Source organism: Bidens hawaiensis, unplaced genomic scaffold (genome assembly GCF_021521415.1).
Source record: "Bidens hawaiensis isolate Kalapana, Puna unplaced genomic scaffold, B.hawaiensis_p1.1 tig00020513_1, whole genome shotgun sequence".
Taxonomy (NCBI): domain Eukaryota; kingdom Viridiplantae; phylum Streptophyta; class Magnoliopsida; order Asterales; family Asteraceae; genus Bidens; species Bidens hawaiensis.
In genome coordinates this window covers 151,320-223,408 of record NW_027493132.1, presented here as the reverse complement: position 1 = coordinate 223,408, position 72,089 = coordinate 151,320, and the positions used below count along the sequence as shown (strand labels likewise).

Below are 72,089 nucleotides of genomic sequence, written 5' to 3'. Positions count from 1 at the left end.
GATTGCTTGATTTATAAATGGAGGCTTCTCATGCATTTGACCCGAATTCGCGGGTATGAGTCTTACCAAACCTGGATAGTCTTTAAATGGGTTATAACATCTCATGTATTTGTAAAACTATTTCATAAACAAACAATAATTTTCACGGGTTATGGGTCTCACCAAACCCGGATAACCTTAAACGGGTTATAACATCTCATTTATTTGTGAAATAACCCCTTAATTATCAAAGAATAATTTTCACGGGTTATGTGTCTTACTAAACTCTAATAGCCCTCAAATGGGTTATACGATCTCATTTATTGATAAGCACTTTCATTATCAAACCATAATTTAATTTATCTGCTTTACATGTTCTTCGTTGCTGGTCTATCATCTCCATCGTCAGTTAACTTCCAATACTACCCACCATCGTCAACTACGTCAACGCCTCTTTTTTCATTAGACAAATATTTGAATTCATGTTTGTACATTTAAAAAAATCAACATGCTCGTGTTCGTTTATGTTTGTTCGTAAGAATCTAAAAAACCTAAACATCTAAACTGATAAAACCCAGACGTTAAAAATATATAATAACAAACTAATATATATGTATTAAATTAAAAAAAACTACGTTAACAAATAAAATAATCATTATAAATAGTAAAACAATTAAAACAAAACTTTAAATAAACTCCCGTAACACGGGAAGATCAAACTAGTAATTTTATATTACCTTACATTAACCATTATGAATGTATTCAACTAGGTACACCAATAAATAATTAACATAAGTAATTTCACTTAACAAAAACCAAAAGACAAAACGAATAAAGTAGGTTTAGGTTCAATTATAATACGCATCATACAAGTTGACTAGAGAGTAGCTAGTATTTTATACCTAGCTACTATAGTTTATGATATAACAAATAATATCACCTATTCGGCTATTCACCTATCGATAAAAATAGATCAATTTCACTGTATATAAACCTATGTAAACCACAAGTTCAACAATTGCAAGTTGTTACTTGACTAGCGATATAGACAGGATAAGGTTAGCTTGACTCGTTTCAAACTCTATATGCAAGACTTGTACTCAACTTTTGAGTAAAATTTTTAGTTCGGTTCAAAATTTTATTATTTATTAATTGGTTGGTTATTTAATTTATACACATATATAATTATTTTAACCAAAATGCCATATATTTAGTTAAAATACAATTATTAACATAAATCTTGTGTATTTTGTATGTATATTATTAGAGGGGTCACCTAGACACGTGAGCTAAGGCGAATTTGGACCATGATCCATCCAGACTCGTTTTTTAAATAAATTTAACTTTAGGCTCAAACTCGGACTTGTTCTTATTTAAACTCGACTTGAGTCGATAATTTACCAACCAATATGTAGTAGCTAACAACCTCTTGTCTCATTTATGAATTATGACAATGGAAACATACAAAGTAAAATAAATCAAACTAGTCATATAATTATATATTTTTGGTGGAAACTTGTCGTGGCCACGGTGTCTTAATCATATTTTATGTACATAAAGGCAGAGTTTTCATGTTACATCTATAATTATGTCATTGGGAAATTTTTTTAGCTTAATGACATATTGCGTGTATTGTTTGATTAACTAATCTATCTATAATATATATAAACGAAAACATAAAATCCCTATGTTTCGCGATGTGGTCGCTCCCCCCTTTTTTGGAGTCACCAGATTTGCTTGATTTTTAAATAGAGGTTTCTCATGCATTTGACCCGAATTCATGGATGAGTCTTACCAAACCTAGATATTCCTTAAACGGGTTATAACATCTCATTAAATAAAAAATTATTCTCACCAAATTATTGATGTAAAAATCATATAAAATATGATATACTAAAAATTAATATCTTATTTATTATATATATATATAATTTAATTTTAAAAACCAGTTTTATAGTAAAAAAACTAAACGGGCATTGGGTCTTATCAAACCATAAGAATATTATTAACTTTCATAAATATTATTTATAATTAAAAAAAACAATTTTAGAGTAAAAAAATAAACGAGTCTTGGGTCTCATCAAAACCATATAGCTTTTAAACTGAATTATAACATCTCATTTATTTGTGAAATAATTTATTATCAAACCATAAGTATATTATTAACTTTCATACAATAAAAAAATATAAATTCAAAATTTGGATGAAAGTTAATAATATTGACGTTGCAGGTTCAAAGTATATTGACGTTGCAGGTTTGTTAATTTTAAAGTCACATGTAATTGCAAATTAAAGCAAATAAAGGAAAATCATAGTCGAAAAATTTGGATTTGTATGGTAAACTACAAATTGTTTTTTAAACTGGGATTCGAGCAACAGTGCATAACTTTTTATATAAGACTGGTTTCAAATTTGGATTTAAAATCTTCTCATATGCGTTTGAACTCGGAAAAATATGTATTTTTTTAATTTTCTCCAAACGTTTTTGTATAAATATTGCAAACATAGAGAATACCTATTATATATATGTTGGTGTTTAAAATTAAATTATTGAAGTTGAATATTATAATTATAATCTATATGTATACCGATTTACTATATGAAGTATATGTCATTTATTTATACGATTTTTGTGTGTAGTATAAAGGCTTTTAGCAATAGGAAAATCAATATTTAGTTTTCAATATATTCTTTTATAATTCAGACAAAAATGTTTCAGGAGATATATTAAAAAAAAATAGTTAATCCGGTTAAAAGTCATATACCATGCTTCCAACAAATCCGAAATCTTTGCTTTTTTTTGCTATAAGTTTTTAATATATATATATCGATTAATTAAATATTCCACAACTCCCATTATATTTATTGATAGCAGGTCAAAATTTAAACACTACTTATCCAATATTTTCAACTATTATAAATAAGAATCATTACATTCACTTTATGCAACTTTAAATCTTCTATTATTCTGCTAACTCAGTATAATCATTTTTATTTGAACATGGTTTTAAAATTAGTATGTCTTTGTTATTTTCCATTAATATGAAATGAAAAAAATCAGTTTGTTATATTTTAATTCCCGGTTTTATATGTTGCTTGATTATACAATTGTTAATTGTAAAATATAAAATCAAGTAAAAATTTCATTCACAGAATATTAATGACACCATATTTATCATGATCAATCAATCTCAAATTATAAAAATTATAAGGATGACTATATCATCAAATTTTAGGTAATCTGGTTTTTTCGGATAATCATGTTTTTGGGATAAACATGAACACATGATCTCAAATGACATTATATATATAAATTGATTAAAGGATATGATATTTGATGTGTATGAATATTTTTTTATTAGTTTCATGGATATATTATCATTTATCTAGGGTCTTATTTACTTGAAAAATCTTATTTATCACACGGACAATTATACGTGGTTATATCAAGAGTTATAAGCATATCTATATGTTACAAGCAGACATGGACTAAAGATTTTTTTTGTAATAAACAATGTATACCAACCAATACAATCACAAATGTAGTGTACAAGGACTGTTTTGCTTATTTATAGTATATTTGTGTAGTCTTAGTTATGTAATTTCTGTAATTTTAATGCAATTGTATAAAATATATGATCATTTTGTTAACTATATTTTACTTAATGGTTAAAGTACAAACATTTTCATCAATTACACGTGTAACACACGGACCTCAAACTAGTTAACTAATATATAAATACAATAAACGGTGTCAGCAACCAAGTAGCCGCTTATAGTAATCCTATATTAAATGTGTTTTCTACGACATGATACCTAATTAGTACAAGTTGGCTTACTTGTTCCATTATTTAATGAATTACATACTACGCAACTAATAATAAACTAATAATATTTAATATATAAATTATTATGATTGTTTTAGGCTTAACTAAGATACTGTATTAATATATAGTTTAAAACATTATAAGTTTTTAGCGAATCTTTTATTTAGAACTATTTTTCTAATTAAATAGCAACATATCACAATCCACCCATCTTTATACCATTGTTTAAAGGGTAAACAAGTTGAGTTGTTCATAAAATACTCGAGATCGACTAGCTACAAACTTGAATTGAGTTGAGCTTAAACGAGCTAAAATCTGACTTGAGCTTCTTTTGGAGCTCTTTTAGTAAACAAGAGACTCGAGCTTCACATATCAAACTTTAATAGAGTCACGAGCCTAATCAAGTCTATTACTTTTAAATATTGATTTAAATAAAAATTAATATTATATAAATATATATAAAATTAGATATTAAATAGATAGTCAACGGGCCAAGTCGAAAAAGACATTGAGCTTGTAAAGTACACACAAGTCAAACTAAAGATTTAAAATTAGAGCTATAGATAAGTCAAGCTCAAGTTCTCGTAAGTAAACGAGATTGATCTTCTTACCGCAACTCTGTTGCATCACTATGCATGTGAACATCACTATGCATGTGAAGTTGTGAACATGACATTGAAACCTCTAATAAGACTTACTAGAGTGTTGATCGATACCATCATCCATCAAAGGAAAATGCAAGATGACATGACAAGGATAGCCAAAACGTTTATCCCGATCAAGATCAAAATTTATAAGAAGGAATATATGATGAATTGAGATGGACGATAACGTCATCCCCTCAAAGAACCGACCAAAATCATAAATGGTGACGAGTTATAAGCAGGTTATCGATAAAATCTACTATTATAATAAACAAAAATCATTGTTGTGCCACATGGCACCTAATTGTTTCATTTTATTGCCAAGTGGCATTATTATTGTTCAACTTTGAAAGCAATAACTATCTAATTAAAACAATTAATACATATTATAAACATTCCATATTAATAATTTATCTATAATTTTATAGTTGTAAATAAAGTAAAAAAAATAGAAATAAAAGAACACATGCATGTAGAACTTGTGAAACTCATTTTAGTGTGTGTAAATTTGTGTTGCATGTAGAACTTTGGACGATTCAGAAAGAGCCACGATTAATCTTTACTCATTATTCTGAGCAATACGAAAATTGTTCATCTCATTTGATTATATTTTACTATTAATTCTATATAATAAACTTTTTTTATATGTATTGATAACTTTTGCTAAAGTAACATAATTCAGCACTCAAGGAGAATAATGGATTGATGATGGTGCATATACCAATACTTTTTCTTTATGATCTAATAATTATGTGCATTTTTTTTGTTACGTGTTAACTGATAGTGAAATTTATTATGCTTATTCATTGTCAAAAACTTGTAGCGACTAGAGTTTCAGGTCAAGCTGATATTGAAAATGAGTTGTTTTAATCCCTAAAATAAAGTGGTGTCATGGTGACATTGTGTGTGACATTCGTCAATTTCGAGTCTCGTTTGTATTCGTTTATCATGTAAACCGACCCATTTTGTAAACCAAAGCTTATGATATAATAAAAATGACGGATTTTATGTTACATTATTGTTTTACACTTGTTGATCTTGAAAACATTCTTTTTGGTCCTTAAAACTCCTTAAAATGACTTAAACCAAACATTGGGGACTATTATTGCCATTTACCAAAAACTTGTTTGACCATTTCAACCATCACATGCATCTTTACCCTATTTGTATGAACCATACTCTTACCATTATAAAAGCAAGGCTCCATACACCATTTTGGTTGTTCATCTTCTCCAAAATCTCTCTCAAATCCAAGTATTCATCTTCAACATTTTGTTATTTTGATTTCTTAAGGTCAACTAACTATAGTCTTTCATTTTAACTTGTTCATCTAATATTACTAACACTTGAATATGGTGGTACAACATATATATAATACACACCCCTTATTTCCTTTATTTGTTACTTCACCGACTTCAGTTGGTTAAGTTTCGAATGTCATAAGGCAAGGCTTCATGGAAGACTTCATGTTCTTGATATATATATACACACACATAACTTATTATACATATCACTTATGACTAACTTCTAACCCTTTTAGTTTGTTCATCTTATTTACAAGTTCCATGGTGTGGGTTTGTATAAGACCAACCTCGGTTTAACCGAAACTAGTCCAAACCGGAAACCGAACTTTTGTTTACTAGTTTTGTTAAAATAGTTGTTTAAACATGTTTATTGCTATATTTGAGTTTCAAAAATAATTTTTACAAGTTCTTTGATATTAAGCATATGGAATCCATCTATGAACTCGTTGGGAGATGGAAACCGAACTAAACCGAAACTTTTGCTTAAAAGACTTGTAGTTAACTTTTTAGTTGTAAAATTTAAGTTTTCTTCATTTATAAACCAATATACAAGTTCTATGATATTTGGGCATGTAGAAACCATCTATGAACTATTTGTGAGATGGAGACCGAATCAAACCGAACTATACCGACTTTTACTCGCTTAAGACACACAAGTGTGTTTTTAGCTATCAAGACTTGTATATTTCTTTAAAAATAGTTTACAAACTGATTTTAATTATTTTCTTAAGTACCTGGAATTGTTGGATCCAACTTGATCTCATCACATAGTTTGGACCGACAAAATCAAACACTCGCTTAACGTGCGTTGTTAGTTCTAAACAATAGATCTACATACTTGGTTAAGTGTTAGTATATTTTAATGAGTTATCTCATAACAATTAATATGTTGGAAAGTTGACTTTGGGTTTGACCATTTGTCAAGACCCGAATCGACAACCCGAACACTCGTTAAAAACTCGTTTTAGTATATTTGTCCCAAAGGAACTTGCATTTTAGCATTTTTCCCACCTTATTACTTAACATTGGTTAAGTAAATATTAATTTTAGATACTTTAACCCGGTTTCGAGCAAACTTACATTTTTAAATGATTGTTATTATAAATTCTTAAATAGTTACATTTTAAACATTGAACTTTAATTGTTTACTTTTTGCAACAATTATTTTATTTAAAGATCTTCAAGACAACCATTCTAAATCCAAGATTTTATTGTCATTTAGGCCTTGCTCATTAAACTTCATCCATCCGGTTATTCATCTTTTACCGATTAAGTTTTATACTTGAACGTGAGTAACTTCATACTCCGTTTTCTATCTTTTGTTTTGGGGTGACATTTCATACTTATTCAAATCAAATGCTTTATACTTGGGTCTTAAACCACAAACGTTGTTGTATACTTTACTTGAATAATTGCTCGATTTGGTGTTCTATGCTTATATGCCTATGTGTTTATCGCTTTCGGTTGGTGGAATCTATAAATCCTAGACTACTTGGCATCCCCTTGTAGCAAGGTGTCGTTAACGTAATGTAATTAACGATATTCTATTAAATCCTAGACTACTTGGCAATCCCTTGTAGCTAGGTGGCGCTAACGTAATTCTATTAGCGATTGTCAATTTATCCAAGTTTATAGCTATTATTTATGGTTTTGTATACTAGTTTTGTGGCTTTTCATACTATATATCTATTGTTCAAACTTATGAATTGCTCACCAACCTTTGTGTTAACAACTTTATTTTATGAAATATTACAGGTTTGCATCTAGGTTGATTATGGAGTTCGGTGAAGAAAATGACACAAATACCGTTAGGATATTAGCAAAAATGAACAATATTTGATTTGCTATATTTTGCTATATTTTGTTGTATTTGACTTATGAATATTTGGTTATGTGACATTTTCGATGTTGTGAAATGAAATGAGTTTGTTAAATATTGTCGCTTTAAATAGTATCATGCGCTTATGGGCAATCGTTACACCTCGGCATGTTCTGCCGCCTTTGGTCGGGGTGTGACATTGTGTCACAAACTTGTATGCACAACACCCATTTTTTTAAACCTTACCAGTTAAGGCTATAAAGTATACTTAATTATTATAAATGATAGGAAAATGGTTGTAATTATAGGTGTTGCAAATCGATTTTATACATAATCGTTGTAAGGAGTAAGATCATGAGTAGGGTGTTCGAAATACTAATATGTTTCTTTTAAGTTGGTTGTTTATCATTATGATTTGTTTGTGTTTTATCTTATATACAAGAATCTCAAAATTGTTTGATATATAGGAGGAATGGTGGTTGGTTTTCAGTGAGATACTTATTTGATGTGAATAAAATAATTACAACAATTTTATACTCTACTAATGGGTCACAACAAGTTTCACTTGAAACATGCTCACTTTTAGTACGACTTGGATCATTTCGGGCAAGTTCAACTTGTATAAGTAAATGGGTTAAATTTTCTACTTGTGTTCTCTTATAGCTGGAAAAACGAACTGGTCGTGTCAGTCGACGCAACGCATAAGAACCGGTTGGTAGGTACAAGTTAGGGTCAAAACTGGTTATTTTCAGAAAAATATTACTTTTGGTTTCGAAAATGTATTCTTTACACTTTTTTTTACATTTACACACTAATATAAAACTCGCTATAATTGTTGGTTTCTTGTATCCTTTTGAAGTTGTGTAAAATGTGTCAAGATCATCTAAAATTAAAAGTTTAATAAGATGACATATTTGAAACCAAAAAAAAATTGTGATAAAATTGTCTATAACTTTAATGGTATTACCATTTCTTTGTCGATAGTACAAATTATGTAGTTGTTCTTGTTTCTAATTTTATAATCTAAGACATGAATTAGAAAAAAAGACATGAAGTAAGCCACACAAGTTTTTTTTGTTACTTATGGATGGTTAATACTTTAATATTATTAAACTCTCAATTTGAATTCTTTGGTAATTTTTTTACCGATAGAAACTCTTTCAACTGTTAGTTCTGTAGCAAAACATGTTGAAACTAACATAACAATATACTTAGAAATAGTTTGTTAACATTTTTCAGCTCTTATAACTTTTCAAGAGTTTTAATGTGTTTTTTATATATGATGATTTCAACTTAAAGAACCATAATTATAAAATAAGATAATTAATGAGATTTAATTTTTTAAACACGTATGTTATACGGGTTTAATAACCTAGTATTTAATAGGTTAGTATGACTGAAAAGTAGATAAGAACATTATGCCATCCAAATAACCCACATGCAAATTAGATTATTGGTTCACTATTAACTACTCTCTTTCTCACCCACTATATTTCTAAGTCATTATTTATAAGTCACATAACTACTACTCTCTTTCTCACCCACTATATTGTTAAGTCATTATTTATAAGTGTTTTATGTAGTACTATTTGGTCTCTCACATCCAAATAAAGTTGTTGATTAAACCAATAGTTTTGTCTACATTTGCGGAGTTTTGAAAAGTTACCTAAATAAAAATACTAAACACAATACTTTCAAATGAAGTGGCTCTATTCTTTTTCTATCATTTTTATAATTAAGTTACTATTGTTGTTTTCCAATTGTAGTCTTGGTCACGACTCCTATTTAATTTGAACCATCCACCTCACAAACGCCAAAATCTACAATACTCCAACATCACGCACACTTTCCCTTTGATGATAAGGACCACCAACACATGATTGTCAAATGTCAACAATACATCTTCACCCCCACCTACTCCGAAACTGCCCATCCGGTTATATATCGAAACCATACAAAAATGTTCCCCTTCATATATCACCGACAAGTATTGGGTGCAATGGTGGCACATGAGAGAACTACATAGTTAAACGTGCTCGGGTGATAGCAATTTATACATCTTCACCCCACCTACTCCGACACTGCCCATCCGGTTATACAACGAAACCATAAAAAATGTTCCCTTCAAATATCACCGAAAAGGTTTGGGCGCAATGATTGTGCATGAGAGAACTACATAGTTAAACGTGCTCGGATGAGAATAATTTATAACTAGTGATCGATTTCCTATCAAGTTTCCACTCGACTAACTAAAAAACGAATTCTTTGTGAGCAAATCAACCAATATTGATTTGTGGTACATAAACACTTATACATAATGACTTAGAAATATAGCGGGTGCATGTGGGTGATTCACTGATTTGGATGGCATAATGTCCTTTTCTACTTTACAGTCATACTAACTTATTAAATATGTTATTATAGATGACCCACTTATACTAAACACAACATTAATAACTTTAATTATAAAAACGTTAGAAAAAGAATAAAGACACTTCATTTGAAAGTATTGTGTTTAGTAATCTGTTTATGTCACTTGTCAAAACTCCGCAAATGTCGACAAAGACTATTGGTTCATTGGATGCTTTAATTAACAACAAAAACTCTATGTGACAAATTATATAGGAGTTATTTTGACATCTAGTAATCATCAAATTCAATTCAACCATTAAGATATTTTTAATACAAAACGTGTGATTTTCAAACTATAAAAGAATCAAATATAATTTTCTACACATTCTTTCAATTGGAATGATTGATTAAATAAAGTACGGTACAATTGTTGTTTAATGGGTGTTTTTTTAAAAGAAATAATTGATTAAATACAGTATTTTATGGGTGTTTTAAAAATAATCGAAAACGTTGACATTCAAAGCAAGCATGTTAGTTGGTTTAAGATTCAAATGGTTTGTTAGTTTAAAGGATTAATCCGGTTAGGAACTTAGTGTTGGATTTTATGGACGTTTCGGGTCAAGTCAACGCGACCGACCCGAACGTGACCCGGACTGAGTTACACCGGGGGTGACGAGATAAAGGCCTATTTAAAGGTTAATTAGGCCCGATACAATTGATAAGGTGGACAGGATATTGGACTAGGCTTTGTTTGTTAATTTGGGCTTAAGCCCATATTGGTTTATCTAGATTAAACTCTAATACTAACACTATATATAAACAATAAGATGTTATTATTTGAGGTTAACCTTAACAACACAAACCCTAGCTGTCTACTCCTACTCCGGCGCCGATTTCCGGCTAAACCCGGTTTTCCGGCGAGCCTATTCCGGCCGCCGTACACCTATATCAAGCACCACCGATCATTATTCCACCAACACAAGCACCACCGCAACTCCTTGAGCTCCGGTACTGTTGAATAAACCCTGGTTCGTTTTTCCGGCGACCTGCTCCGGCGAAATTTGGTTTTCCGGCGAGCTCCTTTTTGCTGAACTGAAGCTGCCGCTGCTTGTCGTTGCTATTTGAAGCTGTTCTTTGCTGTCCAACATCGTTTTCCGCAACCACAGCCCGTCGGAATCCGCCATTGCCGCCGCCTGCCGCCGCCACTGCCGGATTCTCCCTTGGTGTTTGATTGTGTCAAGTCTAGCATCTCTTGTTAACCCCTTGGTGTCTTCCCGGTTCTTGTAACCGAGGTATATCGACAAACCCCAATGGTTGACTATTATATGCTTTATCGTACTCGTATTCTAGTTGTAATCGGATCCAGACTTTTGGGTTTTCGGTTTATGTTCGGGTTAAACTTTATATTGTTCCGCTGCGTTTTTATAGATCGTTTAGTTTTATATATTAATGATGATTAATATTTATCGAAACGACATTAATAACTAAAACGGGTTTGAAAAGTTTTATCTGTTTTCGTTCCGAACCACCGTTGAAACCCAACAGTGGTATCAGAGCCGCGGTTACAACGTACGAGTCGATACCGGTTCGTTTAAAACCGGATCTACATCTTAAACTTTAAATCGTTTAAAGTTTATAGATCTAGTTTTATTTTCGGGTAATTTTGAGTTGGTCAAAGTTTTGTTTATTTTATTTGACCAAGTCAAAACGACCCGAAATTCGTTTATTGTGAATATGTAAATCCGGCCCCGACCTATGTGATTGTTTGGTTGTATTTGGTATTTGAGCTTGTTTTGGCCATATGGTTGGTTCAAAAGTTGTAAAAAGGTTATTATTTAATTTTCGGTTTTCTTTTGGCCATAAAGATGGTTCAAATTTGTAACAGGACATATTATGTTAGTTTATAAATTTGTAATTAAGAAGACGCGAAGATAACCGAGAACGAGCTCGAGGACCTTTTTGGAGTTAGTGGGAGTTCGGACAAGACGACAGGATGCACGGTCAAGTCCATCCTTGTGGTTGTTTGTTTTGTGACCCCTTGACCCGATCGGTCTCCCTAATTGGCTCTAGCGAGACCGATCAACTTTTGGCCATAAAGGATTTACATATTTTTTTGTTATTTGCTATTTATGGTTACTTGGATTGATTATAATAGGATTATAATATCACCGACCTAATACCAAATAAATTGGAAAATAAACATTGTATTAACCGATTTTGTTTTGCAAATTTAAAGCGTTTTGATTTCCAAAACTGATAACTTAATAGATTTCTATTAACTTAAAATTGGTTAGTCGTATCGCTACAAACTTAGTTTTTAATAGGTTATTTAAAACTAAGTGTCATGAGAGATGAAAGGGTTCATCTGTTTGTCGCGGTAATAAATACAGTAAAATTTGACTTTTTACTCTATTTGGTAATTTTAAAATTAATCCCAATTTAAAACCAATAGTTTATGCCAATCCTACTACAAGTCACACTTGAGGCATACTGCGAAAATTCGAGTGTTTGGAGCTACAGCACCGCACTTGTTTTCTAGCCTATCCCATCAAGGTGAAAGCGTTTCGTTGACACATCCGGCGCTTTCACAAGTCACGGTACTAGGACAACTATTACTTTACTCTCCTGTTACGTGCTAAAGCTATCTGGAGACTTAAAGTGGGCAAAGATGAGGCTAAACGTATCTATACAGACAATCGTTGTCTTTATAGGCCTCATAACCGAGAGTTGTGCTCTATTCACAATTGACAATCGTTGTCGGTCTGCCTAACCACTTATTAATGTTGTGTGCTACAGCTGCCTTTAATAACTGGAAGCCAGATTCTCATACTCCTAATTAATTAATGTTATTGGGTCATTAATAATAGGACTACAACGTCGAAAATACTAATTAAATTTACTTTTGCTTAATTAATCAGATGTCGTCAAACGAAATTTCACCCTACGCCCTTAATACTATCCTTGAGAAGGATAAACTGAACGATACCAACTTCATCGAATGGCACCGCAACTTAAGACTTGTTCTAACCATGGCAAAGCGCATGTATGTTCTCGATGGACCTGTTCCAAACGAGCCTGAAAACAACACAGTCGCTGCACGAAAGGTTCTTGACAAGCATAAGGATGACTCGGCTGAGGTCTCCTGTATTATGCTAGCCACCATGACTTCTGAGCTTGCTAAAGGCTTGGAAGACTTTGGTGCCTATGAGATGCTTGAGCAACTCAAAGGCATGTTCCAGAAACAAGCCCGTCAAGAACGTTTCGACACCATGAAACAACTCATCAGTTGCAAGATGGCAGAGGGGTCTCCCGTCAGTGCTCATGTTCTTAAGATGAAGGGGCACATCGATCAGCTCAAGAAACTTGATTATCCCATGCCCGATGAGATGGCATCGGATTTCATCCTCAACTCTCTCCCCAACTCCTACGACCAGTTCGTGATGAATTTCAATATGAATGGTTGGGTGAAGACAGTGCCGGAGCTTCATAACATGCTCAAGACGGCTGAGATGAACATTCCTTCTAGGACCAATCAAGTTCTGATGATTCGATCTGCTAGTGTCAAGAAGCCAAAACCAAAGAATCGGGGTTTTAAGGGAAAAGGCAAGAAGAAAGTTACTGTTGCTGCCCATGTTGCCACCAACACTAACAAGGTGGTTGCAAAGAAAAAGCCGCCGCCCTTTGAGGAGCGCAAGTGCTTCAAATGCAACCAAATGGGGCACCGGATGAGAAACTGCCCCGAGCACCTTGCTGAGATCAGAAAGAAGAGCGCAAATGGTGAAGGCTCTTCTGGAGGTATTTCCATATACGTTATTGAACTTTTCACTGTCTCTAGCAACACATGGGTATTTGATACCGGATGTGGTTACCACATCGTTAATGTCTTGCAGGAGCCTGAGAAGTGGAGGAAACTGAATAAAGGCAGCATGGAACTCATCGTTGGAGATGGGAAGAGAGTACCAGTTCTGGCAACTGGAGTTTTTCACTTTACTTGTCCATCTGGTCTAGTTTTTCCTTTAAATAATTGTTTGTTTGCTCCTGGTTTGACCAGAAACATCATTTCAGTTTCGTTGTTATTTGAACAAGGATTTAAGTATGTTCTTAATGGCATGGCTATTTCTGCTTACTTAAATGATATCTTTTATTTTGAGGCTAAACCTCGAAATGGTATTTATGAGATTGATGTTCAACCTGACAATAACGTATATCATCTTTCAAAACGTATCAAGACTAGCGTCAATGATACTTTTCTATGGCATTGCCGACTTGGCCACATAAGCAAGACAAGAGTTAAAAGACTCCAATCCGAAGGTATTCTTGAATACACAGGACCTGACTCTTTTAACAATTGTGAGTCTTGCTTAGCTGGCAAACTCGCCAAAGACTCATTCACTAATAAAAGTGAACGAGCAAGTGATCTATTAGGACTCATACATACTGATGTATGTGGACCTTATAGAACCATGACTAAAAACCATGAAAGATACTTCGTTTCTTTTATCGACGATTATAGTCGATACGCATATGTGTATCTTATGAAACACAAGCACGAAACTTTTGAAAAGTTCAAAGAGTTTCAAAGCGAAGTGGAAAACCAACTTGACAAAACCATTAAGATACTTCGATCAGATCGAGGTGGAGAGTATCTCAGCACAGAGTTCATCACTCATCTAAAAGAGCATGGAATTGTTTCACAGCTCACTCCACCTGGCACACCCCAACTTAATGGCATGAGCGAGAGGAGAAATCGAACTTTGCTAAACATGGTTCGATCGATGATGTGTAGAACCAACTTGCCCCGGATCGAAATGATCTCGCCGGAAGGGGTAGTAATGTGGACTATCTTGTCGTGACATATAATCTCTGCTCGGTTCTCGGATAACCAGTCCATTCCGACAACGACATCGAAACTACTAAGCGTAAAAGGAATAAGGTCGATATTAAAAACATGACCTGACAGTTTTAACTTACATCCCGCAAGTACATGAGTCGTTATTATAGTCTTACCGTCAGCTAATTCAACAGGAAACTTAGCATCTAACGGGGTTGGAGTTAGGTCTAAGAGTTGACTAAAGACTTTCGACACAAAACTCCTATACCGCTCCAGTGTCAAACAATACAGAAGCAAAACAATCGTTCACAGGGAACTTACCAGTCACCACGTACGGATCATTGCGGGCTTGACCCGACCCAATAACGAAAGCTCTTCCTTTACCATTGTTTCCACCACCACTGCCACTTCTATTACCTCCATTGTTGTCGTTCTGTTTCAGCTTGGGGCAATCTTTCCTGAAATGACCCTCCTGACCACATTCGAAACATCCCTTAGTCGTCATAGGTGGTTTAGGAGCACCCTTTGCCGCAAGGTCTCCTCTACATTCCTTTGCCTGGTGACCCATCTTTCCGCATCTCAGACACTTGACACGGTCACACGGGCCAGCATGATGATAGTTGCACCTGTTGCACTTCGGATATTTCCCAGCATATCCGCTCGAACCCTGCCCGCCACTATTGCTATTGTTGTTGTGACCCTGATTGTTGAAGCTCCGGGTGAATTCGGGCTTGCGGTAGTGTTGTTGCTGTGGGGGGTTCGAGGATGAGGATCTGGTATTGTCAAACTTTCTCTTTCCGCTGCTCGGGTTGTTGTTGCTGTTGTCAGTGTTCGGGTTGTCACGGGCCTTAGTGGTTGAACCCCTAGGTGGTAACGCACCTTGGGTCACTGCTTGATCCGTTAGTTTGTGAGCTAACCGGATCGCTTGTTGAATCGTGGCTGGTCTGGAAGCCGTCACCATGCCCTAAATTTGCGGTGCTAACCCATCAATATACATTTCAATCCTCTTACTCTGCGGGTCTACCATCCGTGGATACATCACGGCTAACTCGTGAGAGCGGGTAGTGTAGGCTTCGATTTCTGAACCCACCATCTTCAATGACCAAAACTCGGATTCCAACTTTGCAATCTCCTCTCTCGGACAGTACTCTTCTCGCATCATGTTTTTGAACTCCTCCCAGTTCATAGCGTTAGCCAGTTCCAAACCAAGAATCTGTACGTTTGAATTCCACCAAGTGAGGGCAGAATCTTCAAGTGTTCCAGCAGCAAATTTGACCCTACTGGCAGAGGGACAATTACACATCTCAAATGCCGATTCGGCCTTTTCGGCCCAACGCATGAAGCCTATAGCTCCCTCAGTGCCCTTAAACGTACTGGGCTTGCAGTCAAGGTAGTTCTTGAAGGTACACGTTCCAATTGGACCTCCAGCTTGGTTCTGTACATGTGCGGCTAGAGCGGCCGCCGCGTGGTCACTCAGCAGAGTTTGGAGTTCTGCTGCAGTCAAGTTGATGTTACCACGTCCGTGTCCAGCGTTTCTTCCAGCCATTTCCTAGAATCACAGCATAAAATGTTAGACATGAATTTTTCTTTCATATGCAACACGCCATACATGTAATAAAAAGATAGGCAGGAAAGAAATAAGAAACAAACATCACATCACAACCATATATTAATCCAAATAAAAATTCATGATTAAAACCATTGTATTCGTTACAAAGTATTTCAAATCAATCCTTAAAATTATAGAAAATAATAGTTTGGAAGGAGACAACCCCTCCATCTAGGTGTTATCATCCTTAGATGTCAGCGTCTGAGGACACCTCTGAGTGTGCCTCCTCCTCAGCCGGTTCTTCCTCCGGTTCTTCTTCAGGTTCCTCCTCGGGTTCCTCTTCGGGATCTTCTTCGAGTTCCTCTTCAGGCTCTGCCTCAGGTTCTGCCTCAGGTTCGGCTGCGTTCTGAGCAATTTGCATTTGTAAGACATCGCAACGCTCTAAAGCTATCTCGGTTCGAGTCCTTGCTACTTGAAGTTGCTCTTGCAAGTCTATCATCTCGGCTTGCATCTTTCTCATAATTTTCATCTGTTGATCACTAGCCTCTTGCATTTCCTTCATGGCCGCTGTCATGCGGGCAATTTTCTCCTTAGTCTCGGTTCCATCCTTAAACAGTCCGGATACGTTCGCTCTCGTATAGCGCATGTAACCAACATCACGCTCCAAACAAGAAACAACAGCTGCGAGCACACGCTCTACAGGTTCGGTTATAGGTGGTAAGGTGTTGGGGTAAGCAGGATGGTTCGGGTGAGGTAGCGGGGGAACTTGTTCACGATAGACCATACGCATGATCATATTAGGGTACCAATCCCAGCTAACTTCGTTTTCGTACATTCCTCCGGATAAGCGATACCTCTTCGGTGCAGGAGCTTCGAGTTCCGGGACTACACGGGGTGGCGATGCGGTAGGTAGCTGCGGCTCCTTCCCATGAGCATGAGTCATCTGATCGGATGATGATGATGGTGGCGTCGACATCCCTACAGGTAAGCCGTGTATGCGCGCGTATGAGTGAAAGAGGTAAAGAGATAAGATAACAAAGACTACACAAACTTATGCAGTGCGTATCATTATAACTAATGGGTCGTCGCGGTTATAGTCTAGTATGCATGCAATTTCTAGTTCGCTATAACCAATGGCTCTGATACCAATCTGTCACACCCTCAAAATCCACTAACGGAGTTTTACCGTCAAAGGGTGTGAACTAACAGGATCGGAATCATTAGTTATAATCAAACCATAAAAACGTTTAAATGAAAGTAAGTACGGAAGCGTAAAAACCAAAAGACAAAAGTTGCGTCACGCAGGACGACTTAGAACCCAAGTAATAATAGTTAAAAACATGTTTGCATATCAGAATGTTCAAAAACCATGCATGATCCTATACCGCGCGCCCGCCTCGGCTACCTGAGAATAACATACTAAAAGTGTCAACACGGGGTTGGTGAGTTCACAAGTTTATATAAAATAAAGCGTTTAGCGTTTGCATTCAGCGTTTTGCGTTTTAGCGTTTTGCGTTTCAGCGTTTTGCGTTACCAGATAGTGTTATGTCAATTATATATCTATAGGTAGCTAGCCTATAAAACAAGTATTACTAAGTGTTCGACACCGAAGCTGACTGTTTATCATTTGCCTTGCCACCAGGTCTATCCCGACCATGGTATGTGTTTAGCTAAAATTACACCCACTCGACCTCCAGTCGAGTTTAGCGTTGGGTGGGGTTTGTCAAACCCAGTAGTACTACTCAACAATGACTCGCTATTATCCAATATTAAACGGTTCGATGTGAATGAAGGACTTTAGTTATTGCGTTTGCCACTTAGTCTTTACAAGTGATATATAATCTATATTAACAAAATCTTAAATGCGTTTTCGGAGTATGTTATCTCCCCCAAGTGAAAAGTGTTTAAAACAGTTTAAAGGGGTAAGTGAAACTCACTGTTGGCGAATAATTCCCAAATTAAATCACCAAAGGATGCGCGTCACAGAAAAACTCTCTCTAGCGTTCTAAAACACAAAGAGATTTTTCTAAGTGTCGGAACTATTATCGAGTCTCTAGACTCGGCACATAATACCTATGCACACAATATGTTTCGTGTTTCGTTTGTGAATCGTGTGTGACTTTAACAAGTACATTTGTGATACATTACATGTGTGAGCAATTATTTACATGTCATGTATTAATAATGTACATCACTAGCAATTACTCACCGTAAGGGCAATTTGGTCACACATAACAATTAACTAGCAATTATTCCCCGCAAGGGCAATTTGGTCAAAACACGACAACTATTTAGCAAGTATTCTCCGCATGGGCAATTTGGTCAAAACATAACAATTAACTAGCAATTATCATGTTTCATGCATTTTCACAAAATTCAGCAGCTAGTTTCACCGAGACAGAAATTCTACTTGAAAGATTGTACTATTCCACTGATCATAGCATCTCAATTAATTTACCAAAAATCATCACAAAAGCATGCATGTGTTAGGTTTCCAGAACATATTTTATTTTATTTTTATTCCACATAGATTTCTCATAATGATCAAAACATTACAGCAAGCTCATAACAGTCAAATTCATGCGCAACAGAATTTTATTTGAAATTCCCGTTAAATGAAAAATCCAAAAAATGCAAGACCAATTGGGTTTGGTTCTTAACTCAACAAGTTAACTTCCAGAAGTGGAAACAACCCATTTGGCCTTGTAGTTCATGAGATATAATACTTACAAAACAACCTAACAGCAGGTCTAACAACTCAGCTTTGCACAACGATTTTGTAAAATCATAAAGGTTAACTTTTGCACATCCAAAAATTGAAAATTTATATTCTTTAGAAGCTAGACTCAACCTAGTTTACTGTAGTATCAATAATCTCAACCAATTTTCACATTTACACCCCGATACAGTCAATTGAACATCAACAACAAAATCTGTCCAGAAACTGTTTGCAACAAAACTCAACATATTAACCATCTATAGACCACAATTCATTCATATAACATTCTAGACCCCATAACCACTATCCATGCATATCAATTACACCATTCATACATGGTTAGGGTTTTATTTGATCTCAAAATCAAAGACACAACAATTAACATGTAACAATATCAATTCTAGTCATCAAATCATCATCAATACATCATCAAATCAAAATAAAACCTATGAACACATATACATATGAAAAATCGGACCTAGGGTTTATAATTAACCCATTCAAAATCAAGATTAAGCATAGAGGATGCATATGATAGATGTTTATACCTTCCTAGCACCTTAATCTCCAATAAACTTGAACGATTCTTGTATGTATGTGTGTGTGTGATTGACGGCAGCCAAGAACAAGGGAGAAGGGAGCTGGCCGATCGGTTTTGAGAGAGAAAGAGAGGCTAGGGTTTTAGCTTAATATTATTTAATAACAATCATGTTACATCTAGGTCCCTCCACTTTCAAATGTTACTTTTCTAGCTTAATTAACTAGTTCTAGCACATTTAGTTAACGTTTATAACAATGTTATCACATAACACATAAGTCTAACACATAATTATCACATAATTATTGTTTTGGCGTTTTTCGTTTATTCACCAATCGTTTGCGTCAACTCGTTTGCGTTTCGGTGCAAATTCCGAAAGACTACACATGTAGTAAGTGTCAAGCGTCATTTAAACCATAGTTTAAATGTAATGAGGTGTGCGTTATAGATTCAGTGATCTTTAAGTTTAAATTGACGGAGTTGAGTTAACGGAGTTAACCTGAAATTGACGATTGTCACACCTGGCATTGCCCATTGGACTGCTGTGAAGAACATTCTAAGGTACTTGAATAGGACTAAAGACATGTTCTTGGTGTTTGGGGGAGTGGAAGGGGAGCTCACTGTAAAGTGTTACACTGATGCTAGCTTTCAGACTGACCGAGATGATTCTCGCTCACAGTCGGGTTTCGTCTTCATTCTCAATGGAGGAGCTATTTATTGGAAGAGCTCAAAGCAGAGTGTTGTGGCGGATTCTACCACCGAATCCGAATATATAGCTGCATCTGATGCTACTAAGGAAGCTGCTTGTGTAACATCTGCCCCGATCCGACCCGACCCAGGTACCCGTTTCTCTGACCCGATCTCTCTTTTATTATTTATACTTATATTTTACTTTTAATAATAATATATATTTTCCTCCCCGCCTCTCTCTCTCTTTCTTTCCGCCGTCCCGTCCCTCTTCCTTCTCTCTGTCCGCCTTCTTTTCCCTCTTGTCGCCGTCCCGCCCTTACGCCTTGTTTCCCTCCTCTTTGCTTGTCCTTTGGTTCTTCCCGCCTAAGGATGTCTGCAGCTCCACGCGCCAGACTCCTTACATGGAAGCCTGCGTGAAGACATCTTGTTCCTGCGATGCGTGAAGAGAATTCTTCCCGCAGTGCGCTAAGGAATGTTGTGCCAGCCTTCGCGCTCGCGCACTCAGCCTTCCCGCGCTTAACCCTTGTATCTTCTGTTTATTCCAGCCTGTATGCTTTTGTGTTGTCTTATCTTCTGTGCTGTTGACCTAACCTATCTAATGTCTGAATAGTTACTTTCGGCGCAGCATGCGTACCAACCCCCATTGGTTGGTAGAAAAAGTGACTGACATTATCTTTTGAGATCTGCTTTTGCCATGCTTGACCAGTACCTTTATCTGATCCGCCCATGCCTGTTACTGTTCCCTGTCAGCTTTATTTTACCCCCTGCAGCTGCCATATCTTTTGATATCTTTTGCTTTTGGAATCTTTTGCTTTTTGAGATCTTTTCCCTTTTTTTCTGGATTTATGTCTCCTAGGGTTTCTCTATAAATAATAGTATTATTTTTTCATAACACATCACACACAAAACACTTAATCTCTCCTGTTCTCTTGCTCCTTGCTCTCTCTGCCGTCTTCCTCTCTGCCTCCGTCTTCCTCCTTGTTCTTCCTGCTTTTCCGGTAATATATATTATAATTTACTATGCTAACTTATAATCAAGACTTAAAACAAATCATTAAAACAATAATCTTATTTATAGGTTAACTTGTGCTTGTTTAAAGTTGGTTCTTGCTTTATCTATCACCGCATCGTTTATCATGTGAGTTATCTCGTATCTAATCCCTTTTTATTTTAAATGCTTTGGGATGTTCATGTGTTCATACAAAACTTGAGTCTTAAACTTGTTTTTTAACTTTAGTCGCGCAGTATCCCATGTGTTGAGGACGTTTACTTGGCTGTTTATTTGTATGTGTGTATCATTAACCGCTTTGTTCGGCCTATTCCGCAGTTCCGTTGGTACCATTAGTTGAACACGGGAGACCTATCGTTTACGGTTTTCTTTGTTTACACTTGCACAGATGTTTTCTCGTTTTTATGCTCAATTGGGAGCATGGATTGAACTATGATCTATGAACTATCTTAGGCTTGATCACAATCTGATTACACCCTTGTTAAACTCTAGACATACACGTGTTGCGCGCAGATTTACTGTGATTATCTATGATATCTATTAAACTTGATTTCTCACCAACACGCAAGTGTTTGACGTTTATTTTAACACATGTTCAGGTTTGCAGTAGCTGTTTTGGAGCTTGTGGACACGTAGGACGTTTTTACTTTTGGACCTAGAATTAAAATGTATCAAGACAAGTTAATGTTGTTTGAATGTTATAATTTATAATATATTGATTTATGTTTGATTTATGTTGTTCTTTATTTTCCCCGCTGCGCGTGCGCGATAAAATGTGTATTAATAAATATTGACACCAATAGTGTCGCGAGTAATGAAGCAATATGTGGCGCCCCGATGTATAATCCGCCTTTGGTCGGGGTGTTACAGATTGGTATCAGAGCTCGTTGACTTTAGGATAGGTGGTTAGACGTAACGGCCTAGAATACCTAAGAGTCCCTTCTCGCGCATGAGAGAAATCTCATGTTTGCGCGCTTATTGTTAATTACTCGTTATTTATGAATATGCTCGCGCTTGCGCAGTATATGATTTTATGTTTTATTTCGCGATATTTCGATTTTTGTTGAATTTCGATTTTTATTGATTTTACTTACATATTCGTTTGTGGGATTTGAAAATCCGAAAAGTCATGGTGATACATGAATAGTTGATTTTCAATTTCCATTTACGATTATGTTCTGAGGTTGGAGACTTGAAAAGTCATGGTGATACATGAATTGTCAACCTCCAATACTCATTTTCTTGTATATTTTATATTGAAGATTGGAAAGTCATGGTGATACATGAATCGTCAATCTCCAATACTCGTTTACTCGTATATTTTAAATTGGGAATTCGGAAAGTCATGGTGATACATGAATTGTCGATTTCTGATTCGAATTTGTTACCTTTATTAAGTCTGCATTTAAAGTCATTTATTTTACTTTAACTTTTGATAGCATCTAACTCCGTGAAACCAAGCTTTATAAGATTAAAACTTTGCGCTAAAACCAAGATATTAACTAAAATTAAAACTTTTATAGAATGCCTCCGCTATCTCGCCGATTTCAGAGAAGAGAAGCCTCGCGCATGCGTAGACAGCAACGTTCCCAGGAAATGGCCGCCGCAATAGCCCAAGCTTTGAGCCAAAACAATACCAACACCACCAGTTATAACATTAAGTCCTTTAATGCGGGTAACCCTCCGAATTTCACAGGTCTTGAAGGAGCCACCGTGATGCTCCAATGGCTTGAGAAGATTGAAAACGCTTTCCTCCATACCCAATGCCCCTCAGAAAGACGAACCCTATATGCTTCCAGTGTCCTGGAATCCAGAGCGCTTACATGGTGGAATGGAGTAGCTCATGCGCGTGGCGCAGAGGCTGCTTCTAGCATGACATGGGAGGAATTCAAGGAAACTCTTACGCGAGAATTCTGCCCTCCCAACGAAGTTAAGCGCCTGGAGGAAGAATTCTGGAACTTGAAGCAATACAGCGGTGAAGCGCGCGAGTACGCGACGCGCTTCCACGAGCTAAGCTTACTGGTCCCTCACCTTGTTACCCCTTCCCGCCGAGCCATAGAGAAATTCCTTGGGGGTCTCCCCATGGAAATTCAAGATTCTGTATGGGCCAGAAACCCAGTAACCCTCTCTGACGCCATCGAATTGGCCGCTGTGCTCAGCGACAACCATGTCAGAGCAGGAACCCTGTTCCTGCGGGGAACTGAGAAGACCAAACCCAAAACTGTCCCTGAACCCGCAGAAACCAAACCAGAACCCTCAAACCGTAACAACCTCAAGCGCAGGCGCAAGGCCTATGCGCTTACCAACCCGCCCATTGTCCAGCAACCCGTTTACCAACCCCCAGTTTACGCGCCTAACCCACTGTCAACCTACCCAGCACCTCCTGCAGTCCATAACTATGCCTTAACCAATCCAGCACTCCCTGCCCCGCCAACTAAGAAACCTTACACAGGAAACCATCCCTTTTGCCCAACCTGTAGATTTCACCACCCAACCCAAACCCCGTGTCGACTTTGTAACCGATGTGGCCGTACTGGTCACACTGCTGAGAACTGTAGAGTCCTTCTCGCCAATCCAATTGCGCCAAGAAGTTGATTCGCATTCCTCGAGAAAATGGTGATCTTCATATTTACGGCGAAAAACCCTCCAGTGGTCTTAAACTTATGTCTTGCGCCGAAGCCCAAAGACTCATGCGGAAGAAGTGTATTGCGTTTCTAGCCCATGTGGTTAAACCCGATGAAGGAAAGAAGCTTCGCGATATCCCTGTTGTGCGTGATTTTCCTGAAGTTTTTCCTGATGATCTTCCTGGTATCCCTCCCGCTCGTGAAGTCGAGTTTCGTATCGATCTTGTCCCTGGTGCTTCCCCCGTGGCTAAATCTCCTTACCGTCTTGCACCCGCTGAGATGCAAGAATTGGCCAGCCAACTTCAAGAGTTGACTGCTAAAGGATTCATTCGCCCTAGCTCTTCGCCCTGGGGTGCTCCGGTGTTGTTCGTTAAAAAGAAAGATGGATCGTTTCGCATGTGTATTGATTACCGCGAGTTGAACAAACTCACCATTAAAAACCGGTATCCCTTACCGCGTATTGACGACCTCTTTGATCAACTCCAAGGTGCCTCTTGTTTCTCGAAGATCGATCTCCGTTCTGGTTATCATCAGTTGCGTATCCGCGATGAAGATGTTCCGAAGACTGCTTTTCGAACTCGTTATGGCCATTTTGAATTCTTGGTCATGTCCTTCGGTCTAACCAACGCACCCGCCGTTTTCATGGATCTTATGAATCGGGTGTGTAGGCCTTTCTTGGATAAATTCGTGATCGTGTTTATCGATGATGTTCTGGTGTATTCTAAGACCAAGGCCGAGCATGAGCAACATCTCCGATTGGTATTGCAAAAGCTTAGAGCCGAGCAACTCTATGCTAAGCTTTCCAAGTGTGAATTTTGGTCTGATGAAGTACAGTTTCTTGGTCATGTTGTAAACAAGATGGGTATTCATGTCGACCCATCCAAGATTGAAGCAATCAAGAACTGGATTACGCCATCCTCTCCTTCTGAGATCCGTTCCTTTCTGGGCTTAGCTGGTTATTACCGGCGTTTCATTTCGAACTTCTCGAAGATCGCTTTGCCTTTAACAGCTCTTACGCACAAAGGTAAACCGTATATTTGGGGCTCGAAGCAAGAAGAAGCCTTTCTGACGCTCAAGCGTTTGTTGTGTGAAGCTCCTGTTCTTGCGCTACCTGAGGGTAATGATGATTTTGTCGTGTACTGCGATGCCTCCAACCAAGGTCTCGGTTGTGTTCTTATGCAACGAGGCAAGGTTATCGCTTACGCATCAAGGCAACTTAAGGTTCACGAAAAGAATTATACAACTCACGACCTCGAGCTTGGTGCAGTTGTTTTTGCCTTGAAGATCTGGAGACACTACCTTTATGGTACTAAGTGTATCCTCTACACTGACCATAAAAGCCTTCAGCATATCTTTGATCAAAAGGAACTTAACATGAGGCAACGCCGATGGAACGAACTCATCAGCGATTACGATTGTGAGATCCGGTATCATCCTGGTAAGGCTAATGTGGTAGCCGATGCGCTCAGCCGAAAACCCTGCCAGCTTAACTGTATCTTGCCGCGCACCCAGCTTCACTTCGCGCCGATTCAAAGCAACCTTGAATCTCGTATTCGTGACGCGCAGCGCGCATCCATCAGTAATGGTAACCTTCGCGCCGAGTTAGCGTGTGGCGCGGAAGCACTCTTTGTCCCTAATCTGAGTGGAATTCTCTGCTATCTCAATCGCATCTGGATTCCCTTTGATGAGAATCTTCGCGCTGATATCCTGAGTGAAGCGCACAAATCTCGGTATTCTATTCATCCCGGCGCTGATAAGATGTACAAGGATTTGCGCATTACTTATTGGTGGCCTGGCATGAAAAAGGATATTGCTGTGTTCGTAGCTAAGTGCCTGACTTGTTCTAAAGTTAAAGCTGAACACCAACGCCCATCTGGTTTGCTCGAACAACCAGAAATTCCTACGTGGAAATGGGAAGGTATAGCGATGGACTTTATTACCAAGTTACCTTTGACAGCAAGCAAACATGATAGCATTTGGGTAATAGTGGATCGATTGACTAAATCTGCTCACTTTCTGCCCATTCGTGAAAACTACCGTGTTGAGCATCTCGCGCAGCTTTATGTCAAGGAAATCGTCTGCCGCCATGGTACTCCTTTGAGCATCATATCCGATCGCGATGGCCGTTTTATATCTCGCTTTTGGAAATCTCTCCAATCTGCGCTAGGAACTCGCTTGGACATGAGTACGGCATATCATCCTCAGACTGACGGTCAGTCTGAGCGAACTATTCAAACTCTTGAGGATATGCTCCGATCTTGTGTTCTTGATTTTGGAGGTAATTGGGATTCACACCTGCCTTTGATCGAGTTTTCTTATAATAACAGCTATCATTCCAGTATTGGTATGGCCCCATTTGAAGCACTTTACGGTCGTAAATGCCGCTCCCCGATTTGTTGGAGCGAAGTGGGTGAAACTCAAATCACAGGACCCGAACTTGTTCAAGAGACAACCGATAAAATCGCCAAGATCCGTGATCATCTGCTGACTGCCAGAAGCCGACAGAAGAGTTACGCAGATCGTAGGCGGAAGCCTCTCGAATTTCAAGTTGGTAATCTTGTTCTCCTCAAAGTGTCGCCTTGGAAAGGTGTTGTCCGCTTTGGGAAGAAAGGTAAGCTTGCTCCTCGTTATGTTGGTCCATTCAAGATTCTCGCGCGTGTGGGAAAAGTTGCCTACAAACTTGACCTGCCGCTCGCGCTCAGTAATGTGCATCCAACGTTCCATGTTTCCAATCTCAAGAAGTGTTTAGCTGACGAGAACCTTCACATTCCACTTGATGAAGTTCAAGTTGATGAATCCATGCATTTCATTGAGAAGCCTGTTGAGATTATGGATCGCGAGGTTAAGCAAACCAAGCGCAGTCGTATCCCTATCGTGAAAGTTCGCTGGGAGTCCAAGCGCGGAGCCGAGTTTACATGGGAAAGGGAAGATCAAATGAAGATCAAGTACCCGCACCTGTTCTCTGCGCAACCTACTTCGAGATAAATTTCGGGACGAAATTTCTTAAAGTAGGGGAGACTGTAACATCTGCCCCGATCCGACCCGACCCAGGTACCCGTTTCTCTGACCCGATCTCTCTTTTATTATTTATACTTATATTTTACTTTTAATAATAATATATATTTTCCTCCCCGCCTCTCTCTCTCTTTCTTTCCGCCGTCCCGTCCCTCTTCCTTCTCTCTGTCCGCCTTCTTTTCCCTCTTGTCGCCGTCCCGCCCTTACGCCTTGTTTCCCTCCTCTTTGCTTGTCCTTTGGTTCTTCCCGCCTAAGGATGTCTGCAGCTCCACGCGCCAGACTCCTTACATGGAAGCCTGCGTGAAGACATCTTGTTCCTGCGATGCGTGAAGAGAACTCTTCCCGCAGCGCGCTAAGAATGCATGTTTTTCCCGCAATGCGCTAAGAATGTATGTTCTTCCCGCGATGCGCTTAGAATTCTTGTTCTTCACGCAGCACGCTAAGGATTTGTGATTCTTCCCGCAGTGCGCTAAGGAATGTTGTGCCAGCCTTCGCGCTCGCGCACTCAGCCTTCCCGCGCTTAACCCTTGTATCTTCTGTTTATTCCAGCCTGTATGCTTTTGTGTTGTCTTATCTTCTGTGCTGTTGACCTAACCTATCTAATGTCTGAATAGTTACTTTCGGCGCAGCATGCGTACCAACCCCCATTGGTTGGTAGAAAAAGTGACTGACATTATCTTTTGAGATCTGCTTTTGCCATGCTTGACCAGTACCTTTATCTGATCCGCCCATGCCTGTTACTGTTCCCTGTCAGCTTTATTTTACCCCCTGCAGCTGCCATATCTTTTGATATCTTTTGCTTTTGGAATCTTTTGCTTTTTGAGATCTTTTCCCTTTTTTTCTGGATTTATGTCTCCTAGGGTTTCTCTATAAATAATAGTATTATTTTTTCATAACACATCACACACAAAACACTTAATCTCTCCTGTTCTCTTGCTCCTTGCTCTCTCTGCCGTCTTCCTCTCTGCCTCCGTCTTCCTCCTTGTTCTTCCTGCTTTTCCGGTAATATATATTATAATTTACTATGCTAACTTATAATCAAGACTTAAAACAAATCATTAAAACAATAATCTTATTTATAGGTTAACTTGTGCTTGTTTAAAGTTGGTTCTTGCTTTATCTATCACCGCATCGTTTATCATGTGAGTTATCTCGTATCTAATCCCTTTTTATTTTAAATGCTTTGGGATGTTCATGTGTTCATACAAAACTTGAGTCTTAAACTTGTTTTTTAACTTTAGTCGCGCAGTATCCCATGTGTTGAGGACGTTTACTTGGCTGTTTATTTGTATGTGTGTATCATTAACCGCTTTGTTCGGCCTATTCCGCAGTTCCGTTGGTACCATTAGTTGAACACGGGAGACCTATCGTTTACGGTTTTCTTTGTTTACACTTGCACAGATGTTTTCTCGTTTTTATGCTCAATTGGGAGCATGGATTGAACTATGATCTATGAACTATCTTAGGCTTGATCACAATCTGATTACACCCTTGTTAAACTCTAGACATACACGTGTTGCGCGCAGATTTACTGTGATTATCTATGATATCTATTAAACTTGATTTCTCACCAACACGCAAGTGTTTGACGTTTATTTTAACACATGTTCAGGTTTGCAGTAGCTGTTTTGGAGCTTGTGGACACGTAGGACGTTTTTACTTTTGGACCTAGAATTAAAATGTATCAAGACAAGTTAATGTTGTTTGAATGTTATAATTTATAATATATTGATTTATGTTTGATTTATGTTGTTCTTTATTTTCCCCGCTGCGCGTGCGCGATAAAATGTGTATTAATAAATATTGACACCAATAGTGTCGCGAGTAATGAAGCAATATGTGGCGCCCCGATGTATAATCCGCCTTTGGTCGGGGTGTTACAGCTTGGATGAAGAAGTTCATCACCGATCTCGATGTGGTTCCGAGTATTCACAAACCAATCGAGATATTCTGTGATAACACAGGTGCTATTGCTCAAGCCAAAGAGCCAAGGTCTCATCACATAACCAAGCACATTTTAAGGAAATTCCATCTTATTCGGGAAATATTGGAACGAGGTGACATCGTGATAAGCAAAGTAGACACAGATCAAAATCTAGCTGACCCGTTCACTAAGCCAATGACTCAGGACAAACATGATCATTATAGAGATGCTATCGGGCTTAGACTTGCTAGTGATTTATTTTGATTTAGTATTTGGATGTATGAACGTTTAATCAGTTGTACTTTTATGTTCACTTTTGATTTAATGGTTAAATGCAAACGTTGAATAATACAACTGTGTTCATTTTAATACGTTTAATCCGTGAATATTGTATTCTAAATTATCCGTAGTCGATCAGACTCGCGGGAGCGATTCTGAATTAAGACTATTCTGATTTTGAACTCAAGTAGTTGACTTCCAAACTCACAGACCTCATTATGAATGACGTTGGATGTAACTCGCATCAAATCATCTTCATGGATCTTGATCATAAGCTGTTTTGATAATAGTATGCTCATTTAGTATCCTTAGACCTAAGTTACATATTAGAACTTTCGTTTACCGAGGGATATTCTTTGATCATGTCAACCGCTGTTGCATAACTGCCAGCCATAAAGGCATTGGTTGGGAATGTTCTAGAGTTCAGTGGGAGTTGTATGTAGTCAAGATGGGATTATGTACTCTTACATTAAAATGTAACAGTTAGACATATTGGCGCCCCTGTTGATTCAAACTGGTAAAGTGTGAGGCCTCACCCAAACTAACTGTGTGTTTGATTGGACCACTTTGACTCTATATCGAGAATTACAATAATTGAACGCCATATGAGAATGATATGATCCATGTCTCATAGTTCATTTAATGTCTTATATAGAAAGGATAGATGACAACGATTACTATAAATTCATTGTCTTGCAATAAGGTATTCCAAGATACTTTGGTTATGGATTTAAAATGTCATATTCGGTTGGGGACAGCTATGCGTAGCTAGAACGCCTCTGGCTGTCAGCGTTGTGACACTTGACCCAAATACGTCCAAGTGGGAGACTGTTGGATTTTATGGACGTTTCGGGTCAAGTCAACGCGACCGACCCGAACGTGACCCGGACTGAGTTACACCGGGGGTGACGAGATAAAGGCCTATTTAAAGGTTAATTAGGCCCGATACAATTGATAAGGTGGACAGGATATTGGACTAGGCTTTGTTTGTTAATTGGGCTTAAGCCCATATTGGTTTATCTAGATTAAACCCTAATACTAACACTATATATAAACAATAAGATGTTATTATTTGAGGTTAACCTTAACAACACAAACCCTAGCTGCCTACTCCTACTCCGGCGCCGATTTCCGGCTAAACCCGGTTTTCCGGCGAGCCTATTCTGGCCGCCGTACACCTATATCAAGCACCACCGATCATTATTCCACCAACACAAGCACCACCGCAACTCCTTGAGCTCCGGTACTGTTGAATAAACCCTGGTTCGTTTTTCTGGCGACCTGGTTCATCTTCTCCGGCAAGATTTGGTTTTTTGGCGAGCTCCTTTTGGCTGAACTGAAGCTGCCGCTGCTTGTCGTTGCTGTTTGAAGCTGTTCTTTGCTGTCCAACATCGTTTGCCGCAACCACAGCCCGTCGGAATCCGCCATTGCCGCCGCCTGCCGCCGCCAGTGCCGGATTCTCCCTTGGTGTTTGATTGTGTCAAGTCTAGCATATCTTGTTAACCCCTCGGTGTCTTCCCGGTTCTTGTACCCGAGGTATATCGACAAACCCCCTATGGTTGATTATTATATGCTTTATCGTACTCGTATTCTAGTTGTAATCGGATCCAGACTTTTGGGTTTTCGGTTTATGTTCGGGTTAAACTTTATATTGTTCCGCTGCGTTTTTATAGATCGTTTAGTTTTATATATTAATGATGATTAATATTTATCGAAACGACATTAATAACTAAAACGGGTTTGAAAAGTTTTATCCGTTTTCGTTCCGAACCACCGTTGAAACCCAACACTTAGAACTAGTCGAGTAAACAAAATTAATCTTGTAACTTTTACTATTTGTGTATATTTGTTTTTGAAATATGTGATCATGTACATGTATTATAAATATAATCATGAACACTATTTATCATTTTTAACTTTTGAAACAAAATAACGTTTAAAAGAAATAAACTCAAAACTCTAACTCGGACAATTTGGCTTGTCTATCCCCGAAATTGCATGTGGTGTTTTCCAAAATTCCCATCAAACCGGTCTAAGCAATCAAAACCTAGAGAGTGACAACTTCTAACACGACATAAAAAAACCATGTTTTTGGTTTATATGAACGCTGTATAAGAAACATGTCGTATACTGGTATTTAGGTTGCATGTATAATTCATGTATCACGTCCGGGTTAACTAAATTTGATGTGTGTTCATGACTCATTTAACCTTTTGTTACAAGCTAGAAACTCACATGATTACATTTTGATCACTATCGACCAACTCAATGACCTTGTCAACAAATAAATAATGTAAACTGATCGTGTTCAAGTTAGATAATTCTAACATACAAAGTTACGCTTGAGCTTGTTTATTTAATTATTTATTATAAAATGAAAAAAAAAAGTAGAGAGAGTTTAAAAGTCATTAAATCCCACTGTACCTAATATTTACAGCTGTGTGTGGTTATTGTTAAGCTAAAAACAAATCGACACGAGATATGCCAAAATTGCCAACCCTACATCAATGTGGAATCTACGTGTCACATGTAAGATAATCTTGATACGTGGAAAAGATACACCAAAAGCTTGTTAAAAATCTTTCTATCTATAAATAGCCTCCTCCACCCGGTTCTCCTCATCCTCCACTCCATCCATCCGTGCCGTGTTTGTGTTTCAAATTTAAATAAACAAATAAATATCTACCGATCAATAAGTTAATTGTTTCATATTTCCTTCCGATTATTATTCTTCCTATATAATATTTTCGAATCCTGTAATCATTTTCGTTGTTTCCAATTTGTTACGTCGGAAAATGAAGGAAACCGCCGAAAATCCTCTGCATCTCAAGTCGTTGAATCACATCTCGCTCGTGTGCCGTTCGGTTGAAGAATCCATCGATTTCTACACCAACGTTCTCGGTTTCTTCCCCATCCGAAGGCCTGGATCCTTTGATTTCGACGGTGCATGGTAATTTCATCATTCTATATTATTTTTATACACAGTGCGTGTTTGGTAAGCTTTTAAAAATTGCTTATTTGTTTATTTATTTATTTTTTTTATATAAGCAAATAAGTCATTTGAAAAAGCTTCGTTAGAAAGCTTTTTCTGAAATTGTTTATCTGCAAAAAAAAAGAAAAACAGATAAGCAATTTCCTAAAGCTTAGCCAAACACCCTTCAAAACTATTGGTGTTTGAATCTAGATTGATTGATCATTGATTATTGATAGCGGAAATTGATATTTGTGACTTATATTGATTGATGATTTGCAGGCTATTTAACTATGCAATTGGAATTCATCTTTTGCAATCAGAAAACCCGAATAAGATGCCCAAAAAGAGCGAAATTAATCCCAAAGATAATCATATTTCCTTCCAGGTAAAATGAGTTTACAAAATTGGTAACATGTTATTAAATGATTCTGATCATTTTAATAATTTTTTTAATAATAATAAATTTTATACTACCTCCGTCCCTTAAAAGTTTCATAGTTTGAAAAACAAAAATTTTAAGGTAAATTGAATAATTACTTTTTCTTCATCTTAACAGATGATGCTTTTGGAAATTGAGTCCGTCAATATTATTTATTAGTCAATATTATTTATTAATTTTAGTTGCGTGTGGTTAAGAGTAAACTTGGAAATTGATTTATAAATTTTGAAAGTATTGATTTATAAATTTTGAAAATGAACATTTGCAATGGAAAAATAAAATAAAAATTTAGACACTTTTAATAGGACAGATGGAGTAATATAATATAGCGTTTATAGCTAGACAGAAGGCAACAAGAGCAACAAGCTTTGCCGCAAGCTTGTTGAATTTTCATTATTTTTAATTTTTTAATAAAATATAGTCTTTACAGCAAGACAGAAGGCAACAAGCTGCGCCACAAGCTTGTTGAATTTTCATAATTTTAATACAACATAGTGTTTAATTTGATTTGAATTTGGTAGAATTTTCATAATATTAATAAAACAGTGTGTTTAATTTGATATGAATTTTGATAACAGTGTGAGAGCATGGGAGCAGTGGAGAAGAAGCTGAAGGAGATGGAGATAACCTACAAGAGACAGAGGGTAGAAGAAGGTGGAATCTACGTGGACCAGTTGTTCTTCCATGATCCAGATGGGTTCATGATCGAGATATGCAACTGTGATAACCTTCCGGTGGTCCCGATAGGCGGAGAGATGGTTCGGTCATGTTCGCTGTTGAATTTGGATATCATATCTTCTCATAAACAAATACAAACATTTGTGCAGTTGCAAAGCCAGTGAACCCTGGTGTATGTTTTATTTTATTATGATCATGAGATGTTGCTTTCTGGTTATGGAGTGATTTGCTCTATGTGATTTATTTATGTACTGTTATAGGGTTCTTAAATAAATTAAATCTGGTGACACCCTAATGGGGTTAATGCCATTTCTATCTTTTTAGAAATCATTTACATTTCGTAAATGTATAAGTGTTTGATTTCTTAAGTGCTCCATCTGTAGAAGAATATTACTCTTGAGATTCTAAAAAATGACAAACATCTAAGTAGATCAGCCTTAGGTTTCGTGTGTTCAGCAGGTCCAGGATTTACTTTTTCTTTTCAGGTTTCGTGTTTCGTAATTCTTGTGATAGCTTTCTATCATGTAATACTTCACGTTCATATAAAAGTATTTTGTGTGTACACGAAATTAATACTCAGTTAAGATAAGAATGTGTATCTTAAGAAAGTGTGTATAAAAGAACTTACTATAGTTGGTACTTTTGCTTGTTGACAGTTAACAAGAACTTTCATAGCTATCTGTTATTTTACGATCTAACAAAATTTTTTATTTATATATACAACACCAAGCTAGCAAGAAGCAAGCAAACACCAAAACACAACCATCTACATCACACATACACGTCTAGTAGATAAACTACCCCATAACACCACGTTACATTTAGGAGTTAAAATTGAAATTACAGCACTTCTTCCACGGCAAAGACCATGTTCTTGGATCTATTCTTCATCCAAAAGAAGCTCCACGCTTTGATCTCACTTGTTATGTTATTCAAGTGTGCCGGCTTTATTTCAAACACCAAATAATTTTGCACATTCCAAATGCACCAAATCGTTGTGAGACAAACCACGTGAAAGACTTTTGCTTTCCGAGTTGGCAAACATGAAAGTTCAAACAAACCACGAGTCGAAAAGGCATAAATTGTTTCGCCATTTCCAACTCCTCCTTGCATATCAGACACACGATCTACGCAACCGGAATATTCCATTATTCCACATAGCAACCGGAATAAAACAGTCAGTTTTTGTTTCGGTTAGTTATTTTGATTTTTTTGGGTTTATGATCGGTTTTTTTATATCATGCGCACCCCGTCTAATGGTATTCTTTGGGGTGTGATTTATGCAGTACTGTTGATGGTTATGGACCGATGGTGGAAAGGTTCCTAGAGGTAGAGGTTAATGGGCTGGGCCTAGATGGAAAGCCAATAAAGGTTAATGGGTGTGGGTGGCTGGTCAATATTTTACAACACGAATGTGATCATTTAGAAGGAACTTTGTATGTTGACAAGATGGTTGTCACATTCGTCAATTTCGGGTTTCTTTGTATTCGTTTTGCATTTGTTTTACTATGTAAACCGACACGTTTTGTAAACCGAAACCTTGGATATAATCAAAATGATGGATTTTTTTGTTACAATATTGTTTTACACTTGTTGGGTATTGAAAACATTCATTCCGGGCTTTAAAACGCGTAAAAACGATCTTCGGGGACCAATTATGCCATACTTGAAAACTTAAAATATTCTGTCAGTATCCCGTCGCGCTGCACGACGGGGGAGGGGGTCAGCGATCGGCGCGGCGCGAGCTGCATCAGATCAACAAACTCGTTTTTGTTGTTTGATGCTTGTTTTGACCCCTTTTTGCATGAAACTTCTTGTGTTTAACATCCATATTTGACCACCAACATTACCATATATATACACACCCTTTCTCCTTCATTATTCCTTGCTACATCTCCAAAAACTCTCTCAATTCTCCATAGATCCAATGTTGTTTTATTTATGTGTTCTTGAAGGTTTGATTTCCAAATGTCAAACCAAGTTTAATATTTCATTCTATTTAGCTTATGTAGTCTTATTAATACTTGTTTATGGTGGCACAACATATATATAATACACACCCCTTTTTACCTTTGGTAGTTGCTTCTCCGACTCCGGTGGGAACGGCTAGTAAAGGACTCTATGAAATTCGTTCAACATCTCAACCTCATGCTTTTCACATTCACCAAAATAAGTCCACTTCATGGCATCATCGTCTTGGACATCCACATTCTCAAATTTTACAATTTTTAGCATCCATTGTTCCTTCTATTAAAAACTCAAAAACTAATTGCAATGATTGTTGCATTAATAAAAGTCATAAACTTCCATTTCATACTTCATCTCTTTCATCCACCCCATCTTGTTTCTTGAAAGTATGACAAGATGTGAGAGAGTGCCCTTGTTTGAAGTAAAATTGACATTTGCCTCGGAAGGGACGGGAGGTCAATTGGTTTGGTGTAGGAAGAATGTTGGCCATGATAGAGAGGATGACTGAAAAAAAAACTGTGTAAACAGTGAAGTGTGGAAACAGTGGTTCGTAACCTGTTGAAACAGTGAAGTGTGGAAACAGGGCTGCAATGAAAGCAATGGGTCGCTGGAAAATTTAGAGGGGAAGGATTGTGAACATGGCTGATACCATATGAGAGAATGGCAATCAACTTGATTATTTTCATTAACTTAGTGATCAATATATACACAAATATAAATCAAAACTGCAGAAATAAATCCCAATAAATAAGCTAACATCAAACCTAGTTAAGACTATCTAAATATAAATAAGAGGCACCATAACAAACATCATAATTCAATTAAACACACATGTACAACCTTGGATAACTCTCGAAGCAAAAACCTATGCCTAATTATATTATAACAGCCGTTATGTTTGTGTTTCTGGTCTGCTTGCTGCCGTCTATTGTCGTTCTTATTAACCATCTTTACAACATCACATAAGGTAATCGTTTTGCTATTACAGTTCGTCTACAATCCGCGATTGCTAACCCCATGATTAATTAAGCCAACATAAACGATATTAGCCGAATTGATTTGCTAGGGTTCATAGTTCTTATTGTTGTTTCGGCTGTCTGTTTAAAATATTTGGTTTTCAACTTACAAATGATTAACTGAGTAGCTCAGTTGGTTCTGTGCATCTTGCTTAAGGCTTGGACGATCTGGGGGCGCAGGTTCGAGCCTCCCCCAGCCCGTTTTCGGGTTATTTTTGTTAAAAATTAATTTCTATGATTAAATAGTTAAATTATCTCTTTAAAACTCTTTACATATATATATATATTATAAATATAATAATGAATCAATACTTTACGAAACCGGCACATTTACGAGTTGTTTTCCAAACTTTGTTTGAATCATGTGTGTATATATATATTAGTTGTTAAATTGTTAAAGTATTTATAATAAAGGTTTATATATATATATAATATATATATATACCCGTTATTATTATAAGTTATTAGTTATTATTTATTATTTACAATTTTTATTTAAGTATTTTATATAGGGGATGGTTAGCGTACAAATGAAATTAACGTGCTAAACGTTATAATCATGTAGAGTAATTATGTATACAAGTAGAGTAATTATCATAGAGTAATTATGATAATTACTCTACTTGTATACATAATTACTCTACTTGATTCTCACGTTTAGCACGTTAATTTCATTTGTATTTGATTCAAACCCATTTTATATAATCAAATCTTATTATAAAATTCGATAATAAAATTAATAATAAACCTAAGTAATATTTAACCTTCGTAAGAACATACCCGACCATCAATTTCCGAGCCTCTATCTAATTTTAGTTTCGTATTCAATCCATATATATTTACCCGCAATTATTGTTACTTAGGATTTCTCGTCGGTATCATTCCCGAAGAGCTTCGCTTACCGCTTTCTTACATATTCATTATCTCTTGCTTAATCGCCAAGGTGAGTATTTCACTCCCCTTTTTACTTATTTTTAAACCTTTTTGGGGACATGTGCGTATCTTATATATTTAACTATTATCTAGTATTTAAAACCGCAACTGTTAATCCTTGTGTGTATATAAGTTTATGCTTAACTTGCTAATTGCTTACTTGCTTTATAAGAACGTTGTATGCTTATTTCGGCAACCGATGTCCATTTTTATGGCACAGTTTAGTCCTTGCTTGGTAACCAATGTCCATTTATATGGATTGGTTGAGCCCTTTCTTTATGGTTGATTTCTTTATGGTTCGATTGATTGTTTATGTGATATGGCTTAACTGTGTATTCTCACAGGAACAGTTTGCATCTTTCTTTAATTATCATATATTATTATTGTTGTGTCTTAAACTGGTGTTTTACTCACTCAATATGTGTTGTTGACAAATATTCTATTTTATACGCATATGCAGGTTATCGTAGAAATTTAATGCAGGTTGGTGAAGACTTAGTGAAGAATTTAGTTAGAAGAATATTGTAATCAAGAAATACAAAATTTGTATTGTTGTATGAAATATGTATTTGTTTGTATTTGATAATTGAATTTAATTAATAGATATTGTCATTTAAATGTTGCATGATAGTAACCTTGTGAGTTGTGACAATCGGTTCGCGCCCCGGCATTTCCGTCGTAGGTTGGGGTGTGACAGTTTGTAGAGACTAACCTCGGTTTAACCGTAAATAGTCCAAACCGTGAACCGAACTTGTTACTAGTTTTGTTAAATAATTGTTTTAAACATGCTTTATATTAGATTTAAGTTTCTAAATTCATTTTCACAAGCTCTTGGTTATTTGGGCATGTGGAGACCATCAAGGAACATATTGTGAGATGGAAACCGAACAATCCGATTTTTACTCGCTTAAGACACACAAGTGTGTTTTTAGCTATCAAGACTTGAATATTTCTTTAAAAATAGTTTACAAAATGATTTTAATTATTTTCTTAAGTACATGGAAATGTTGGATCCAACTTGATCTCATAACATAGTTTGGACCGACAAAACCGAACACTCGCTTAACGTGCGTTGTTAGTTCTAAAACAATAGAACTGCATACTTGGTTAAGTCTTAATAAATTTTATTGAGTTATATCATAACATTAATTATTTTGGAAAGTTGACTTTGGGTTTGACCAATTATCAAGACCCGAACCAACAACCTGAATACTCGTTAAAGAACCGTTTTAGTATCTTTGTCCCAAAGGAACTTGCATTTAGAATTTTCTCACCTTATTACTTAGCATAGGTTAAGTAAATATTAAGGTTAGTTACTTTAACCCGGTTTCGAGCAAACTTACATTTTTAAATGGTTATTATTATAAATTCTTAAATAGTTACATTATAAACCTTGAACTTTAATTGTCTACTTTTTGCAACAATTATTTTATTTAAAGATCTTCAAGTCAACATTTCTAAATCCAAGACTTTCTTTTATTTAGGCTTCATACGTTAACTCGTCGTTCAGGCAAATCTTCAAATTACCAACCTTTCAAGTTAATTACTTGTACGTGAGTACATTCATCCCCCCGTTTTCCATCTTTTGTTTTGGGGTAACATTTCATACTTATTCAAATTAAATGCTTTATATTTAAGTCTTAAACCACAAACATTATTGTATACTTTACTTAAATAAATGCTCGATTTGGTGTTCTATGCTTACATGATTATATGCTTATGTGTTTACCGCTTTTGGAGGGTTGAATCTTAAATCCGTGAACTATATGGTATTCTCTTATAGCACGGTGCCGTTAATGTATTCTTATTAACGACCTCATGAAATCCGAATCTATTTGGTATTCTCTTATAGACGGTGCCGCTAATGTATTTTTATTAGCGACCTCACATTATCCAAATTATTGCTATTTATTTGTTGTTTTGTATACAAGATTGTGGCTTTTCTTATTATATACAAATTTTTTAGGACCTATAAATTGCTCACCACCCTTTGTGTTGATAAACTTTATTTTATGAAATGTTACAGGTTTACATCTAGGTTGATTATGGAGTTACGAGAAGAAAACGTCACAAATACCTCTAGGATATTAGCAAAAATGAACAATATTTGATTTGCTATATTTTGTTATATGTTGTTGTATTTGACTTATGAATATTGTTATGTGACATTTTCGATGTTGTCAAATGAAATGAGTTTGTTAAATATTGTCGCTTTAAATAGTGTCATGCGCTTATGGGTAATCCGTCGCATCCCGGCATGTTCCGCTGCCTTTGATCGGGGTGTGACAATGGTGAAACGAACATTTAGGACCATTGAGAACATGTGCTTGCCGCTTGCTAATGGGTGTCCTAAGCAGGGTGTTCGATGACATTAAGGTGTTCAGTTACATTTAACTACTTTTTAACTTTAAACTACTTACTTAAAACACTATGTAATTAGTTAACCCGAAAAATCGATGTTACATCAACGGTGGCATCTTCGTTTGAGTGATCCATCTTCTCGAGACATAACAACCTATTTCCTCGTGGTTTTCAAAATGACGAAATTGAAACCGAGTAACAAAAACTTGATCAACCAAGATTAAACTTTAAACATAAACCGCAAAATACACGGATAGTTTTCATTCTTCTCCATACTTGTTTTATAGGGGCCTATAGACTAATTTGGTATGTGGTTTGGTGTGCTAGCAATTTCATGAGCTTGCTAGTGAAATGTAACAACTAACAAATGACTATTTTTGACCTACATGTAACTACAATGCATTTAACTACAAATGTCTTTCGAGCGATCATCTGGATAACTTACGGGCCGCTGACTCAACCGATCATCTTCATTCTTCGAGTACGGGAGACCACCACCTGGAGGAAACTCACGTATGGTGGACAAACCAGCTAGCCCAACCTGGAACCTCCATTTTATCAAGACCTCCTCTATAATTAAAAGATTTTGGTTGCCTCACCTCAACCACTTGAGCTAACAATCATGAACAACTACATCTTCTCAACAAAACAAAACTATATCTATATGAAATTAGAGGTGCACAAAAAAACCGATTCTGGATCGACCCGACGATTCCTACCCGGAACTAGACCCGAACCCTACTCTACTCGCGGGTAGGACCGGGTTTTGGGTATCTCCCCGAAACTGTACCAGGAACCGATTTCACCAATACCCGACCCAACCCGACCCAAAACCCAGAAAAAACCAAAAAATACGTACCCGACTATACCTGAAACCCGTTCCTACCCTTACCCTGTTTTGGATTTTTATTTGACCATACCCGGTTTGTGCACCTCTAATGAAATGAAAGACCACATAAGAACATTTATGAGAATAGTATTAAGGGGGTGTTTGGCCTGGCTTTTATTTTTTATTTTATGCTTATATTTTAAAGTAGCTTATAGCTTATTTTCTATTGTTTGATAAGCTCTTATTAAGTGTTTGGATTAGCTTATATTTTACAAGTTGATTATACGTCTTAATAAGTTGTTAAATCCATCATTCTTTAATTTGTTTTAGTAATAAGTTGCTTCAATATTATTAATCCATCACCATTTGAAGGCAAATGAGTAATTTACCCCCTTAAACAAATAAGCTTCTTCAAATAAGCTAAAAACCATCTTCAAATAAGCTTATTCAAAGTAGCTTATATAAGCTTATAAGCATAAGATAAAAAGGCTAAACCAAACACTAAGTTAAGCTTATTTTATAAAAAAAGTTAAAAAAGCTATAAGCTTTGCTAAAAAAAAGCTAGGCCAAACACCCCCAAGCCGAATAACAGCAGCCCGTTTAGGCCCAAATGTTTCAATCAGTTGATTTCCGACCGCCGAATCGCTAAATTAATCAATCACTGTGATGGTAGTAATCCGGCGGCTATCGCAACGTTTGTCTTCAACACCACTCGCCGGAGGAGAATACATCAAGCTTCCATTTCTTCTTCAATCCAAAACCCTAATTATCCCATCCCAACATAAACCCATCTTAAACCCTCAATTCATTCCCGCCGTTAATAAAGGCTTCAGTTCTTCTACTGCTCGAACTCCGGCCAGCTGGTTACCCGCGTTTGGTAAAAAGAAGAAGATAATGCACTTGCCGAGTATTGTGCAAGCCGGTCACCCGGTTCTTCACGAACCCGCCAAGGAAGTCCCGGTTGAAGAAATCGGGTCGGATCGGATCCAGAAGATAATTGATGATATGGTGCAGGTCATGAGGAGACGACCCGGTGTCGGTTTAGCTGCTCCACAAATTGGCATTCCTTTAAAAGTAAAGTTTTTTATTTATTGTTTATGTTTTATTAATCAGAAATTAATGAAGATTATTGATTTAATTTGGTTCTTGCAGATTATTGTGTTGGAGGATACTAAAGAGTATATATCACATGCACCAGATGAAGAGAATAAGGAACAAGACAGAAGACCTTTTGACCTTTTGGTATGCAAAATTTATGTCAGTTTGTCATTTTGAAGCTTTCTAATTGGATTCTTGAAAATGCAGGTGATTTTGAACCCGAAACTTAAAAAGAAGGGCAACAAATCAGCATTCTTTTTCGAAGGCTGCTTAAGGTGTGTTCACTGGCCTTCAATCTAATTAATAAACTCTACATATTGATAATTTTTAACACTTTGACTGCAATTTGATAAACATATTGTAATTTGTATGATTACACGTTCCATTTATTAAGAAAAACTCTAACGGGTCGAGAAAGTAAATATTTGAGAATTGAGTTAACTCATTGTGACAATTTCAATCCATTTACTTAGGAATGGGAAGGATTAGGGATTTAGGGTTTATGCAGTTAATGCAGAAAAATATCGAATGTCGGTCAAGGACAGATATTTGAGGTATCGGTTATCGCGGTGGGATATCGGTACTTTTAATGTCGTGCAGACTTTATATATATATATAGCATAGCAACTTAACACTAACAATTATGTATACTCTTCTACCATTAACAAATTAACCTTTTGCAACTTAAAACACTAACAATTGTAGCAAGTAGGAACTCATTAAGACTTAAAACACTAACATTAAACACTAAAAATTGACAATTATTAAGACTTAAAAACTGATATCGGGGGAAAATCGGTGATATATTGGTCCAATATCGCTGATATTATCGGTACCGATATTATGCTAGAGGTCCGATAGCCGTTATAGCACTGCTATAGCACCGATAACGACTGCAATTTAGGGCTGTGTTTATAGGTCAAACGTTTTAAACTTTAAGTGAGCCAAAGTGTATTAAGTGTTGACCCGTACAGATTTCAAAAATTTTTATTCATTATCTAAATTATTAATATATTATTGTAGTAATTTAGTTTTTGTATTTAATACATTATTTCTACTTCATTGGCTCATTTAGTACCAATTTGGACCCACTTTAAGTGAGGAAGTTATATAAGCGTGACCTGCTTTGACCAGTTGTATAGTTGACCCAAATGAACCCACATGCAAATCAACATATTGCTTGAAGAATGGGTCAAGATTTCCACCCCTAGTACATAACTTACTTTGGATTTGGTAAAATGGGAATTGGATTTTGATAAGCATCGAGATAATTATTGACCTGCCAATTATGTATATTGAATTTTGATTATATGTACTTTAATCGCCACAATATATTTCAACTTGCACATCTAAATACCATCTTAACATTATTGTAACACATGGTAGTGATCTAATGGTTGTTTGTTGGTGTGATTTTTGCAGTGTTGATGGATATAGAGCATTGGTGGAAAGGTCCCTAGAGGTAGAGGTTAACGGGCTGGGCCGAGACGCGATGCCCATAAAGGTGGATGCCTGTGGGTGGCAGGCCCGTATTCTACAGCACGAGTGTGATCATTTAGATGGAACTTTGTATATTGATAAGATGGTGAAACGGACATTTAGGACCATTGACAACGTGGACTTACCACTTGCTAATGGGTGTCCTAAGCTGGGCGTTCGATGACCTTAAAGTTTTTAGATGATCTCATACCAATTAAGATTTTTTGGTCTCTCAAATGTCATAGCTTCAATATTAATGAAAATAAGAATAGTCCAAAATTTGGATCATAAGAGTTGTAACCCATTTGTTTAAGATTTTGGTTGTCTGTTTATTGATGACTCATGGGTGATACAACCCATTGATATGAAATGGTTTTGAGGGTTTTTGGAATGGAGGAATTGGTATGAAAGTACTTCAAGGCAACACAATCCTAAAAAGGTCTACTAATTCTAATTGAAAAATGATGCTCAAAATTCTTTACATTTGGTTGTATGTAAACTTGGTCAAAATGAGTTTGATAAGTTGGAATAATGGGTGCATTTAATGTAATTTTTGGAGGTGCTACGCGTCTATGTTAGATACTTTAGTGTAATTTGATTGACCTGTCAATCAATCTAAATTATAATATATATTAAACAAGTTAGGAGGTGCCGGGTGCACACTTGTTTGAGTTTATTATAATGCTACTCCTAACGAACGAGGGTTCCAAGGTGACAACACCCTTGGTAGCAATGTCCAAGGGATAGTGACCCTGGCATTTGAGTTTTGACAGTTTTCAAATACTAATCCCTGATATAAAATCTTATAGTTTTTTTTGTCATACTCTCTGGTACTGTTTCACTGCAAAATCACATATGAAGTTTGATAGTAGACGGATTCGAGATCGACGATCTACAAGAATATAACCCTTTGAGTGGGTAAACTCCAAGAAACATTAGAGAGAAATAGACCATAAAACTTTGTTATTTTTCTTCTTAATAAAACATTAATAGTCATGCCTTTAAATACGCTTACAATGAAAACTACAAAAGGAAACTACCTAGTACATGCACTAACCCACTAATATAAAACTAACAACCAACTAATGAAAACATAAATTATGGAATACTGAAGATGATGGAAATGTGGCTAGACAGTAGACACGTATCAAAGTTCTTTTCACATCTGAGTTTTATCCAATTAATTTATCGGAGAACCACCAAATAGTTTCAATCTGAAAGTACATACGACTCTCAAATTATCCAAGTTATCAAGTTTCGAACCACCAAATAGTTTCAACATGCTACACTAACTATAGATGATAATGGGAGATCTATGGTAACCACGAAAATTGCATATTTTCGAATGATAATACTTGTATACTGATAATGTAAAAGAAAACAAAAGAATTAAGGTGAACTGTTTTATATGATAGTCTATATTGCAATTTTAAGGGAAATTTTTTAAAATAGTAATTTTTAGCAAACTTTTCTAAATAGTCTAGGTTGACAAAAAAAATCCCCAAAACAGTCAATTCTTTCAGTCGGATCCGACTGAATTTTAACGCTGTCTGCCAGAAGTTTTGAACCTTTAAAATCGCATCACGTGCCAACATTTTAATGAATCCGACGGAATTTCCTCAATTGAATTTTAATGGGTCCGACCGAATTCTTCGTCCTTTACATCTCAAACTCTAAACCTCAATCTCTATCTTTCGTATTTCTTCACAAAATTAAGGCAATCAATAGTGCAAACCGCTTAGTTTTTCGATGAGAACACAACCATAGTGTTCAATTCCAATATGTAACTCAAAATCTACCCCCCCCCCCCCCCCCCGAATTGAAAAATCTAGGGTTCGTCAAACAAATTAAACAGTTGGATCCGACGGAAGCATGAACTGAACCGTCAGATCCGATTATGTTTTCCTCCGACGGTTCGTCTAGCTAATCGGTCGGCCAAAACCTTAAAATGTCGATTCCGACGGAAAAGCATGCTACGTGACGCGTCAGGATATGCTAAAAATTCTGTCGGATCAGGAATGGTTTCGGTCTGATGAAACGGAATAATTTGGCTATTTTGGGAATTAGTTTTGATCTTGGTTTAGAATTTTAAAAGTCAGATAAAAATAAATATTTTGGGAATTCTCTCTTTTTAATTTTTAATTGTAGGAAAAAAAATAACTTAACTGTTAAAGCAAGGGGATCGGAGAAAAGGCTTGATCAAATTACAGTGTACGTGTATTTGCTGTTACCTTTTATCATCGATCATACACATACTATGAAGTAATTCAATGAATTAAATGTATATATAACCTTGATTATTGCACCTCAAATCATCATTATTAGGGCACATTTCCTACTTTTGTTTTGTTATCCTCTAATGATCTCATCTGATCTGATCGATGGTATTAGTTAGGTTGTTAATAAAATTAAGATGTAGTTATCTCTGGTTAAGATCAAATTTGAGTATATGGAGTTGAATCATGATACTAGTTTAAAACTACACAGACAGTAGTAGATTACTAATCTACAATGTTCAAGCCCCTGAATTTGTCATTTCACTTTGTTAACCTTTGATTTTTAGGATGAAGTTTGCATTTGAGAGATAACTTCTATTTGCAAATGTATTTCATCATAGATGTATATCTACTCAAAATTGGTTCTTTATTGAATGCGCCTGTGTATATATATATATGTAACACTTGGTTCATCATCTTGTTGCAGATTTGCATATAATCTAGTCCACTTTTAGTTGTTTAGTGGACCAGAATGGCTAGCACCGCATGCTTTATGATCGTTAGCAAAAATGATATTCCCATATATGAGGCCGAAGTTGGGACTGCTCCTAAAGTATGATTTCTTTTCATAATTTACTTGTGAATTTCACCAATCAGTTCAATATGTCAGATTATATAAAACAGTTTTCTTTCTATAAAGCTTATAACCTATTCAACCATGTTTTAAGTTTCAACCTTTGGAAATTCACATCTTTTAGCTATTATGAAATATATAAAGATTTTCTAGAGCGCCCTTATTGATTAAGAAACTCATACTTTGCAATGACAATTTAGAAAGAAGAAGCTGCACATCAGCATCAGTTTATCCTTCATGCAGCCTTGGATGTTGTACAGGATCTTGCGTGGACTACAAGTGCTATGTAAGACTCATAATCACCCTTTCTAACAATCATAATGGTAATAAAATAATTATTTCAACTTATTCTGTTTCCAGGTTTTTAAAATCAATTGACAGGTTCAATGATTTGGTGGTGTCGGTTTACGTGACGGCTGGTCATATCCTTCTTGCTTATTTAATTGTTTTTTGTTTTGTTTTTCAAAATTCTAATTTGTGAATTTTTTCTATAAATATTTTTCTTGACTTGAGCTTTACATACACGATTGATGTTGCTTCATGACTCCCGTACTGATGATGGAATAAAGAGCTTCTTTCAAGAGGTTCAAGAGCTTTATATAAAGGCAAGTTTACCTTATCAAGTGGGAAGATTTTATTAGATTAAATTTGGATTAAATTGTATGCAAGAAAACATGTCTTTATCCATTGTATGTCACATGCTTTCTGGTTTTTTTACCATTGTATGCACGTAACCTTCAGTAGAAGGTAAATAGTGACGTAAAATGATGACATGGCAGTGTCACGAGTCCCTATTTTACTTGCTATAGCAGGTTCCCTGGATCACAATATACAACTGCAAAACACTTTTTTTCTTATTTACACAGGCAAAATAGTGAAAATTAGTTACACTTTGGTTTTACTAAACATATAAATTGATGATATTCTTTAATATAGTGACTTTTAACGTCTTGCAGGTCCTTCTGAATCCTCTCTACCTACCAGGATCTCGTGTTGCATCTTCACATTTTGATACAAAGGTCCGAGCCCTTGCAAGAAGATACCTATGAGGGTAAAACGGTAATAAAATAACTTCACATTTTCTGCTTTTTTCGGTTTTTAGAAGTTATTGATATCCATGGGGATATATAGAAGTGTGCCTGTTTTGTATTCTGATAGATTATGCAATGTTTACGTTTGAAGTTGTAAAATTTGTATTGATTAGCATCAAACGCCAGGACTTGATGAAAGCTATCTCTATAATAAGCATGTTTTGTTCAAGTTGACTGTTTAACATGTTTAGTTAAACATTTCGTGTTTAGGTTGACATTTTTAACTTGGGTAATTAAGTAGGTTGTGTGCAGGCTGGTTGGCTTGATTAACCCTCTTAATTAAGTAGACTGACCCATCACATGTTTAATTAAGCATGCCAACAGACAACTTAATTAAGCATGTCAATACTTAAAACTAACAAGAAATTTTATCTAGAGATTGATTTTGATCCATTTAGCGGTTAAACTAAGAAAAGTTCCCTGGAAAAGAAAATGTCAATCTGGTGTGAAGTATATACCTTTTGATTAATCAAACATTCTACTTATTTTATGCAGAAACTACATTATTATCAAAATCAAAATGATTTGAGTTTTATTATCGTATTTGGGTTAATTATCTTCCAATCTTTTAAGTATTTGACCCGACATTTGTTTTGACCTGTATCACTGATCAACTCGCATTGCCACCTTTATCCATACAAATGATTATTAATGTGAGATACCGGTGAAGAAAAACTCCTTTGATAGGGTAATTCTCGACTTGTTCACTAGTAACTACTTACCCGATTACAACCTTCAATCAAATCTCATACCCATTCATTTTCATAATCTTCATCGCTTCTCCACAGCATCATGCCCAGACCGTTTCCTTGTAAATCTGTTTCAATCATAATCCACTTGCTATCCTCTCCTAGCTCCCAGACCGCCACATCTCAACCATGAGTCCAACCAACAACCACCAGCTTTCCTCCATGTCTAGCTAAGGGCGGTGAACACAACTATTCGAAGTCCATTATATTGTATACACGGACTGAGGTCTTCCTGTATACACTCTCATTTTGAGTCCATACAGTTAGCCTCACCATAAACTCAGCTGACTGGAGTACTGGACCCTATAACCTTAGTTGAAAAAATGTGTTCACGCATTGGACTCATTTTTACAACAGATGTTGTAAGAACACTTTTGGCATGTACCCTGCCATGTCTATACATGATTACATGATGATCCTTGGTTGAAAAGTGTGTCAACCCATTGGATTCATTAGCTAGGTCAATGGTCAAACTTGCTCAATCTGGCATTAGAGGCTCTTAATAATCACACACAGAACAGAATAGAGAAATTAGCGCATTAGCATTTCATGTACTACTTATACTAGAAATCCAGATACTACTCATGAAGTCATCATTATCAAGATAAACTCTTATACTTAAAACTTTTGGCACATTGGATTCATTAATTTGGTCAATCTGGCATTAGAGGTTCTTAACAGTCACATATATAACAAAATAGAGTAATTAGCGGATTAGTATTTCATGCACTACTTATACTAGATATCTTGATACCATTCATGATTGTAGAGATAAACTCTTCTACTTACAAACCATTGCCTATGTGGAACTATACGGTATGAAACACAATCGGCATGCCATCGATCCAGTCAGCATAAACTCCACTAATCTTCTCATGGTTTTGCCACTTAACTTTCAACTGTTTCCCCTCCACTTTCTTATCAACCAATTTGCACAGTCCACCTCCTGCGTAATCTCGTGGATAATTGATTCCTTGATTTTGCAGTTCTATGAATGGCAAAAGCAAGAATTAGTGAACCAAGTAACAGAGTTGGTGCCTTTTTCATGGCAGAATTTGGCATTAGAATATTTATCAACATAATGGAAATACATAGACATCGTTATACATCAAGAACATAATCAAACTTTCGTCTACTTAGAAAACTTAAGCTATAAACATCAACATGAAGAAACAGTTATGGGTTCCATATGAAGATGGAACTGATCTACATTATGGAATCATCCATAAAAAGGTCAATCACATGTTATGAGCAATTACAGTTTATGATCAATCAGTTTTGAGTGTTTGACGGATATGATTGTGAATTTTTAACAATTTAGTTCATGCCAATCTTACGTGCCTTAATGAGTTTATACGACCTGTTTAAGCTTTTGCAGACCATAGATTCGTCACATCATACGCACCATATAACTTTTAGACACAACACAACATGTCATAGCATTGTCACATCAGTCAGCCTCAGTAAAGTTATACATGTTCGTATTAACAAATTTTCTTTGTTATACGGGCACATACCTTGTCACATCACGCGAGTTGTATACCAAACAATCACATCACACACACCATATAACTTCTGAAACAACACACCACTGTCACATCAGCTAATTCCAGTAAAAGTTACACGCGCCGATATAACAACTCATATAACACCTTTTATTTTCATTCAAGCCCGTATACTTTTGCATACAATCATACGCGTTGTACAAGTGGCATCATACATATATAACTTTTGACACAACACACCAGTCAGTTTCAGTAAAGTAATACGAGCTCGTACAACTGCTCGCTTAACACTTTTTTCTTATTTTCAAAATAACCACAAATGTAGACTAAGTTGCGTTAACCTAATTATCAATCGAACTAAGGCGAATGAGAATCTAAGCACCTAATTAATTATCCAATTCCTATTGTCAATAACAATCAATCTGAAAACAAACCGAGACCTGATACTCCATGAGCATAGCAGCAATTGCGACCGTATTTGCAGGTACCAGTGTCCATCCACCTGATACACAGCTTCTTCCTCCATGGAAGGTGCTTCCGCTGGTGGTCACCAACTTCATTAACTTTCACATGAATGAAATGACACTTGTCACCGTACTGACACTCCTCCCCATTCATGTACCTCCAGCAAAACCGAGTTTTCAGATCCTGCAGCCGTTTATCCACACCGGAATGAACGAAGCAACAACGCTCACCGTAACTGCAACTGCCTCTTTGGAACTTCAAGCATGGTTCGTTCCTCTGTTGAGTCCTTCGGTTAGGTAATGGTTCGGATAATCTGAGGCGTTTGGGGAAGTGGTTTTCCATCGGTTTTGATGATGAATGTGTGGAGGGATGATTAGGATACTCAAATGTTATTATACGAATATGAATGTTGGTTTCTAGGGTTTATTAGTGAAGTATTGTTAATCGTTTTCGATCATGATGAATGGAATTTTAGCCTTCTATGATTTTGATGCAGCACCAAATGGTATGACCACGTAGTGTGGTGTAATGTGTACGGTTTACGTATGTCCCCCCTTTAAAAAATTAATAATCTCGTAAACCTATCAACTCCTCGACCGTACCCCCTTATGCGTGGGAACATGATGCCTCGCCTCCTGTCGGGTTGGAATCCGGGATTAAAGCCCTGATTTGTCTATTCACCAAAATATTCTTCGAACGGGGCCAAGTGAGAATCGAACATGCATCTCCACCAAAAGAGGCATACCTCTTACCACTAGACCAAATTTTTAAGGGAAATCAAATTAGAATTGATATGCATCTTACACGTCTTATGAGGTTCTAGCAACTCTCAACATAACGTTTGTTCTGAAAGAATTAAGAAACGCAACCTTAGCGCTCTGTTCTCGAGTTCCATTTAAGAAAGGAAAGGAAAGAGAGTGAAAGAAGGGGAGACTTGTGTTCTCGAGTTTCATTAAAGAAAAAAAGGAAAGAAAAATAGGGGTCTTGTAGTATAAATTCTTTCTTTCCATATTGAAAGGAATTGGATGGTTGCAAAAGATAAGAAAATAATGAAAGGGAAGGAAAATGAAAAGAAAGGAAAGGAATTGAAATGTTTCTTTTCCTTTCCTACGTTAAGTAAACTCAGGAACACAGCTTAAGAGTGTTGGATGCCATCAAGAGCTGTCTTGTTTACAGCGCAACCTTAGGACTGTTGTATTTATTAATTTATAGACTATAGTGGCTCGAGCGTCAAATGAAGATTATTTAGTTATTGAATACGAGCTCAAACGTTATATGGAAAATTTGTTTAGGCTCGTTGAGTGGTTAATTTTAAATGTCTTTGGGAATTTTCTAAAGTGCAATTCCTCAAGCCACTATAGTTCTATAAATACAACATTTATTCTCATGCCCAAGCTTGTCATAGGAACATCTCTCATGTGACTAACCTAATTTTGTGTTCATTAAGTGTTTGGGTTCGCAAAAGATCTTGCGATCGAGTCGAAGTGCCACATAAATAACAGCCCCTCACACCCTGAACACCAACATGCTTCAACAACACCTTTAAGGCTTTAACTAAACTTATTTAAATGTTCAATCAAATGCACATACACTGAAATCTCTATAAATATAATCTCATGTCAATAGCTTATGAAGAGAATCAAATGTGTAGTAAAACATATATATACAACCTTGACATAACATTATATTTTTCATACAATCAAGTAATTATATTTTCATAACATTATAATGTTTTACTTATTCTTTTTAGCTTATAATTAAAATAAAATATAATTTAGTTAACAACTTCGTAACATATATATTTAGGAAGGTGCTTCAAGCTTTCGTATCAAATCAAGCAACTTGGCATTATTATTGTAAGAGTTTTAAGTACTCCCGGTAACGTTCTTCACGGCCCCAGTCGCACCTTCAGCTACGCTGCCTATGCCTGACGCCGCACCTTGTGCTGTGCTCTTCACGGCTCCAGCCACACCTTCAGCTACATTGGCCACACCCGATGCCGCACCTTGTGCTACACTCGCCACACCATTTGCTGCCCCGCTAGCTACGTTCGCTGCACCCTGTGTCACCTGCAAACACCAAATATTCAATCTACTACTTTTGGTATTAGTAACTTACATATCCATGATTGGTTTTGAAGCAACTCGTAACCACTTGTTCTGTTGGTGATTAAAATGTCATCTGGCTATTCGTGTAACAAAACCAACACGTTATTGTTGTGATTAAGATTGCTATAAACATGTAAATCTAAAAAAATCGGCATTTACGTTTACATGTATATATTTGTTTTCGAATAAAATTTATATCACATCACAATTCACAACATTGAATCTCACGTTTCCAAACATAACATTGAATATGTGACAAATTACAATACCTGATTTACAACACCGGTATTATTTTGGGTCGCCATGTTTATCTTTCTTGTTGGTTTGCTTTCTCTTGAAAGGGTTCCTTACGGAAAGAAAAATAATAAATTATATAAAGTTTTGAGGAAAAAAAATGTTGCTAGAATTGCGAGTTCGGAAGCCAAAAAAACATGGCTTCGTTTACACGTGGGTGGCATTTCATAATTAGCCACTCGTTACTTGTTCTTCATATTGCAAATAAACCTATTTTAGTAACCAACTTATTAATTAATTAAAGGTTAAATGAAACATTTTAGGGACATCACTTGGATAATACATTATACAACATAAAGGGGTCGTTCATTTGCTAATATAAATTTCCAAGCAATTTCTTAGATTTGTTATTTTCATTTCTTATATATTTCTTATTCTTATATGTGAATGGTTAATCCTGATCGTTAACAAATAAAAGAGCTAAATGATTAAACCAAGAAAGAAGAGAGTTAAAGACCATAAAAAGTTGGTGATAAAAATAATCAAGAAAGAGAATATATAATTGATGGAGGTTAAGTACACTACTAGAAAAAAGGCCTTTAACGACACGCATTGCGTGTCATTAATGGGTACAAATGACACGCAAATGCGCGTCGTTGAAGCCCCAGTCATAAAAAATATATGACACGCATCTGCTTGTCATATTAAATGACACGCATTAATGACATTCATTTGTGACACGCGTTAATGACATATCTTTACGACTAGCATTTATGCATGTCATCGTATATTTAAAAAAAACAAATTATATATATTGCATATTACTAATTTTTACATTAATTATACAAATATAACATCAAAACTATTCATTCCATTTCTTAATTAGGCATCCTAAGTCAAAATAATACAAATATTCCCAAGTTAACATAAGTATTTGTTAATATTTAAAACCATACATATATCACTACTGGAAAATAAACTTTGATGCATAACTCGACCATTCTTCTCGAACTGCATCAAAATCCGCATCCGTCTACTCGTTTTTGCCTCCCCCAACCTAAGAAAACTAAACAAACAAAACTTTTCAAGAAGTTTAAGATATTATAACCACACTCGGTACATCCCGGCTGAGTCGAACACTACAAAATTACAAAACAGTAAAATGATTAAGACATAATAAAGCCTAGTGATTTATAAACAAGAATCTATAGTAGCCTTAATCAAGAAAACATAGTTTAATAAAGTCGTGCACATTTTAAATTTTAAGTTTATAACATGCTATCAAAGTATATAACAACTTAACATAAGTTGTTCAGAACCTATTCTAAACAAAAAAAACCAGTCCAAAGTTCCAAACTTCAATAGTAATCTAACTGTTCGTTTACTACTTTTAACTTCATAACTACTTTTAAAAGAACTTGTTCGTTTACTACCTATAAAAAGAACAGAGTTTTAAGGTAATAAAATTGGGTTTGCTTTTATATAACATGCCCACATGATCGCAACCTGATCTACCGGAATCAGATGGGCTCGTAACAAGATACTTTGTCGTATTGGGCTCGCAATTTGCTGCTCGTAGGTGAGAACTCCAGAAATCAAACCTGCGCAGTAGATACAATCCACAACTTTAATACCCATACGTCTGCGGGTCTGACCCAATCATGAATACACATTTTATTTTACGATCCAGGCCAATTCTGACCCGCAACAGACCTGCTCGTGTGCTGATCTGCGCAGATAAAAAATTCCGTCTCGCAACAGACCTGCGCGCTGATCTGTAACTGGACGCAAGCTAAATACAGCAGATCAAGTATTCTGACCCGCGGCAGACCTCGCTCGCTGATCTGCAACGCACACACGCTAAATACATCAGATCAGGTAATCTGATCGACATTTATTTATACGTATAAATAAATGGTTTAGGGCTATTGTTTTGATGTGTTTTGATCTTAATAATAAAAATATAAAAGAGTCCCATCTCGAGTTGAGTCACAAATCCTGGTTGTTGTTATTATTATTATTATTGGCTCAAGCATAAGTTAACAATAGCGTAACTTGTGTTCATTCTTAAACCTAGGTTATACATTTAAACATATTTGTTTTAACTTCTAGCTATTGTTTTACTGGCAAGCACACACACTCTCTACTCTACGCTCCTAAAATCACCACACATGCCTACCACTTTACGACCAAGATGTCCCCCCGAGGGATTTTAAATTCTATTTATTGCAATTTTTGTTTGTTTTATGGTTTATTAGTACTAATATACTAAATATATTTGTTTCAATTAAGTGACACTTGTATACTTTTATCTTTGTGGGTTGCAAGCTTTCTTTGTGTAACTTCATTCATAAACATTGCATCATTATATGCTCCTTATAAACAACAAAAGGTAATTTCATAACTCCATAACATTACAACCATAAAATCCCAATACTCAAATCGTCAAACAACAAATTCCCATCTATGAACCAATGCTCCCGACACCCGAAAATCCTTATTTTATAACAAACAAACATATAAAACAACATTTATATATGTATACCATCCGATCTCCACCAAAACGCCTCTATAATCCGTGTAAAATTCCTCTCGTTCTTATTTTTTTTTTTTACCCAAACACGAGTTAATTTAATTAAGCCATTAATTTATCAAGCTCCAAGCCTTGTGTTTAGCCATTGACATACTTCTTCCATCTCTTGAGGAACCGTGTAATGACCAAGCCTGAAAGATGAAAGACCACAACAAGAATCTTGATTATATTTAATTTCTTTTAGGGTTTTGATCCAAATGAAGTCATGATATTGATTTCATACCCTTGATAGCCTTTGAATGTAACATAACGAAAACCAGCTGAACTCATCATCTGAGAAGACCTCTCTCCATATTTGTATGGTACTACTTCGTCACCTGTAACGTATGGCATGCATCGATTACAAGAATCAGTATTGGATGCGACAATTGTAACTTATTTCTAGTATGTCACATAGGCAAAAGTTATTTAAAAAAATAAAATAATAATAATAATAATTATAGTAATAATAATAATAATAAGTTAAAAACGGGTATAAATACTCCCGAAGTGTATATTTAGAGGGGTTGTTGGCTAAACGTATACCAATCCCTAAATTCATATTAATTGGTTTTTCTTTTTTAGTATGAATCAGGTTATTATTGGTTCATAAGATTTTTGTGGTTGTTTAAAAAAAAAAAGTATAAATCAGGTTTTCATCCTTAAATCAGGGGGGTGCAATGAGGCCCTAGACTTTCATTGAATCTCCAACTAAATCCCTGGGCTTTACTTTTTCATCATTAAATCCTTTTTTAGAACTTAACAATAAAGTCCCTAGGACTTGTTTTTTTTATTAAAAGAGAGGCTTGTTGGACAAGTGAATCTTTTAACTTTTAACAACTATACAAAAAGGCCCTTATACTTTAATCAAGTCATTAAAGTTTACAAAAGGACCTTTATTTAGCACAAAAAGTCTAGGATTTAATCAGGTAAAAATAAAATCCAAGTAAATAATGTAAGAACTATTATAAAAATATTAGCCTTTGCAGGTTGATACTTGACACCAACTATTCACAGTAAAAAAAATTGAAACAAAAATTTCCGGGTCAACCCAATTATGACCCAACCTTTTTTGACCCGAATCCATTTTGACCCAACCATTTTTTTTTTACTTGTTATCAGTATAATCAGTTACTATTTTACTTGTAATATAGAAATCTACGTCATATTTGAAATACTTACACTGTCCATGACATAGCAAAATGGGCAATGAAGCAGCGCGTCTTGCGGCATCATTTGATACTATTTTGCTCCTTAAATTCCTGCATGTGAATTCAACCACATCAAACTATTACTCTTATTAGAAAAAATTGAAAATAAAACTTTTTACTAGAGAAATTTACCGTGCACCCGGGAGCCATCCACTTAATCCGACTACAGCTTTCAGGTTAATCGGGTACGGGTTTCCATTTCCATATCTTCCTTGAGCAAAACAAGCTGCAGAGTATAGTGCACATGCAGCACCCATACTGAATCCTCCAATACCAAGTTGAACTGTTTATATAAACAAATTTGCACGTTTTATAACAAATAAATAAATAATTAAATAAGTAAATATAAAAAACGTCATATACCATCAGAGGGCTCGGTTGATAACAAGTTTGCGATGTGAGCTACCGACGCATCTAAACCTTCATCATCATTTGGACCGTCTTCTGAAAGCTCGCCTTCATCAAACCCTGTAAAAACCCGAAAATGTTACTAAATTATTGTAACTTTATGTGAATTAAATAAATAAATAAAATCTTATGTTTAATATATTATTACATGCAGTACAAGGGAATCCTCCTAGCGCGGTCACGGGGCGTGTAGGAGCAGTAGGACATATCCACTTAACCTGCAACATGTAACATGTAACATGTTAACGTGTCATTAAATTTCATTATATGATTTTAATGAAAACTTGAATAGCCAAAAGAAATATGCTTACATTTGGAAGAGGAAGGTTGTCCAGAACTTGTGACCAGCTGCAATAATAAAAAAGGTTAAAACAAAATAAATAAAATAAACAATGTGATAACTTACAATATTATTCGTTACCTTGAACCGTTATCGCCTAGGCCATGCAACCAGACTATGGTGGCTTGGTGCTTAGCTTTAGGCCTCACAACATATGTTCTCCCGAATTCAACGGTTCGCCTAGCGGTTCGACTACCACTTGGATAACTCATCTTAGACATGTGAAATATGTTTGTATGAGTGGCAATATGAATATGAATATGAAGAAACAGGTGTGTTGTGGAGGTGTTAATTTATAGGGAAATGAGGGAATAGAATAAAAAGAAGTGAATATTCAGAGACTATGTGAACCAGCTGCACATTGCATCTAAAAGCAATAAATCTTTTTTAGGAATGAGATTAAGGGCTCAAAAACATCTGAGATGGAGGGAATTTATGCTTGATGGTGCAGTGGACATATAATAATAATACTAATAATAATAATAATAATCCAATTGGGTTGGTTCATTTCAATTCATCAATCATTTGTTTGTACACATTATTATCTTCAAAGTGAAGTTCAACTAGTGTCTAATTTATCATCATTACTATCTGTGACTTGAAAAGATTTATGTTTCACTAACAACACTAACAGCCTGAAATTCAGGGTAAAACAGAGACAATAATATTCTGGATATTGAAATTTACAAGAGTTTTTGTTAGTATATGATGCAGGAGCAGTGCAGAATTGGAAGGCATCTTCTACCTGTTTGTTTAAATTTCAGAATCTCATTGATTTGATATGATATTATTACTGCACGACTGTCATATCCTTTCTGCCTGTTTTCGGGTACATTCCCCGTGCCCATTTTTTGGACCTACTCCAAAACCACTTCATGTATATATTTTTTTTACCCTTATTTGGAACTAGCTTCAATACCCGAGAGAGTTCTTTAGAGACAGGATGACAACCGTCTAAACTGATTTTAATGCTCTAGACTCGACTCAACCAAAAACATCGTCAAGGACACAGAGTCATGTTTCGAACTTGACACAATAAGATCATTAAGCCTTAACCTTCATACACATATCATTGAACCAAAAGGCCAACTGTTATTACCCAAGGATTCTGATTCCCTTTAAACATATCAAAACAATTTATCTGCACCCGCTACTTTTTTTTATTCATTCCCTATTTCACCGTGTTATCTTGACACCACCACCTCCATTACCTAATTTCTTTATTTTAGGGCAGCGGTATTATCGTCATATGTATTTCATTTCTTCATATTTTCCTACCAACCAAGCAATATTAAGTAGTGATTCATTTTATTTTCATATGTTAACCAAATAAAACGATGGGATGGCTTTATTTAGCGCTAAAAACTAAAAACTAGTAGTCGTTAGTCTAAAGGACAAAATCTATTACAAAAATGAAACATAAAAGGATGGTAAGAGTTAACGCTAAAATAATCTGTTACAAATCTAAACTTGTCTTTAATATATAAGCAATAGTAAATGTTTTAATCTATAAGCAATATTTTTTTTACATGCCAAATGGATAATTAAATCAATAAGCAGTGTGTTGTTACGTTTTTCATTACTTTAATTCATTAGTGAGAAAATGTATAATACACAGGTTGGTAAATGCAAGCTTCATATAAGTGTGATGTAAAAAAGTAAAAGAAAAAAGAGGAGCAATCTTTCTAGAGAAATAAAAAGTAAAAACATGAAGTCGACAAAAGTTTTATCATCTTTACAAGAAGAAAATAAAGAAAGTAAATCGAGCTCAAAGTCAAAGTTTTGGGCTATGGATGAAAAAGTGGACCTTTGATTTGAAACACGGTTAATCTTTCTAAGGTTGCATGATAATTAGTTGATAATCTTTGTAGATTACCTCGGATTAGTAGTTCGGTTAGATAATGTTTTGACTTTTATCATATTAGTAATGATAAATTCGTACCTTTTTAATATTTTAGCATTATATGATATTACAATGAAGATTTTATGATATTCATGTTCACATTTAGTGGGAGGGAGAGGTCCACCGTTGCTTAAGAGCCATGAACACATCTATATTAATGGAAGGAAGGTTTGGAAACAAGTAGGGGCGTTCATGAGTTCGGTGGGTCTATTCAAGATTCCTGAATTCGAACTCTGTTTGGATAGGGACCCAGCTCAAGTAACCCAAATTATAATTTAAACTCGTTATTCAAATTCAGTTCAATTTTAATTTCATGTTTTTCAAGTCCGAATCAAATGATTTACGCATCTAGAAGCCAGTTACTAGTATTGATTTGTTATGGTTCACTTCTACTTATGCAGAACGAGTTTTATAACTAGAATCACAATTTCATCGATTTGTTATGGTTCATTTCTACTTAGAACGAGTTTTTATAACTAGAATCACATATATATACGATTTACTACAAATTATAATTCTCTTGTATATTAACAAGAACATGCAATTATTAGTTCAGCGGGTCGTGCACAGTAACTCAACGACGCCAAAGAACGATAATTTTATTTTCAGTAGGATCGGTTTTGCTATTCAAAATGGGGTGGCGGCGCAACGTGTTGCCCGCTTAACTGCCTCTTTATTATAATTGGATCCTTTTAATTGAAATTTTTTTTTGCTTAATTGATTATTAGTTTATGATATCGCTTTACATGTTATACTTCTGATTTAGATATGATGGGTTGAGGGATGCTTCCTTATGACTTATGAGTTAGGAATGTGTCCTGTTTTTCCAAAATAAATTAAAGTTATACGGTTCACGTCGAGCATCACAAACCACTTTTTTTTGTTTAACTTCTATTGGGCTATTATATTTAGCATTTTTGAAATCCAATACTCTTTAAACCATTTTCCTGGATTGTTATTAGGATATGAATATATACGAAAGCAGTTTTAAGCATATAGCTGTTTGTAACTGTGATACGTAAAATGGTTAAGTCATCACTTACTTCACTATTTTTCTAACTTTCATTATATTTATCAAGCGCTACCTCGAGACTACGGTGCATCATGTGATTATCATATTTTCAACTTGGAATCGGTTATGTATTAAATGCCTCTGTATTAACATAATTATGTTTAGTTCTCACTTAATTTTAACTGATTAACATTAACATAACAACTAAATCATATTCCTTATTATAAATATTATTTGACTAATAAATAACATTTTTGTTAATTTATGTAAAATTAACCAATGGTATTGTTTTGACTTCATAGAATCATTTGCGGATTTTACTTTCAATAAACAACTATTATCAATGTTAATGCTTGTTCCATTATGCTTAAATTATAGTTACTTTTTACACTTGATAAACTGACTAAATTTAAATACCATTTTCAAATATTAGTTTTTTTAAAACCATAGTTAGAAAAGAACTATAGTCTTAGGGTGTATGTTGGCAGGTTAGCATGTTGACGTGTTAAAAGTGATGAACTTAAATATGTTATTCATGTTAATGATATTAACTTTAATCCAGATACACAGATAGCTAACCTAAACACATCTTGTATAATTCGTTAATCTTTACAACGGGTCAAACGGATTGTAATCAACTTGTAATTGAGTTGTATTTTGATAAACTTATAAAGTATTTCTATAACATTTATTTCTTAACCCAATACAAATTTCAAATATGACCCACTTATTAGACGGGATAGACTAGTTAATTTGTTTGTTAACTAAACCCGATTACACCCCATTTAAAAACCTGATTATTTATTAATTTCCTATCATATATGAAATTGCAATAAAGCTAATGAGTATGTTGAGAATTCGGTTTGTATCTAAACAACTAGCTCGGCTATTTCTTTGTTTAAATTGTTATTTAATTTAATATTCCTTATTATTTATATGTATTTAGTTTGCAATAAAATAAAATTTTGACGGTGCTCCTTTTCCCTCATTTGGGGTGGACTTTATTTAAAAGAAAAGATTGTAGCCTTTAAATGTTCCTTGTTAGGTTAATTCTTTTTTAAACAAAAGACAAAATATGCTGTTGCCACTAACTTTATCAACTACAATTATAGTAATAAGTTTCCATACTAAAAAAAGCCCCAAATATAGCATCTTTGTTGTTGCAAGTGAAAATTATGGGCTATTTTTGTTCATGTTAAAATGATAAGGGATGAGAAATATAACTTAGTTATCTCATGTAAGAACAATCTAGTATAATAGTTTCCGGTTCTTCTCTCAACGCAGGGTTAAGACGTTCGATAACTTGAAAGGCTCATAACCTGGTCATGAGATCAAGCCCTGTCTTAGCAATTGCTCTGGCTAATTGTCCAACCATTTCAAATGTGGTTTTTATGTTATGCGTGATCATACCTAAGAGGACATTGGTTGTAAAATTTCCAATGGCCTTTTGCCCTAGTGGCATTAGATGTTTTTATCGCCAACAATGTCATGTCTTATATTAGAGGGACTTTTAAGATTAGATTTTAAGATTGTGTGTTTATCGATAAAGAAAATATAGAATTATGTGTACTCTTGTGAATTTATTACACTGCATGGATTTCATGGGTTTATAGTTAATTTTAATAAGTTTAGATCAATTTCTGGTCAAATCGAACCCTATTATTAAAGAAGAATGCTTAAACAAATAATTCTAGAGTAATTTGCTCAATAACTCAATTGTAGCCTTCGCGTCTCCTTCTCCGCTAATAAATATTCATCTACTCCTGTGTTATTTTCTAGAATTAAAAAATATATATTCGATATAAATTCGAAATTTTAATGTTTTGAAAAAAGAAAAAGAAAAAATAAACGGCCAACGATCGAGACGTAAGAATATCAATTTGTACGCTACTTTCTTCCAATAACCTAAGAAAAATAATATAAAATGGGAGTTTAGCTTTACTTTAAAAAGATTATTTTTAACCTTTACTTATTCGCCCTTTTCATAATACTCATTTAAATACACATTAGACATTAGTTATTGAAATGACATGTGCCATTATGAACTCAAATTTTATTATGGATCGTAATGAATGGGTATCAATTAAGGTAAATTTGTTCGGGTGAAAAACATAAATGGGTAAAAGTTTAACATCAGATGAGCTACATAAAAAAAGACTCATCGAAAGAATCTAAATATGCCCCTTATGTGAAGATGCAATGGAGTCGGTGGAGAACTGATGTGCTAAAAACAGTCAATAAATATTAACTAAATTAAACAAGTAATAAATACTAGACTTAAGACTCAACTAAACAAAACACCGGTAAGTGTACCGATCAATTGTACTAAAGCTAAGTAAGTCCGGAATATCGAACCCACAAGACTCTATAAATTACGTAAATTAACTAATTAGACTCGATTTACAACACAACTATTTATTATTAATGTTTTGAGGGGGATTTTAAGACTAATATTAAACTAAGAAAACAAATAAGCAAGTAAACAATAAACAAACAAACAAACACAAGATCGAAACCAAATAGAGAATGAATCTACCTAGGTAAGAATCCCATGCATCAACAATCATCAAGCAATGGACAAATAACATGATTGTGGAAACTGATTTCTAAACGTATTCATCTAACAAACCCTAAAGGACCCTTGACTGAATCAAATGAAATCCCAAAGAACAATTATTAGATTATTAAGCAAACAGTTGAATTGATTTACGCAAAGTTATCAAATAAGGTTAATTAATAGTATCATAGGCAAACAATCTTACGAAACACTGAACCCTAGATAACTTGATAAGCTAACATGACATCATGAACATGGATCAACACAATAAGCAAGAATATTGTCAATATCTATCATAGCATGCAATTGACCAAGACACATGAACAACTCCTCACCTTACAGCTATTGGAATTTAGCAAAACATTCAAAACCCTAACCAACTATCAACAAGCTTCTATGATCTAATAGGCCTATTCAACCATAATAATCAAAACACTAAGTAAAGATTAAACATGAACCCTAATATCTAGAGAACACAATCAATAGAAAACAAGATCCATGTGAAGCAATAGTTAAATAATCAATCAAGATAATAAATACTTATACGCATCATGAAAACAAAACCAAGTCTTTTACTATTAATAAAACGAAACCATAATCAAATAATTGTCTAAAGCAAGAATCAAGTCAAAAACATGTCCATCAAACCTAGGTAGACATGAAGTCTAGCCTAGAATCATCATTAAAAACAATCCTAAACAGTCTTAAAAACAAAGAGGAAAGACATAAAAAATAATGAATAAGGAACGAAAGTTAGAGCGATAAAACCCTTTGCGATTGATCCTCGAACACTTGTATGAAATCTTTCTCGATCCTCCTTGGTTCATAGCTCCAAATAACCTTCAAACCCTTGGAAACCCTCTCAAAATCGGCTGCAATATGTCTTAGGATCGGCTAGGGAATGAAGATGTTTATATAAGCGAGAATGGGCTTGGGCTTGCAATTTTTGGCTGACCAGAAGGCCTTAGCGCCCGGCGAAGGCATACTGCCTTTTTCCTTAGCGCGGCGCGGCGCCCTCCAAACATAGCCCACGATTTTTTCTTGTTATTTGTTTCTTTAAATAAGTTAGATCTCATCCTTAACTTCCAAGCAACGATAGAACCTTCTAGACCTTCTTTCCCTTGATCACCAAGTCACCATCTACATGAAAATAAATCAATACTCGTAAGTGAAGTAATCATGTAATCAATAACGAACAAAACGAACATAAACTTCGCATGAAAATATAGAAAGAATTGAGTTTAACATGCAAGATACCAAAAGATATAAAACATGTAGACATATAATAAACGTGACTCAAGACCTTAAATTAATAAAAGATAAACGAAACATGAACTAAACAGAACTCAAAATATTAAATAAACATAACTTTACAAAGGATTCGAGATGTATAAATAGATGTATATCAAATATCCTCACACTTACTCTTTTTTCGTCCCTGAAAAAGTCCAATGCAGTTGGATCAGAATCGGAAAATAAGGTCTTAAAAACATACAGGTTAATTTTTAAAAGCCCAGAAAATGCAAAAACCGCGAACACCGATATTGTTGTCCACTTAAACCCATGCCTTAATCTTTACCGGGACAAATAAGATCCGACAATTTTTTACTCAGTGGTTTGCACAATTAAGACCTGCTTATTTTCAGCTTTTACCGGACCAGACCACCCCAACTTGACTTAAACCTCAAAATTAGCAGATTTAAAACTTTTGTTGCTCTATTTTTTTTATGAATAGTTAAGACGATCAAGGGTATTGTTTATCTACCTAAGCTTAAGCATCAAAGTCCACCAAGCAGCCATTAGATATTATTAAGGTTTAATTAATTTATAGCTAGTGTTCCCTACAACATGACATACCCCTGTTATCAACTAATACAATGCCAGCGGACCTTCCACTTGTCGTTTGCTAATGTAGTGTTCATGACCGTACCTCCAACCCTCAATGCAGGAGCTCTAAAGGAGACATGTTGGAGTCACTTATTGAAAGCTATGGTAGTGTTATTAAGAGACAATAATAATGCCAAGAAAGGTTGACGTGCGATTGAAGATATGAATGCGATGCCACTTGCAACTTGAATACAGGTGTGCTTAGTTTTGAAAGAAGGGTCATATTCTTTCCCCATGGAATAAGTTTTGGTTGGCAATATGTCCAAATTGTATATGCACTGCTACTGTAACTATCAAGAATATTTTGTGTGCGTTTACATATTTGGGACGCGTGTGTGATTATGGCTGCATGCTCGTGTTTTCGTGAGTTTAGCACCTAAGAAAGATATGAGAAAAGTTGTGAATTTGTTCCACAATTTGAATCTAAACTCATCATTTATGTTGATATGCTTAGAATATTCACGGCAAATCAAGGGTGTGAGCCATAGACCTCCCGTTATGGGAAGCTAGATTGTTGCCGTCTGGTAAGCATTTTAAATTTGAATTTAACTTCCACTGGTTTTCTGTTATTAACCCTTTTGAAGGTCACCTCTCAAGTGCATCTGATCTCAATCAACCGAGTATTTTTAGGGTCCCATGATTTTTCTGGCATTAGGTTCTCATGCTTATAAAGAAAAAAATCAAAAAAATAAAATTAACAATCTTAGTTAGAATATATTCTTTTAATTGATGAAATCGTATGATTGGATGGAGACGAGGAGATACGTTAACATGTCATACAATCATAGTCCCTTTCATATAACGTATACATCATATAAAAATTAATCCTACGACTAACGATGCTATAACGCAACTTATCATACATGTACACTTAATCACTAATTCAACTCAAACAAGATTAGGGTTGCTCTAGATGTTACAATTCTACATGGGATCATACGGCCTTCAAGGATTCTATTCAAGATCGATTTGTTTTCGCTAATCAAAATCATACGATTTTAAGATCAAGTTTAAGTTCTTAGCAATGATAATTCACATGCTTGATTTACAAACTTTGAAATGGCAATGAACAATGACTAACATCAAACATGACCAAGATCAACTAGACCTAACTAGGGTAGAGTTTTGGTTTGGAAGTTGACAAAATATGGTTTTACATAGGGCCAAAATGCTTGTGGGGTAACCAAAACAAAACACAAGACAAAACCTATTGAATCCTGAGGCTGCAGAATATACTGTACGTGTCATGTAATGTCACCAGATTCTTAATCTGTAGTTAATTAGGCTGAGGGGTGTGGGGCTTCAACGGGGGCGCTAGAGCCCCTCCGCTCGCGCCCCCAGGCGCTAGCGGGGGCGCTAAAGGGGCGCTAGCGCGAAAAAACATGCAGGCGTGATGGGGTTAGCGGCAGAAGAGAGAGTAAAGTGGCATAGGGGAGTGTGCAAAGAGCCGTTGGTTTATATAAAGCGCCTTTGGGCTCTTATTTAATTAAAAAAAAACGTTTTTTTTCCTATATAATACCCCATTTCACCCATATCAATCACCACAACTTCAAACATTCACCCAAAATCAACTCATATTCCCAACTTTTTTTTAAAAAAATGGCTGGAAATTGGTACCCAAACCTTGATTCAGATTATATTGACGACGATTTATGGTCGTCACCGCACCAACCGATGTTTTATTCGGAGCCGCAAGAATCATCCGGCTTTCAACCATCCAACACACAACCGTCTCCTAACTTTGTTGTTCCGGAGACACAAGAATCACACGGTGAAGCTACGGGACCAAAAAGACGCGTCCACCGGAAAAAACAACTTGCAACGGACGGGTCGGGACCGGCTTCGACTCCGAGGACGAAACGGAAAGCCACTCCGTGGTCATCGGATGAGAAGGAAGCCTTGTGTCGGGCTTGGATAGTCATTTCTGAGGATCGGCATTGCGGTAATTGTTTTAACGTTTTTAAAAATGATTTTTAATAAAAAAGTTAAATAAAAAAGTTAAATGGAAATCTAATTTATTTATTCATTTTGCAGCCGACTACCAAAAGAGCAAGATTTTTTGGACAAAGGTTAGGGAGACGTTCTATACGCTCGTTGGGAGTACAGAGCGGAACGCCGATATGATTTCGGGTCGGTGGTCCGAAATCAGAAAATTTGTCGGCTTGTTTACTAATCTTTTCAACAGGAACAGCGGTCGTATGAGACCAAGTGGCAGTGATGATTTGGCGGTTTATAATTTCACGGTCGAAGTGTGGAAGCAGGAGTGTTTGCGGAGGTATGGGATGGTGAAGACGTGAGACGATTTAAAGTTGTGGGAGAGGTTGAAAAGGTGTTCCAAGTGGGTTGAGCTGGTGGCGCCGGACGTTGATGCGGAAGTACGGCCGAAACGGACTAAAACTAGTTCGTTTGGAGCGTATAGCACTTCAACCGGGTCGGATTGCCGCGTTGGATTCGACCTAAACATTGCGGGGGAGGAAACGTCTTCACCGCCGAGGAGGCGACCATTGGGAAGGGACGCCAAGGGGAAAAAACCGGCTGAGGGGGAAGCCGTAAACATCGCCAATCTTGTTGAATCCCTCAATAAATTCAACAAAACCATGGAGGTGGTCTCTAATGACAAAAAGGAAAAAAGTCGAATGAGATATTTGGACTTCCTTACTAGAGACTTCAGTAACCTAAATCCGGTCGATCAAATGCTAATGGAAAAGCAAAAGGAACGTATCCGAAAGAGGTTGATCGAAGAAGACCAAGCCGAAGAATAAGAATAATGTTTTTTTTTAGTACTTTAATTCTTATTTTATTTTTAGATATTTATGAGTTTTTTTAATAATACGTTGTTTGAATATATTTATAAAAAAATAAAAAAAAAAATTCGCTGGAGCCCCTGCTGGAGCCCCTCCACACCAGGGCCAGGGGCTCCAACGGGGGCTCCAACACCTCCCTTATCCAGTTTCTCTCTCTGCCACACGTCATAATATTATTGGTTGGAGTCCCCACTAAAGCCCCCATTAGAGCCCCACACACCCCTCGGCCTTAACGATGATGTTCACCTTCATCACCATGACCTTATTGAGGTCCACCTGGGCCCACCACTCCCAACAATGCAATTGTGCAAATACATCAACGTGACACTATCACCTGCTCATATTATCAACATGGAACCTTTGCCTATGATGTTACTTTATAGGGAAATCACGAAAAATTTAGAAAAATAGCCTCCGAAATTATATTTTTAAAAGATTCCATCTAATGAAAACTTAATTTGTTAGACGATTAGTTCGCCTCTTCTAGTCTTTCTTGTAAAGTTGTAATCAAAGATTTGAATTAGAAACCGGGTAACCTGTTGAAGGACTTAATTAGTTGATTCGTTGAAGTATGTCTCATAAATGTATATATGTGTGAACCCTGGGGTGGACAAAAGTGAAATTGCACTAATTTTGACGTTATTTTACTAATCTCGTGAAAATAACGTTAAAAGTGGCGGAATGTTAATCAGGCATCATGTAGTGGCGTTGATAGCCAAAAGACAATGGTATATGCACCAATCAGCCGGTGTCCCGATGGTTGAGTGGTATGTGCCTTATGTCCTAGACTTGATGCAAAGCTACTATCGAGCCGGGGGGGTCTCACTGGAAGCAGCCCCTCTATTCCTACGGGGTAGAGGTAAGGTTGTTTACATCTTACCCTCCTCAGACCCAACCATAGCTTTGCTATTTGTGAGATTCAGTGAGTACGATGATGATGATGTTGAAGTCTGTCTCAAATACTCGAATTGGTAGAATAAAGCTGAGAGACGCACCTCCTGGTTCTCACTGATGATGCTTGACGCCACCGCAAATAGCAAATCCATCCCAATTACAATCGAATTGTATCATGTTTGTGACAATTATCATCGTACTAATGAATTTGTTTATATATGTAAGTTTCTACATTAAGGGTATTTTTACTTGTCGTACACGTCCTCTGAAATCTAGACAAATTTTGAAGCCGTCCAATTCAATGAAAGCTTGTGATGCCATCACCTTTGGGCTTTGGCATGGATCATCAAAACTGTTACGCCGAGTGCAAACCAATAAGGGTTAGATACGTGTCAACATATCATCAGTTTTCACTCAAAATAGATTTTATAATTGAATAATTTAATAAATGAGAAGTCAATAGCTATTTTCCCAATTTTTTGGTCAACAAGATTGTTTTCATGATTTTTTCCTTTGTTTTGCTTAAGGCCTGTACAAAACAATAGAAAGAGCATAAGCCGGAAGCTGATGCAGCCAACATTTACCAACATTCTTCAGATTTTATTTTAGTTCCCATGTTTTTCTTATCGTTTAACATTGTTTATGATGTCATAATTTTCAGTACATTATAGCTAAAGGTGACATTTCAGACAAATTAATGCATATCTAGCATGCCAAACAAAAGAATATTTAAGTATTAACATGACACCAAATGAACTTGAAGAACCAAAAGCATCCAAAAGTGTATTCTTAATTACAATAAAACTTCCTAAGTCACAATGTTCAAAAAAGTACATGTATACTATTAGCATTAATAATAAAAAACATAAAATTCGGTGACCAAAGATTTTCAGGTCAACCCAACCCGTTTTGACCCGATACCTAAACTACCCAATTCAACCATTATGCAACCCTCCCCCATTGATGGTTGAATGTAAATTAGGCAGTTGAAGTAGATAAAGTATAGTCATATAAAACACAAAATTTTAAGAAATGCATGACTTAATAGAAAAGGTTAGGTAAACTACAAAATGTTGTGAGCACACTGGGCACTCATGCGATGCACCTTTAGAACCAAACAACATCATCATTTTCAATTTTTCATCCTCTTTTTTGAAAAGATTGTTAACCAGAAAAATAATCATATGGTGCAATAAATAGAAGTTTTACATTCATAATCATGGAAGAGAAGAAGCGGTTGATATGACCAGGTGATCACATTATAATGGCAGTTATATGAGAAAACACATTAAAAAAAACAACTAAAAATAAAAAAAACTTTTTTAACAAAAAAACCCTTATAAACTGTTGAAATATATAGAAATCAAAGTTGAAACTAAAAGGCTGAATAAAATGTAATCCTACAAACAAAATACTGAAATAGCAAATTAGCAACTAACTGATTTGAAAAATGTTTATACAAAATCAAATTTAAATTTTCTTTTAATTAACGAAAGCAATGATGTCCTAAAGAAAACAATAAAGTTTGGTATAGTTTAGCATGATCCGATATCATCAAACAAGATAAAAGTTAAGACAAAAAAAACCAAGTCATAATAACCATTTACTTTACTATTAGATTCACCACCATAAATGTACATAAATGATGGCATTTGCATGTGTTGTCTTCTTTCTTTTAATCATTTATCATTTTTTTTGTTTTACTAATAATGTTTTTGTCTTACTACCAAGAAGCTTTTAGGCGTCAGCTCATCTTGATCCCCTATTTATCATTTTTCTTTTATAACAATGATTTTCTTGTATGTTAAACCACCGTACCCTTCAATTTAAAGAGCCTCGTTGTCGTATTTAGCATCTAAATTCTGATTTAAACTAAAGTCAACAAATTAGCCAATCAGTGGTTGACTGCCTTATGGGCCGTTGGCCCAATGGATCCGGTAACACTTCCCACTAGGCCACAACTAGTTCAAAAGTTTTGAGTCCATTTCAAGTTGAAATTGACACTGAACCAGTATTATAAGGCCCGACCCACATTCGGTCCTCTCAAATACCATTTTTTTTTTCGAATACATTAACTTGATGGCCCTGTTGAACTATAAATGAAGCCAATCTCCGCTGAGCTACCGAGGTGAGGCTTAAGACAGGAAATTTCAATCGGCAAACATTTTTCATTCATTAGCTGTAACTAGTTGGGCTACCTGGACCGGGCATTCTCCCCCTTTTAATAATATACACTTAGTTGGATTTAAATCTGGGAAGCAAGACCCTGACCAACCGGATGGGCCTTAACACTGAACCAGGTTGAAAAAAATGGTTGATATCTATTTTCGATTTTCTAAAAGAGTAAAACTTCTAAAAACTGCCTACGAGGGTCACCTAAAATATAGTAATTTTCTTATCCGTCCAATTGACATGAGATATGACAATTTTTTGTTGAACGACCAACAAACATAGTATACCTAGATACTTCATACGGGGTGACCCAATGGCTAAAGGCCGTCGTCAGCTGGCCCAACCTAGCCGTACGGAGTCCTTAAGCGCCTCCAAGTTATCTCCAGTTTCGGGGAAAATCCACCGCCCGAAAGCCCACTGGTGGTAAAACCCGAAGGCCCACATGAGATATGACATAACGGAAGAGATTAAAACGACGCCACTTTGGTTGTTTGCTTCTGAAAATTTTCGGGAAAAATAAATGTAAACCAATCTGCATTTGACTTGGAGAGTAACAAGTGGCCCAATAAAAAATGAGTCCATTCAATCGATGCTTCAATAATTACTGGCTGCTATGTGATTGCTCTAACTCCTATCCTAGCAGCTTGCTAGGCGCTAGCTCATCAGTTCCATAATCATGAGTAATTAATAAATAAATAATCACATATATATGCATTTTACTTTCACTTCCAATTTTAACTGTTTTGCTGTTTGATTTTTGCAGCTTTGGGAAAGAAGCTTAACGTAGGGATTGATATTTGATGGTAATGATTTGACTTATATCTCCAGCTCTTTCGTCTCTGTTTTAATCACGATAACTCGAATCAGTGATAACCATCCGTTTTCAACTCTGATTATATTGAACTTTGCATCAGGTTTTAGACGTTTCGTATCTGGATTTACTCGTCATGGACAAGTTCCAAATGCTCCGCTAGAGATCAAGAATATTAAAGTAGTGAGTTAGTTAATTTTGATCTATTTGTTTAGATGCTTTATACACAACTAACTAATTGAAGAGGTAGGTCCCAGCAGAGCCCAGTTGGACTCGCAAGACTCACCTTAAACAGGGACGTCTGCGCAGAAACCAACTGGATCCGCAGGACCAACCATGCTCAGAGACGTGACGTCCTTACGCGCAGTACGCAAGCTGGTCCCGCAGGAAATGCCTCCCAATGGTGAAGGACTCCGCCTGTCCCCGCAGCCTCGGATACAAGCCATTAGGGAAGGCCACCCGCACAGCAAGGCTACACGCACAAGGCACTTAGCTCTCAATCGTTCAGTGTCACCTGAAGGAATGAGCGAAGCCGGGAACAATCCCGCACAAGGGCGGGAGGGGGAATACTCCCGCCCAAATAAGCCAGTCCGTACGATACGGGAAGATCTTCTGTACTGTACCTGACGAGGTATGGGAAAAAGATCTGACTAAAGATACGACAGCTTATAGACAACAGTATGGCGAGCAGCATGCTCCTACACTGTATGTCACTATTAGCCGCTGCCTACTCACCAACTCTTGTCATACCACGTGCGTAGCTGACAGTTGGTGGAAAAGGAATAGTATACAGCAGGCCTGGTCGCTATCAGCCGCTACCTACCCACCAACTACCAGCAGGGCACGTGCGTAGGCTACTGTTGGTGGAACAGGAACACTGTTGCAGCCGGCCATACCTCCTTGGAAACCTACCTTCGGCTATAAATACCACAAATGGTATGATCATCTCATCTTATCATATCGTATCACATTATCATCATATTATACCTGATATCTGCTCTAGCAATCTCTTAATATACTTTTATATTTAAAGAGCAATCTAGTCTGATTCTCACGCCGGAGGGTGGTCACAAGGAGGAACCCCCCCCCCCCCTTCTCAGTGACGAGCTCACTGTGTCTGTTTTGCAGGTTATCAGAAGAACCATCTTCAAAGGGTCTAACCCCTCGTGGGAAACATCTATCTAACCCCCAGGTTACCAGTAATCTGCCCGGGGTCCGGTTAGTGTTTCTTCATTGGCGCCATCCGTGCATAAAGCTAGAACTACATTTTTCTCCAGTTTTTTCAAACTTCTACAAAGATGGTTAGAGAAATTCCGGTAACCACGACCCCAGCTACTGGGGGGAATACCGGTAACACAGTTTTTACAAACACTACCCCGGTTACCCAAGCCGGGGCAAGTGAAGTAAATTTTACGAACACTACCCCAGTTACTCATGCTGGGGCAAGTGCAGTAAATGATCGCCTACTGGGATCCACGGATACCCAGGTTGAGAAACGAAGACTCCCCCGCCAAACTCTCGATGAAGTCAAGGCATGGGCGGAGGCACGACAAAAGGAATTCCAGGCCGAGTTGAACGAACGCTTGCGTTCCATACAACAGGCCGAAGAATTCGAATACTGGGAGGATGACTCGGAGG

The 72,089-nt window shown here is 36.1% G+C and overlaps 4 protein-coding genes across 4 annotated transcripts; 3 read left to right on the top strand and 1 right to left on the bottom strand.

Annotated features, from left to right (window-relative positions):
- The first annotated feature begins 31,723 nt into the window (after window positions 1–31,723).
- On the top strand, window positions 31,724–33,512 carry LOC143560892 (glyoxylase I 4-like). The gene is made up of 3 exons (XM_077049086.1): window positions 31,724–32,053; window positions 32,357–32,462; window positions 33,095–33,512. The coding sequence occupies exons 1-3, from the start codon at window positions 31,899–31,901 to the stop codon at window positions 33,356–33,358; spliced, it is 525 nt and encodes a 174-aa protein (XP_076905201.1). The 5' UTR covers window positions 31,724–31,898; the 3' UTR covers window positions 33,359–33,512.
- A 7,373-nt stretch (window positions 33,513–40,885) lies between these two features.
- On the top strand, window positions 40,886–43,292 carry LOC143560891 (peptide deformylase 1A, chloroplastic-like). The gene is made up of 4 exons (XM_077049085.1): window positions 40,886–41,375; window positions 41,454–41,543; window positions 41,607–41,674; window positions 42,822–43,292. Exons 1-4 carry the CDS (start codon window positions 40,968–40,970, stop codon window positions 43,060–43,062), a joined length of 807 nt encoding a protein of 268 aa, XP_076905200.1. The 5' UTR covers window positions 40,886–40,967; the 3' UTR covers window positions 43,063–43,292.
- Window positions 43,293–45,626: 2,334 nt separating this feature from the next.
- On the top strand, window positions 45,627–46,777 carry LOC143560900 (uncharacterized). Its single transcript, XM_077049093.1, has 4 exons — window positions 45,627–45,707; window positions 45,929–46,014; window positions 46,089–46,173; window positions 46,685–46,777. Exons 1-4 carry the CDS (start codon window positions 45,627–45,629, stop codon window positions 46,775–46,777), a joined length of 345 nt encoding a protein of 114 aa, XP_076905208.1.
- Window positions 46,778–53,887: 7,110 nt separating this feature from the next.
- Window positions 53,888–57,257, bottom strand: LOC143560890 (uncharacterized). The gene is made up of 8 exons (XM_077049084.1): window positions 56,493–57,257; window positions 56,383–56,419; window positions 56,220–56,289; window positions 56,027–56,131; window positions 55,796–55,946; window positions 55,635–55,714; window positions 54,697–54,790; window positions 53,888–54,604 (listed from the first exon to the last, which is right to left on the bottom strand). Exons 1-8 carry the CDS (start codon window positions 56,630–56,632, stop codon window positions 54,532–54,534), a joined length of 750 nt encoding a protein of 249 aa, XP_076905199.1. The 5' UTR covers window positions 56,633–57,257; the 3' UTR covers window positions 53,888–54,531.
- Between the last annotated feature and the right edge of the window lie 14,832 nt (window positions 57,258–72,089).

Excerpts from the sequence above, each read along its gene's own strand:
- LOC143560892 (XM_077049086.1), top strand. The coding sequence starts at position 31,899 with ATGAAGGAAACCGCCGAAAATCCTCTGCATCTCAAGTCGTTGAATCAC. Across the intron at positions 32,054-32,356 it reads TTTGATTTCGACGGTGCATG|GCTATTTAACTATGCAATTG; the intron begins GTAATTTCATCA and ends GATGATTTGCAG. Across the intron at positions 32,463-33,094 it reads ATAATCATATTTCCTTCCAG|TGTGAGAGCATGGGAGCAGT; the intron begins GTAAAATGAGTT and ends TTTTGATAACAG.
- LOC143560891 (XM_077049085.1), top strand. The coding sequence starts at position 40,968 with ATGGTAGTAATCCGGCGGCTATCGCAACGTTTGTCTTCAACACCACTC. Across the intron at positions 41,376-41,453 it reads AAATTGGCATTCCTTTAAAA|ATTATTGTGTTGGAGGATAC; the intron begins GTAAAGTTTTTT and ends TGGTTCTTGCAG. Across the intron at positions 41,544-41,606 it reads GAAGACCTTTTGACCTTTTG|GTGATTTTGAACCCGAAACT; the intron begins GTATGCAAAATT and ends TTGAAAATGCAG.
- LOC143560900 (XM_077049093.1), top strand. The coding sequence starts at position 45,627 with ATGGCTAGCACCGCATGCTTTATGATCGTTAGCAAAAATGATATTCCC. Across the intron at positions 45,708-45,928 it reads AAGTTGGGACTGCTCCTAAA|AAAGAAGAAGCTGCACATCA; the intron begins GTATGATTTCTT and ends ATGACAATTTAG. Across the intron at positions 46,015-46,088 it reads GCGTGGACTACAAGTGCTAT|GTTTTTAAAATCAATTGACA; the intron begins GTAAGACTCATA and ends TTCTGTTTCCAG.
- LOC143560890 (XM_077049084.1), bottom strand. The coding sequence starts at position 56,632 with ATGTCTAAGATGAGTTATCCAAGTGGTAGTCGAACCGCTAGGCGAACC. Across the intron at positions 56,420-56,492 it reads CTAGGCGATAACGGTTCAAG|CTGGTCACAAGTTCTGGACA; the intron begins GTAACGAATAAT and ends TTATTATTGCAG. Across the intron at positions 54,791-55,634 it reads TTTGCTATGTCATGGACAGT|GTGACGAAGTAGTACCATAC; the intron begins GTAAGTATTTCA and ends CATACGTTACAG.